The sequence below is a fragment of the Theropithecus gelada genome, chromosome 4, assembly GCF_003255815.1.
Source record: "Theropithecus gelada isolate Dixy chromosome 4, Tgel_1.0, whole genome shotgun sequence".
Taxonomy (NCBI): domain Eukaryota; kingdom Metazoa; phylum Chordata; class Mammalia; order Primates; family Cercopithecidae; genus Theropithecus; species Theropithecus gelada.
This window is the reverse complement of record NC_037671.1, coordinates 33213736-33285824: the sequence shown is the minus strand read 5'-3', so window position 1 is coordinate 33285824 and position 72089 is coordinate 33213736. Positions and strand designations below refer to the sequence as shown.

Sequence of the window (72089 nt, the reverse complement as noted above, 5' to 3'; positions counted from 1 at the left end):
GCTGGGGATAACTTTGCCCCTGCTGGCATCATGTCCTGAAGAGCTGAGGATGACACATCCTGGCTGGCAGCCTCCCTGGTCAGCCTTGGGTCACTGTCTAAGCGCTGCCCGTGGCAGGACGTTCTGGGAATGAGCGGCAGTGCCTCATGGAGCTGTCCCTGTGAGAGTGGCCCGCAGGTGTTTGTACCTGTGGCATTTTCACAACTGTTTCCAAGACTCAAGACATTCTTGAGTCTTGTGGGAGGAGACCAGGTCTGGGTCCTCACCTGTGTCCCCCATCTGCTCATCTGGATGGCTATGGGGCTGACATTGTTGGAAATGAGAAACGCTGCCCCTTCACAAGGCACTAGCTAGTTTCTCTCTTCTGGAAGGCGGCAGCACAATGCCCAGGCTGAGATGGACACAGGAGTCAGCATCCTAAAGTAAAACATATGATTCTCAGAGAAATACCTGAGCTTTTCAATATGAATGAACAGGACCTTCACCCCCTGGCAACTGTGTATTTCTCCTTGAGGTGTGACCAAAAAAAAGAAGAGAGAGAGAGAGAAAGAAAGAAAGAGAGAGAGAGAAGGAAAGAAAGAAGAAAGAAAGAAAGAGAGAGAAGGAAAGAAAGAAGAAAGAAAGAAAGAAAAAAAGGAAGAAAGAAAGAAAGAAAAGAAAGAAAGAAAGAAAGAGAGAGAGATACAGAGAGAGAGAAAGAAAGAAAGAAAGAAAGAAAGAAAGAAAAAGAAAGAAAGGAAGGAAGGAAGGAAGGAAGGAAGGAAGGAAAAAAAGCAGGAGAAGTTGTGGTGACTGGGGTGTGGAGAGCTGGGACCCTGGCCCTGTGCAGGTGAGTTGCCAGGTGCTTCTGGGGAAGCCGCCACCATCCTCGGCTCTGGCAGGTTGGGGCACCACAGAGCCCGCCTTCTTGACAATGCCGTCTGTCCCAGTGACTCACCAGAAGTCACAGCGCCCAGATTAGTTTTGTGTTGATAGAAAATTTTAAAGTGTTATGTAACATAATTTTACGCTTTTTGAAGAGGCAAATAAGTCTCTCTGGCTCAGCTGCTACTCATGGCAGTCTCTCTAATGTGCTTGAAAATGGTCAGATCTGTGGGGTCCACCCTCAGTGAAGACCTGCGCTTCCCTGCTGGGTCTATTTTCTTGTGTCTTTGCCTGTTGGTTGCCCCTGTGACTGGTGACCTCACGCTCTCTGGTGGAAGCCATGCTCTCTTGCTCATTGAGGGTTGGAAAACTGGAAAATTACGCTTGATGAGGATAGGCAGTAGCATTGGTTCTGTGTGGCACTGTCATCACCCGCACTTGAATGGGAAGCCGTGTTTCAGAAAGTACAAAACGTGGCCCCATCCCTTGGCTGCCAAGTGGCTGCCAAGCAGCCTAGTGGCAATGTGAGCCCGAGTGGATGACACTGTGATGCAGGACAGGATGGATTCAAGGGCCCCTTCCCAGCTCAGGGATTGACTGCAGGGCTGGTGGTAACCAGGGCTGAGAGGAACCTGGAAACATGCTGGGGTGGGGTCGGGTGAGAGCCTGGAGAGAGCCTCCACCTGTCCTCACAGGGCCTGGAGGAGACATACTGAGGGGGGGCACCTGCCCCTCCACTCTACCTCACCATTGTCCCCCAGCCACACTGGCATCCCTGGTGTCCACCGGGCACTTTTCACGTGTCTCCTCTTCAACCTTCAGAACCTCTCCGTAAGGTCCATGTTGGATTTACATTTCCAGAGTTGAGGGAAGACTCTGAGCCTGGGAGACTCCATAGGGCGGGGTCCACACACTATGACTGATGCCACAGTTGAGCCACAGCAGCTTGGACTTCGGACCCCAGAGTGTTCTGAGCTCTGAGTTGCTCTGGGCTGGCGGTGCCCTGTGCCAGCTGCACTGAGGCAGCCGTGTGCCTGCTCTTTTCAGTTGTGATAAAATACACATCAACACAAAATTTGCCATTGTAACCATTTAAGTGTACAATGCAGTAACATTTAGTAGGTGCACAATGTTATGCAGCCATCATCACAATCAAGTTCCAGAGCATTTTCACCACCCTAGAAGGAAACTCTGTACCTGCTAAGCAGTTACCTTCCACTCTCCCCTGCCACCAGCCCCTGGCACCATTAACCCAGGTTCTGTCTCTCCAGATTTGCTTCTTCTGAATATTTTATTAAAATGAAATCATATAATATATGGCCTTTTGTGACTGGCTTCTTTCATTTGACATGTTTTCAAGGTTCATCCAAGTTGTAGCATGTATCAGTACATTATTCCTTTTATGGTAATATAATATTCCATTGCAGAATAGATTCCATGTTGTTTATCCATTCATCAGTTGATGGGCATTTTCTTTTAAATTAAATAGAGAAAACAAAAGAGGAGTTACAAATTATCACCCCCCCAAAAAATCCTTGCTTTTCTATTTACCTATGAAGTTACTTTTAGTTGCATACTTCTTTGCTTCATATGACTTCAAGTTGCTATCTAATGTCCTTGTATTTCAGTGTGAAGCACTCCTTTTAGCATTAATTGTAGAATAGGTTTACCAGAGACAAGTGCCATCAGCTTTTATTTACCTGTGCGTGTCTGAATTTCTCCGTTATTTCTGACAGAGTTTTGCTAAATATGCAACTGTCAGTTGAGACAGGTTGTTTTTTTCTTTCTGAACTTTAAGTTTGTCATGCCAATGTCTTTTGAACTCCATAGTTTCTGAAGAAGATTTGGTGGTTAATCTCATGGAGGATCCTTGTACTTGATGAGTCCCTTCTCTTGTTGTTTTCAAGATACTCTGTTTGTCTTTGACTTTTGACAGTTTCATTATAATGTCTCTCAGTGTGGACATCTTTGAATTGCTGCTACTTTAAATGTTTCAGTGTGTTGGATACCCAGATTCATGTTTTTAATAAAATTTCCGAAGTTTGGGGTCATTATTTCTTTAAATACTCTTTCTTCCCTCTTCTTCCTTCTCTCTTTTGGGGACTCCCAAAATGCATATACTTGATGCTGTCTCTCAGATCTCTTCTGTTCATTTTTCTTCATACTTTTTCCCTTCTGCTCCTCAAATGGGCAATTTCAATTGGCCTATGTTTGAGTTTACTGATTCTTCATTCTGCAAACTAAAATCTGCTCTTGAAGCCCTCCAGTGAATTTTCCATTTTACTTCCTGTACCTTTCAGCTCCAGATTTCCATTTGTTTCCTTTTCACAATTATTTATTGATTTCTGCTATTTAGTGAAACGTAGTTCTCTTGATTTTCTTTAGTTATTTGTCCATGGTTTCCTTTAGCTCTTTGACTATGTTTAAGACAGTTGATTCAAAGTCTTTGTCTAGTACGTCAGTCCACTCTTCTTCAGGAACAATTTCTTTCCCTTGTTTTTCCTGTGAATGAGTCACACTTTCATACATGCATAACTCATGTTTTTTGAAGTTGAAAACTAGACATATTCAATATTATGATGTGGTAACTGTGAAAATTAAATTTTCTAAACTACTTTTGTATAGATTGTATTCTTTATTGTATGTGGTCACTGAAGTCTCATAGTTGTAGATACGTGGCCTTATTTCTGAGTTCTCTATTCTATTCCATTGGTCTATGCATCTGTTTTTGTACCAGTACCATGCTGTTTTGGTTACTATAGCCTTGTAGTATAGTTTGAAATCAAGTAGCATGATGCCTCCACCTTTGTTCTTTTTGCTTAAAATTGTCTTGACTATAAAGCTCTCTATGGTTCTATATGAATTTTTAAATCATTTCTTCTAATTCTGTGAAAAATACCAATGGTAGTTTAATGAGAATAGCATTGAATCTATAAATTATTTTGGGCAATATGACCATTTTCACGAAATTGATTCTTTCTATCCATGAGCATGGAGTGTTTTTCCATTTGTTTGTGTCCTCTCTGATTTACTTGAGCAGCAATTTGTAGTTCTCCTTGAAGAGATTCTTCAATTCCTTTGTGATCTGTATTCCTAGGCATCTTATTCTGTTTGTAGCAATTGTGAATAGAAGTTTATTCACGATTTGACTCTCTGCTTGTCTATTGTTGTATAGGAATGCTTGTGACTTCTGCCATTGATTTTGTATCCTGAGAGTTTACTGAAGTTGCTTATCAGCTTAAGAAGCTTTTCAGCTGAAACACTGGGGTTTTCTAGATATAGGATCATGTCATTTGCAAACAAAGAAAATTTGACTTCCTCTCTTCCTGTTTGAATATCCTTTCTTTCTCTTACCTGATTGCCCTGACCAGAACTTCCAATACTGTGTTGAGTAGGACTGGTGAGAGAGGGCATCCTTGTTTTGTGCTGGTGTTAAAAGGGAATGTTTTCAGCTTTTGCTCATTCAGTATGATACTGGCTGTGAGTCTGTCATAGATGACTTTTATTATCTTGAGGTATGTTCCTTCAATACCTAGTTTACTGAGAGTTTAAAAATATGGAATGCTTCATGAATTTGCATGTCATCCTTGAGCAGGGGCCATGCTAATCTTCTCTGTATCTTTCCAATTTTAATATATGTGCTGCCAAAGCGAGTACTGACCACAAGTTCTTAGAAGTGGAGATAAGTGAAGAACTGTGGGTGAGATGGAGTGTTGAATTTCATCTGCGGTAATTTCTGCATCTAACAAAATGTGATTATCTCTTTTATTCTTTAATTAAGTGGTAAAATGCATTACAGATTTAAAGTTTAAATATTCTTGTATCCAGGGGATGAATAACCTGGGCAGGATATTTAATTTATTTATAGTTCACTGGTGGACACAGTCTAGTACTGTTTTTCTCAGTATTTTTACCTCTAATTGCTTCGAAGTGATTATCCTATCATGTTTTCTCTTATGTATTCCCTAGCTGGCTTTAGAATCAATGTTATTTATACATAAACAATAATGAGTTTACTGGCTTTCACTATGTTTCCTCATTCTCTTGAATATTATGTATAAATTCAGTAGCCTTCTTCGAAGTTTTGTTAGAACTTATCTGTAAAACAATCTGGATATGCCTGAAGGGAAATAAAGTTTTACAACCATTTTAACTTCTTTACTTGTAATAAGTTCTCCCCATTGACATAATCTTGTTCATAGTCTCAAAATTATTTAAACCTGTACTATATTTTTAGTGGCATTTTTATCTATCATAATGTTATTTTATTCTTAATTACCATTGCCTGTTTTATTTCTTCGTCCAAAAAAAGCAGCTGCTTTTGGTTAGCTGGGCCCTCAACAGTGGCAGCTGCCAGGTCAGCTCTGTTGAGTGGCGACTCAATTGCTGTGCCCATGCAGTGTCCATCGCAGCCACCACGGCCACTTTGTGCAGGGACTCCATGAGCAAGCCCTGTACGGTTGAGTGGCATCGTCCATCAAGCCATCTCACTCACCTGATTACAGGCAGCACCAGCCCCCTAAAGACCCTCTGGTAGGCATCCACAGACAACCACTATCGTCTCACACTCGGCCTATAGCAAGAGGTCTATGCGTACCTTTCTCCTCTACCTCCCAATTTTCCAACTCTATTTTCCCCAACTTCGTGACTGGCCAGCCAAGGCATGAGCCACTGCCCATGACTCATTCAATCATGCACTACTGGGCATCATTTCACACCCCCCACCTCCCATGGGCTTGTTTGGGTTTGATTCCTAGTTCCTGGCTTGAGAGCCATTTCCAAAGCTATTCTGGTGTCAGCTCCCAAGCCTACTGCTGTTGTTGTAGATTTTCCTGTTTACGTGTATTTATTTCCTGGAATTAAAAACAATTGCACTAAATTTTTCAATTCAGCATTTCCAAGGCTATGCAGTAGGAGTGATTCTTCTTAGTGTACATAGAATTGCTTCAAAACACCAGCAATGTATATTTGAGGGAAGGACAGCATGCATGGAGAAAAGAAGACAATCCACAAGTGGGCAGTGGATTTTCACAAAGTGAACACTCGGGTAAACAACATCCACCTCAAAGAACACCAATCACAGCCTGCCGGAAATGCCCATGCAGTGTCCATCGCAGCCCCCACGGCCACTTTGTGCAGGGACTCCATGAGCAAGCCCTGTGCGCTTCTTTTGCTTTACAGGAAACTTGACTCAGGATGGTGTCCAGTGAAGAAATCCCAGGTGCATGGAAAGGAGAGGAGGACCTCAGGGCTGCGAGTGATCTGCAAAAGGAAGCGCATGGACCACCAGGTGGCGCTGCTGCGCTGCTCCTGCTCCCAGGAGGTGAATGCTCAGGAAGGGCTTTGAGGTGGAGAGAGGGATGTCATTGCTCATCCTCCAGGTTCAGAGTAAAAACCTTCAGGCCAATCTTGGCTGCGCGTTCTGGTGTAGTGAGCGGGCTCGGAGGTGCTGACCGCTGCTGTCATGGTTCGTTTGCTAAACTGCATCGTCGCTGTGTCCCAGACACGGGCATTGGCAAGAACCGGGACCTGCCCTGGCCGCCACTCAGGAATGAATTTAGGTATTTCCAGAGAATGACACAGACTCTTCAGTAGAAGGTAAACAGAATCTGGTGTTATGTGTAGGAAGATTTGGTTCTCCATTTCTGAGAAGAATCGATCTTTAAAGGATAGAATTAATTTAGTTCTCAGCAGAGCACTCAAGGAACTTCCACAAGGAGCTCATTTTCTTGCCAGAAATCTGGATGATATCTTAAAACTTACTGAACAACCAGAATTAGCAAATAAAGTAGAGATGATTTGGATAGTTGATGGCAATTCTGTTTATAAGGAAGCCATGAATCACCCAAGCCATCTTAAACTATTTGTGACAAGGATCATGCGGGACTTTGAAAGTGACACGTTTTTTCCAGAAATTGATTTGGAAAAATATAAACTTCTGCCAGAATACCCAGGTGTTCTCTCTGATGTCCAGGAGGAGAAAGACATTAAGTTCAAATTTGAAGTATATGAGAAGAAAGATTAATATGAAGGTGTTTTCTGGTTTATTTTAAGTTGTTCGCCTCCCTCTGGAAAAAAAAATAATATATTTTTACATGAGAAGAACAAGACTTTTGTTGACTTTGGATCTATGAATAATTATTTCTAAGCAACGTGTTTTTATTCCGCACTAGTCTTGAATATATCAGATACCACTTATGAAATATTCTTGCTATAACTAAGTGCCTCTGCAAGACCCCAACTGAAATCCCGCACCTGCTACAGTGAGCTGCCATTCCACACCCATCGCGTATGGCACTCTGGCCAGTCCTTGACATTGTCAGGCTTTTCAAACGTCAGTAGTATTTATTAAGATGAAGATGCACATACCTTCCAATTGAGCAGTTTCACTAGTGGGAAATACCGAAATCTTCCTACCTGTATATCTAGAGGTTTGTAGACATATATTGCAGCCTTGTTTGTAAGAGTGAAAAATTGAAAGCAACCAGGAAGTCCAGTGTTGGGAAAATTAATATATTTCGGTCTTTTGGGGAACCCAAAGCAGGTTCCAAGACTGAAATTTCAGTGAAAGCAGTTTATTTGCTAGCTCTTACCAGAAATCATCAATTGAGGTATGGAGAAATGGAACTGAGAAGGTAAGGAAACCAGTTTAAAGTCAGTGAGCAGGTTGTCATCCGTAACAAGCTCCATACTGCTGAGATACAGGAAAACAGAGGGGAGAAAGCTGGAGTATTGATCCTCCACTCCTTGGTTGTCAGCTCCCTGTCCTGTGTGTGGGTGTAACGTACTCCAGCTGCCCTATAGCAAGTCCCAGGTGTTTGCAGTAAGAAGCTGCTGGCATGCATGGGAACCGTGAATGGCAAACACTTAAAGCAATTCCATGTTTAAGTGTATAACCTCTTCATATCTTTTTTTTTTTTTTTTTTTGACAGAGTTTCGTTCTTGTTACCCAGATGGAGTACAGTGGTGCGACCTCAGCTCACTGCAACCTCCAACTTTCCGGCTTCAAGCGATTCCTCTGCCTCAGGCTCTCAAGTAGCTGGGACTACAGGCGTGCACCACGACACCTGGCTAATTTTGTGTTTTTGGTGGAGATGAGGTTTCACCATGGTGGTCATGCTGGTCTCAAACTCCTGACCTCAAGTGATACGCCCGCCTCAGCCTCCCAAAGTGCTGGGATTACAGGCGTGAGCCACCGCACCTGGCAGATCTTTATTCTTTTTATGTAGTAAAAAGTATAAAGTCACACATGGTTTATTTGAAATATTTTATGATTTAAAGAAAATACAGAAGGAGGAAAACCAATTCTAAGTTCAAGTGAGGGATCGTGGTAGTTTGAACCAGAAGGTTGCATGTAGTAAGAAACTGTGATGTAAGATATATTTTAAGGTTGGAAGTAACAGGTTATTCTGATGGAGTTTGACTTTGGTTTGGGGCCCACTGAGTTTGAGATGCCTTTGAGAAATGAAGGAAGAAGAGAGAGAATAAAAGAAAAACTGGCCAGGCACAGTGGCTCACCCCTGTAACACATTGGTTCAGCATCTTGGGAGGCCTAGACAGGCAGATCCCTTGAGACCAGCTTGGGCAACATGGTGAAGCCCCATCTCTCCAAAAAACACAAAAATCGGCTGGGCCCTGTGGCGCCCACCTGTAGTCCCATCTGCTCAGGGGCTGAGGTGGATGAACTGAGCCCGCGCGGTCATGGCTGCAGGGAGTTATGATTGCGCCACTGCACTCCAGCCTGGGTGACAGAAGAGACCCTGTCTCAAAAAGAAAGCTGGAAACAATGGAAGCATGCCTTCAGAATTCTAGAAAGAAAGTGATTTTCAACAGATAAATCTATATTCAGCCAAATAATCAAGGGTGAAAGTAAAATAATATATTTTTAGGCCAGCAAAGACTCAGGGGTTACCTCCATGTACCCTTTCTTGGGAAGCTATTGGAGAAAATACTCCAGCAAAATGAAGAAGTAGACAAACCGGAGAATTACATGGATCCAGCAAATAGGATCCAACACAGGAAATATTCCAGCTATGGAGCTGGCTTAAAACAAACAAACAAACAAAAGTAGAAATATTAATAGGTTAGCCGGGTGGAATGGCTCATGCCTGCAGTCCCAGCTACTCAGGAGGCTAAAAGCAAGAGGCTGGCTTGAGTCCAACATTTCCAGACCAGCCTGGCCACCATAGTGAGATTCCCTTCTCTTAAAAATAATAATAAGTTATTGCCAGATTTGGGGCATTTGGAAAGAAATTCATTGAAGATAAAGCAAAAGTGAAAAAGACAAGAGGGAAGGCTGGTTAGGCAATCATTAATTCTAGGGCAGAAGGAAGTACAGGAGAGGAAGTAAGAGCATAATACTCTGTTCTTCTCAACAATGAGCAATATGTACATAGTCATAATGATGTGGTGACTGCTTAGCCCCTAACTCTGGTGACTACTGTGGGACAATATGGGAGGAAAAGTGAAGATAGTGATGGTGTAAGAGCTAAATCCTCATCTGTCATTCAAGAAATCACTTAAAATGTGTAAAATAATCAAGAAATGACTAAGTAGTTATGTGAGGAGAAAAACAGAAGACGTTGCTAAAAGAGTTGAAAGTCATTGCTCTGGAGGATTAGGAGGGACGGGGCAGGGGACGGTTAGGATGCATTATAAACTGAAGAGGCTTTTTAAAATTACATGTATTAATATATGCACCCATTTGAAAAACTGAGAAAATAATAATTTGGAAAAACCCATGAAGGCAACTACCAGAAGGAAAAACTGAGAGAATAAAAGTGCTTGTCTCTGGAAAGAACAAATGGCAGGACTGTTGCTTTCATTGTAAGACTTTTAGAGCCATTTGATTTTACTTAATCATTTTCATCTATTTCTTTAATAAAACAACTCTATCATAATAAAAAGTTACATTCATTCACAGAAAACAAACAAATAAAGAAAAACTTTCCTGCCCAGCCCATCTCATTCTCCCTGAATCCTCAGCGCTAATGAGGACTGTCTCCTTCTCACCTCCCTGGACTGGACTTTTTACTACTGGAAAGTGGATGTGATTTCTAGTTTCTGCATGTCCTGGTTTATTGTGCTGCCAGTAAAATAAAATCAAAACACATACTGAATAAATAATAAATAAAACAATCCATAGTGAGCAAAGGTTTACAATGTATTTTTTGGAGTCGAGATCTCATTCTGTGGCCTGGACTGGAGACCAGTGGTGCGATCATAGCTCACTGCAGCCTTGAACCCATAAGCTCAAGGGATCTTCCCATCTCAGCCTTCCCAATACCTGTGAATACAAGCGCCCACCACCAGGCCCAGCTAAGTTTACTTATTTTTATATCTTTTAGAGATGAGCGTGTCACAATGTTGTCCAAGCTGGTCTCCAACTTCTGATCTCAAGCAATCCTCTTGCCTTAGCATCCTGAACTGCTGGGATTACAGGGGTGAGCTGTCATGCCTGGCTTGTAATTGACACCATCAAGGTTTCCTTCTCCAAGTGTGGACACAGCAGCAGACGCCCCTTGTCTCTTGGGTCAGGACACTGGGTAGAGTGGAATAGCAGGGCAACAAAGTCACTGCAGAAAGTGCCCATGCGGAAGAGGTCCAGCAGGAAGGGCCAACTGACCCAGGGCCACCATATTTAGGGATAACTCCTCTTTCTGGGCAGGACTGTTCTGTGATTACTTTTGTATTCACAATAGTTCTGAAATCCTAGGATGATGAGACTCAAGATTGGCTGGGATTTGTTTTCAAAAAACCATCTCCAAGATTTGTTGATCTTTTGAATGGTTTGTAGTGTTACAATTTCCTTCAGAACTTAACTCATTCTTAACATTTCACAGTCTACTTTCAGTTAATAATGTACTAGTACCCATAAATATAGAAGTATTGCAATCATTTATCCTCTGCAAAATGTCCATCTTTTATGGTATAGATATTATATGGAATATATCTATATAGGTTGTAAGTCCCACGATAAAAACTTTTTCTTATCTTTAAACAGTTCTATGTATATAAAGTAAGAATAAATGAGGGGAGCAAGATAGCCTTTTCCTCAGTATTTACCATTTTTGATCACCTTCATCTTTTCTGATAATCTTATTTTCCACCTGGTATCATTTGTCTCTAGTCTGAAGAATTTTCTTTACCAGTTGTTATTGTACAGATCTGCTGGTGAGAAATTCTCTTAATTTTCTTTTACCTGAAATATCTCCTTATTTGCCTATCCTTGAAGGACATCTATGCTGGATATAGAATTCTTAGTTAACCTTTTTGTCCTTCAGCACTTTAAAGACGTTATTCTACTTTCTTTTGTTTCTGTGGTTTCTAATAAGAAGACATGGGTCAGGACAAGAGGAACAGAGAAACCAGAACTGGGAAAATAACATGGTAGATCTAAAACTTGTCATATCAATAATGACAAAAACCTCTATGAATCAACACTCTAATGAAGGGCAGAGATTGTGTGACTTGGTTTAAAAAAACACGGAACCCAACCATATGCTCTTTCCAGACATGCACTTTGTTTGTTTGTTTGTCTGTTTTAATTTAACTTTTATTTTTAGTTACGGGGCACATGTGCAGGTTTGTTACATAGGTAAACTTGTGCCATGGGGTTTTGTTGTACAGATTATTTCTATACCCATTAGTATCCACCCAAGTATTAAGCCTTAGTACCCATTAGCTATTTTTCCTGATCCTCTCCCTCCTCCCACCCTCCACCCTCAAGTGGACCCCAGTGTGTGTTGCTCCCCTTTACGTGACCATGTATTCTCATCATTTAGCTCCCACTTATAAGTGAGAACATGTGATATATAGTTTTCTGTTCCTGCGTTAGTTTGCTAAGAATAATGGCCTCCAACTCCATCCACGTTCCTGCAAAGGACATAATCTCAATCTTTTCATGGCTGTGTAGTATTCAACGGTGTATATGTGCCACATTTTCTTTATCCAGTCTACCATTGATGGTCATTTCGGTTGACTCCAAGTCTTTGCTATTGTGAATAGTGCTTCAATAAACATATGTGTACATGTAAGACATGCACTTTCTTTTTTTATTTCTCTTATTTTACTTTAAGTTCCAGGATACATGTGCAGAACGTGCAGGTTTGTTACATATGTGTAGTCTGCCGTGGTGGTTTGCTGCACCCATTCACCCGTCCTCTAAGTTTCCTCCCCTCACCTCGACTCCCCAACAGGCCCTGGTGTGTGTTGTTCCTCTCACTGTGTCCATGTGTTCTCATTGTTCAGCTCCCACTTAGGAGTGACAACATGCAGTGTTAGGTTTTCTGTTCCCATGTTAGTTTGCTGAGGATGATGACTTCCAGCTTCATCCATGGTTCTGCAAAGGACATGAACTCATTCCTTTTTATGACTGTGTAGTATTCCATGGTGTATATCTACCACATTTTCTTTACCCAGACTATCAGTGATGGGTATGTGGGTTGGTTCCATGTCTTTGCTATTGAATATAGTGCTTCAATAAACATATGTGTGCATGTGTCATTATAGTAGAATGATTCATATTCCTTTGGATGTATACCCAGTAATGAGGTTGCTGGGTCAAATAGTATTTCTGGTTCTAGATCTTTGAGGAATGGTCACACCATCCTCCACAATGGTTGAACTATTTTACATTCCCACCAACAGTGGAAAAGCATTCCTATTTCTCCACAGTCTCGCCAGCATCTATTGTTTCTTCACTTTTTAATAAATGCCATTCTGACTGGCAGGAGATAGTACATCATTGTGGTTTTGATTTGCTTTTCTCTAATGATCATTGATATTGAGCTTTTTTTCATATGTTTCTTCTTCTGAGAAGTGTCTGCTCATATCTTTTGACAATTTTTGATGGGGCTGTTTTTTTTTTTCTTGTAAATTTGTTTAAGTTCCTTGTAAACAAACATGTGAGCTCTCATCGTTCTTGTTTAAACACCTAACAGACATCCTAACCAGTGCCACATGGCAAGAAAATGAAATGAGACCAATAGAAGGACAGGGCATGGTGGCTCATGCCTGCAATCCCTGCATTTTGGGAGGCTGAGGTGGGAGGATCACTTGAGTTCAGGAGTTGGAGACCAGCCTGATAGTGAGATCTCATGTCTACCAAATAAAAATAATTTTAAAAGAAAAAAGATCAATAGATAGGAAAGGAAGAAACAAAAGTCTTTTTTTTGTCACCAGCTTCATTGCATATGTAGAAAACACTAAGAGATTCTGAAAAAGTCTCTGGAATTAATCATTGAATTTGCAAAATGGTTCATAAAATATATGTGATAAGTCACTTAGACAAACATGAAAAGATACTAAACAATACTAGTTATCTAAGAAGTGCAAGTTAAAACCACAATGAGAAGCCATCACACATCACCTAGAACAGGTAAAGTTAAAAAGACATATGATAAGTCTAAATACTGTCAAGAATATGGAAAAAAAAAGGAATGTCTGATATTGCTGGTAGGAATGCAAAAAATGTGGCAGTCAACTTGTAAAGCAGTATGGCAATTTCTTATACAGCTACCCGTCCACTACCACATGACCTAGCAATTCCACAAATATGTATTTATCCTAAAGAAATAAAAATGTAAGGTCACACTTGTAAGCAGTTATTTCTAGTGGCTTCATTAATAACAAACCCTAGCTGGAAGAATCTACATGTCAATCAACTAGAGAACAGAGAAACCAATGAATAAACTGGGATTCCAGCAATACTCAGCAGCTGCTCAGCAACAAAAATGAGTGAATGGCATCATCTCAAAGATCGTTATGCTAAGCGAGAGACCAAACGAAGGACTACATAACATACGATTCCATTAAATTCTAGAAATTTCACTATTGCAGTGACAGAAAACAGAGCGGTGGTTAAGTGAAGGGAAGGGGTGAGGGTGCGAGGCAAGGATTAAACTAAGGGGAGAGGAGGATGTGAGGGATGAGGGCAGAGAGAAGGGCTGGGGAAGCAGGAGGTGAGGACAAGGAGCAGGGGAAAGAACTTCAAAGCAGTGGAGGAGCCTAGCAGGGGGCTCTCTGCTTTCGGTGTTTCTCTACTGGGCAGTGTGGTAGTTACACGACTATAAATAATTACCAATATTCACCAAGAAGCACAGCTAAAACTGGTGAATTTTATTACAAGTAAAAGCCCTAATTAGCAAAAAAAAAAAAAAAAAAAAAAGGGTGGGGGAGGGGAGGCAAAAATAAAGACATTTTTAGATCATCAAAGCCATAAGATTCATTTCCTATGGCTCCTGTACCACATTTAATTTTAAAGGAAGTTCTTCAGGGTGAAGGGAAATTATACTAGATGGTGACCCAGATACACAGAAAGGAACAATTAACAACAGGAATGATGCACATACACATGCCACATTCACACTCATTTTCTTAATTTCCTGAAGACATGTGGCTGCTTGTCTAAAACAAAAAGTATTACACTGTATCATTGAGTTTATAATATAGATTGGTGTAATATATAAAACAATAATAGCATAATGTTAGGTTAAATGAAGCTACACTGTTACAAGTGTCCTCTATTTTGCCCGGTGTCATTTAATATAATCTGAACTTCACTGTGAAAAGCCAAGGAATTGGGTTTCCATTCTTACAACAGTAAAAAATTAGTGTAAAGAAATATAGCCAAAAGCCACTAAGAGAATTAAAATCATAAACTACAAAATGTTTATTTGACACATAAGGAAGTAGTAGAGGAGGAACAGAAACAAAAAGAGATGAGACGAATTGAAAACATATAGCAAATTGTAGACCAGAATCCAGCCATAGTAAGTGAAGAAATGACAGGACTTTGCTCACATTAGCAGGACCGCTGAGCACTGTGGGGAGAACAGACATGGGCAGGAGGTGAGAGGCAGTGTTAGTGCCACAATTCAGGAGTGACAGGGTATCGGGGACTAAGGGGAAGGGGAGGTGTGAGGATGAGAGGGGCAGAGAGAAGGGCTGGGGAAGCAGGAGGTGAGGAAAAGGAGAGAGGAAAGAATTCTAAAGCAGTGGAAGAGCCTAGCAGGGGGTTCTTTGCATCCGGTATTCAATACATTTTGTTGGACTTCCTAAAAACTAATTGGCTCCTTATGATTAAAAAAAAAAAGAGTTACAAAAATACCAAGTGTCCAGATAAAATATGCACACTGCTTAGATGCTCATAGTTCAGGAAAACAGGCAGTGCTTGAGCGTCGGTGAAGAGCATTGGGTCTGCATGGAGCACTCGCAACTTTGAGGTGATGACTACAGGCTCCCGGTTGCAATAGACAGTAACAAACCCTGCTTCTTTGTATTCAGGAGATGTTCTGGACTCACACAGGGAAACTCGGGCTAGGGAATGAAGGTAATGTTAAAGGCAACAACCCAGAGCCACAGATCCATAGTCTGGGAAAGTAAAACTTAAGAGTTTTGTAATGCTGTTTTGACACAGGTCTTTTACACATTGGAATTCTAATCATTCAGGGATTACCAACATTGTGCTACCTACTGTATTAATAAAAAGGAAACTTAGTTTCTATGAGAATCTCTACGTGGTGGCTTCAGACAAAACTTCACCAGGTTTAGAGAGAAAACCCCTGGCTCTACACCTCCATTTCCAGGGCGAGCTCACTCTCTGGCACGAAGTTCCCCGTGGTCAGTTTCCCTGCACAAAGGTCCAAGGGGAGAGGTAGGAGTGGGAGGCAGGGCGTCCAGTTCAGGGACGGGGATTCCAGGACTAGTAGTGAAGGGGAAGGGACTGGGCGCAGCCTGGGGGTCTCTCCCTGGTTTCCACTACAGATCCTCGTCCAGGACTCAGGCAGACAGTGTGACAAAGAGGCTTGGTGTAGGAGAAGAGGGATCAGGACAAAGTCCCAGGTCCTGGGCGTGGCCCTCAGGGTCTCGGGCCTTATCTGCATTGGGGAGGCGCAGAGCTGGGGATTCCCCACTCCCCTAGTTTCACTTCTTCTCCCAACCTGTGTCTGGTCCTTTCTCCAGGATACTCGTGACGCGTCCCCAGTTCCCACTCTCATTGGGTGTCGGATGTCTAGAGAAGCCAATCAGCGTCGCCGCGGTCTCTGTTCTACAGTCCCCACCCGCCCATCCGGGCTCAGAGGCTCCTCAGACGCCGAGATGCGGGTCATGGCGCCCCGAACCCTCCTCCTGCTGCTCTCGGGGGCCCTGGCCCTGACCGAAAGCCGGGCCGGTGAGTGCGGGGTCGGGAGGGAAATGGCCTCTGCGGGGAGGAGCGAGGGGACCACAGGCGGGGGCGCAGGACCCGGGGAGCCGCGCGGGGAGGAGGGTCGGGCGGGTCTCAGCCTCTCCTCGCCCCCAGGCTCGCACTCCATGAGGTATTTCAGCACCGCCGTGTCCCGGCCCGACCGCCGGGAGCCCTGGTATCTCGAAGTCGGCTACGTGGACGACACGCAGTTCGTGCGGTTCGACAGCGACGTCGAGAGTCCGAGGATGGAGCCGCGGGCGCCGTGGATGGAGCAGGTGGGGCCGGAGTATTGGGAAGAGGAGACACGGAGAGCCAAGAACGCCGCACAGACTTTCCGAGGGAGCTTGGGGAACCTGCTCCGCTACTACAACCAGAGCGAGGGGGGTGAGTGGCCCCGGCCCGGGGCGCAGGTCACGAACCCTCCCCATCCCCCACGGACGACCCGGGTGGCCCCGAGTCTCCGGGTCCGAGATCCGCCCCGAGGCCGCGGGACCCGCCCAGACCCTCGACCGGAGAGAGCCCCAGGCACCTTTACCCGGCTTCATTTTCAGTTGAGGCCAAAATCCCTGCGGGGTGGTCGGGGCGGGGCGGGGCTCCGGGGACGGGCTGACCGCGGGGGCGGGGCCAGGGTCTCACACCATCCAGTGGATGTATGGCTGCGACCTGGGGCCCGACGGGCGCCTCCTCCGCGGGTATGAACAGTTCGCCTACGACGGCAAGGATTACATCGCCCTGAACGAGGACCTGCGCTCCTGGACCGCCGCGGACATGGCGGCTCAGAACACCCAGCGCAAGTGGGAGGCGGCCCGTGCGGCAGAGCGGCAGAGAGCCTACCTGGAGGGGACGTGCGTGGAGTGGCTCCGCAGATACCTGGAGAACGGGAAGGAGACGCTGCAGCGCACGGGTACCAGGGGCAGTGGGGACCCTTCCCCATCACCTCTAGATCGCCCGGGATGGCCTCCCATGAGGAGGAGAGGAAAATGGGATCAGCGCTAGAATGTCGCCCTCCCTTGAATGGAGAATGGCATGAGTTTTCCTGATTTCCTCTGAGGGCCCCTCTGCTCTCTAGGACAGTTAAGGGATGACGTCTCTGAGGACATGGAGGGGAAGACAGTCCCTAGAATACTGATCAGGGGTCCCCTTTGACTCCTGCAGCAGCCTTGGGCACCGTGTATTTTTCTCTCAGGCCTTGTTCTCTGCCTCACACTCAATGTGTTTGAAGGTCTGATTCCAGCTTTTCTGAGTCCCTCGGCCTCCACTCAGGTCAGGACCAGAAGTCGCTGTTCCTCCCTCAGAGTCTAGAACTCTCTAAGGAATAGGAGATTATCCCAGGTGGCCTGTGTCCAGGCTGGTGTCTTGGTTCTGTGCTCCCTCCCCCACCCCGGGTGTCCTGTTCATTCTCAGGGTGGTCACATGCATGCTGCTGGAGTGTCCCATGAGAGATGCAAAGTGCCTGAATTTTCTGACTCTTCCCATCAGATCCCCCAAAGACACACGTGACCCACCATCCCATCTCTGACCATGAGGCCACCCTGAGGTGCTGGGCCCTGGGCTTCTACCCTGCGGAGATCACACTGACCTGGCAGCGGGATGGGGAGGAACAAACTCAGGACACCGAGCTTGTGGAGACCAGGCCAGTAGGAGATGGAACCTTCCAGAAGTGGGGAGCTGTGGTGGTGCCTTCTGGAGAAGAGCAGAGATACACGTGCCATGTGCAGCATGAGGGGCTGCGGGAGCCCCTCACCCTGAGATGGGGTAAGAAGGGGGATGGGGGGTCATGTCTGTTCTCAGGGAAAGCAGGAGCTCCTCTGGAGCCCTTCAGCAGGGTCAGGGCCCCTCATCTTCCCCTCCTTTCCCAGAGCCATCTTCCCAGTCCACCATCCCCATCGTGGGCATTGTTGCTGGCCTGGCTGTCTTGGTAGTTGTGGTCACCGGAGCTGTGGTCGCTGCTGTGATGTGGAGGAGGAAGAGCTCAGGTAGGGAAGGGGTGAGCGGTGGGGTCTCGGTTTTCTTGTCCCACTGGGGGTTTCAAACCCCAGGTAGAAGTGTTCCCTGCCTCATTACTGGGAAGCAGCATCCACACAGGGGCTAACCCAGCCTGGGGCCCTGTGTGCCAGCACCTACTCTTTTGTGTAGCAATGTGACAAAGAAGGACAGATGTATCACCTTGATGATTATGGTCTTGGGGTCCTGATTCTAGCATTCATGAGTCAGGGGAAGGTCCCTGCTAAGGACAGACCTTAGGAGGGGAGTTGGTCCAGAACACACAGCTGCTTTCCTCCTGTTTCCTGATCTGGGTCTGTAGTCATCATTCTGGAAATTTCTCTTGGGTCCAAGAAGAGGAGGTTCTTCTAAGATCTAGGCCCTGCATCCTCCCAGTCCCCTCACAGGATATTTTCTTCCCACAGGTGGAAAAGGAGGGAGCTACTCTCAGGCTGCGTGTAAGTGGCGGGGGTGGGAGTGTGGAGGAGCTCACACACCCCATAATTCCTTCTGTCCCATGTCTCCTGAGGGCTCTGACCAGCTCCTGTTTTTGTTCTACCCCAGCCAACGACAGTGCCCAGGGCTCTGATGTGTCTCTCACGGCTTGAAAAGGTGAGATTCTTGGGGTCTAGAGTGGGGGGCGGAGGGACAGAGGGGAAAGGCTTGGGTAATGGAAATTCTTTGATTGGGACGTTTCGAGTGTGTGGTGGCTGTTCAGAGTGTCATCACTTACCATGACTGACTTGAATTTGTTCATGATTTGTTTTCTGTAGCCTGAGACAACTGTCTTGTGTGGGACTGAGATGCAGGATTTCTTCACGCCTCCCTTTTGTGACTTCAAGAGACTTTGGCATCTCATTCTGCAAAGGCATCTGAATGTGTCTGCATCCCTGTTAGCATAATGTGAGGAGGTGGAGGGACAGCTCACCCCCGTGTCCACCGTGACCCCTGTTCCCACGCTGACCAGTGTTTCCTCCCCAGTCATCTTTCCTGTTCCAGAGAGGTGGGGCTGGATGTCTCCATCTCAGTCTCAACTTTATGTGCACTGAGCCGCAACTTCTTACTTCCCTACTGAAAATAAGAATCTGAATATAAATTTGTTTTCTCAAATATTTGCTATGCGAGGTTGATGGATTAATTAAATAAGTCAAATCCTAGAATCTGAGAGAGCAAATAAAGACCTGAGAACCTTCCAGAATATGCATGTTCCCTGTGTTGAGTGTGTTGCAGGTGGGGGTGGAGAAGGCTGTGAGGAGCCCAGTGTGGACTGGGCCTGTGCCTAGTTGCTGTTCAGTTCTTCGTGGGCTTTATGTGGTCAGTCCTCAGCTGGATCCCCTTCACTGCTCCGTCGTCCTTGTCCCTTCAGTGGAAACTTGTCCAGTGGGAGCTGTGACCACAGAGGCTCAGACATCGCCCAGGGTGGCCCCTACACACGGGGTCTCTGTGTATTCTGAGACAAATGTTCAGAGCCATTCACCTCCTGCCCTGCTTCTAGAGCTTCTGTTCTGCTCTGCTTTCCTGCCCTCTCTCCCTGCCCTGGTTCTAGCGATCTTGGTGCTGAATCCAATCCCGACTCATGAATCTATAAAGCAGAGTCTAATTTAGACTTACATTTGTCTCTGGAATTGGACCCATCATCAAGGACTGCTCTTTCCTGAAGAGAGAACCTGGTTGTTAGCTGCAGTGTGCTGCGGTGGGGGGTGCGGGGGACGTTGCGGTAAAAACAGGGATGGGAGTGGGAGGACACACAAGCAGCACAGCTGAGAAAAACATAGGCGGCCTCTATCTCAGTGTGAGGGGACCTTGTGCTATAGCTGCCACAAAACAGCATTTGGCCTGAGGCTATGTTAATAAAGATGCTGCCTTTAGAATAGGGAGGTGCTCTACAGTGATCATTCATTCAACTGACCTTTGTCATTGGCCAGACATGGGACAGAATTGTTCTGCATCTGGGGAATACCATTGAAGTAAAATCAGAAAAATCTCTGGCCTTTTGTAGCGTATGTTCCAGTGGGAAGAGGCAGACAATAGATACACTGTAACCAGAGTAAGGCAGGAAAGTGCTAGAAGGTGGTAAGTGCTGTGAGGCAGGTGATCCAGGATGTGGGCAGTGGGGACAGGGAAGGAGGCTATTGTGCTGGGTAGTCAGTGTGTGCCTTGTTGCAAAGGTGACTTGAGGAAGGATTTGAGGGACATGAGGATGTCTGGGGAAGTTCTTTCCAGGCAGAGGAACCTCCAGTCCAAATGCACTATGGCAGGAAGGTGTCTGTGTTCCCAGAAGAGCAAGGAGGCCAGGAGGGCTGGACAGAGAGAAACTGAGGTGAGGTCAGAGCTGCGGCCAGAGCAGGTGGGCTTGAGGAAAATGGGGTTGGATCTGACCTTTGCTCTGAGTGGGATGAAGAGCCAGAGGACAGTTTTAAGCAGAAGAGGGCCATGATATAACTTCTCTTCTAAAATGATCTCTGACTGCTGTGCTGAGAACAGAATTGAGAGGTGACGGACGAGGGAGGCAGAAGGGAAAACAGTAGAAAGCGAGTGCAGTATTCCAGGCTGGAGATGTCGGTGACCTTGACTAGGGCATGAGAAGGGGAAAGAGTGGGACGTGAGCATTTGAAGATGCATTTGAAGATGGACTCACAGTATTTGCCAATGGATTGTATCTGTGGTGTGAGAAAGAAGAATCAAGGACACATATAGTTGTAAAAAGAGTAAGTAGAAAGGTGGATCTGCTGTCAGTGGAGATGGGGAGACTCTGGCAGGAGCATGCTGAGGAGGGGGCATCACAGGCACTCAGTGGAGATGTCTACTAGGAATGCAGGTGGGGACGCTGGGGTGGAATTTGGACAGGCAACTCCGGAGTTTAGAGGAAAGGAGAAATAGACTGGGCAGAGAAACAGATTTAGGAGGTCACACCATATAAACGATACTTAAAACCTCAAGCATGGAAGAGGGCACCCAAGGCAGTGATTGACTGTGGAAAAGAATGAGGGCAAGGACTGAACCCTGGACCTCCAGTTTTAATGGATGTGATCAGACCACACCCAGAGCAGACTGCACAGTTCTGACCCCATGTCTAGGGAACACTTAGACAAGGAACTCCTGTGTGAATAGGGATCACCTGGACATGGTGCTGAGATCCAGGAAGTCCAGAGTCGAGCAAGGGATTCTTGATTTATGACAAGGCTGGAGCTCATGTTGCTGGTCTCCAGATCAAGAACACCAGGCTCCCACATGCCTGAGCATCAGCCTCACCTCTAGGGCTTGTTATATAAACGATTCCTTGGTCTTGTGCATAATACTCTGAGACAGGGGTTCTGGGAAGTGACCTGAGTATTTTCTAAGACCCCACCAGCAATCCTGTTGCTCAATCAGATCAGGAACCACTATCAGTGATCAGAGAGTGCCCAGGGTGGGTGAATGGGGTGGGTTTTCAAACCCTGTTAAAAAGAAGATTTTTCTCACAGAAAGAAAAGGGAGGATGTGTATCATCAGTTATGAGATGTGACATTCCCTGTTGTTCTCTCCACAGTGGAGTAGAGGCCAGGTAGAGAATTCAGGATGTGGCCCTCCCACAAGGAACACCTGTGAATGCCGCTCTCTGACACCCGCCCACAGACTCATTTCCCACTCACTTCTTGGAGCAAACTACAGAAAACAAATTTCTGTAATGTACACATAAAGTCATATATTTGGTATTGGGGGCTAGTTTTATTGTGGGGAAGGCCACAGAAGCAGGCTGGAACCTACACATCCAGGAACAGAATCCACAGCCCACCCTGGATCAGGTCCCTCCTAGGAACAACTGCCCCTGCTGCTGAGCACAGATGCCACTGCTCACACCTCTGACACCCTGGTGCTGGACACTGGACCCTGAGGCCAGGAGAGACGTCACTGCTGTACCTGGAAACTGGACATTACTACTGTCACTCAGCCATCTTTACTAAAATGTGTTCTGCACAGTCCCAGCCTCTCTGTCACCTCATTCTGGCTCAGAGTCTGGCAGTGATATAGGAGTGAAAGAGGGTACAGAAGGCTTTTAATGAAAAGCAGGCTCCAAATTATTTTCTTTTCTAACAACGTGCAGCCTGTAATATCAAGCTTCAGACACAGACAAGTAAGCTGGAAGCTTGCACGGGTGAATGCTGGCACCTGTGCCAATAGGAATCGGACACCTGGGACTGGGCATGTTCACAATGGTGACTCTATCTTCCCTTCTCTTTGCCAGGCTCTTCCTTACAGTAAGGAGCAGACAACATGTCCCTGGCCAAGTGGAAAGTCCATTTGCATAATAGGATTAGAGTGGGGCGAGCAACCTTCCAATTGCACTATGGAAATATCACACCTGGTCCAACCAACCTGTGGGCCCTACATAAATCAGACACCATCTCCTCAAGCCTGTCTGTAAAATCCGATGCACTCCCATTCCAGGCCGGAATTCCCTTTTGGGTGCCCCTCTCTCTCACAAGAAGAGAGCTGTTCCCCTTTGTCTTTCTTTTGCCTATTAAATCCTTTGCTCCTAAACTCACTCCTCGTGTGTCAGTGTCTTAATCTTCTTGGCATGAGATGACAAACCCTTAGTATTTACCTGAGACAACGACACCTCTTCAGCAGGTGGTCATCGGACTGGTGGAGCTTAAGACGCATGTCCATGATCAACTGCAGGGTGACTGGAGTGTTGTCCTCTTCCAAGGAGGGAGGTGGCGTCGGTCTCCTCTCAACATCTTGCATGTTGTAAACCAAAAATAAACATCAAAGCCACCCCCTCCTAACCATCTCAATTGACACCCTCAGCCAGGGGGCTCAAAAGTTAACCTGAAAGACTGGCTCAAGCCACCATGATTATGCCGTCTTCCGTTTTGGAATTCAGGAAAAGCTGACCAGCATTTACCACCAACACAGACCTTAAATCTGATCAGAAACATTTACAATCTATTGTCTCTGAAGCCTGGCACCTGGAGGCGTCATCTGCATGAGAAAATTTTGGACTCCACAACCTCTTATCATAACCCAGACATTTCCTTTCTATTGATAGTAACTCAACCAATTGCCAATCAGAAAAATTAAAAATCTACTTATAACCCAGAAGCACTACCCCGCAACCCTTGCTTGCTACAAATTGTTCCAACTTTCTGGACTGAAACAATGTATAGCTTAAATGTATTTGATTGATGTCTCATATCCTCCTAAAATGTATAAAACCAACCTGTGCCACAACCACTTTGAGCACATGTTCTCAGGGTCTCCTGAGGGCTGTGTCATAGGCTGTGGTCACTCACTTTTGGCTCAGAATAAATTTCTTCAAATATGTTACCGAGTTTGAGTCTTTTCATTGACAGTGTGGAATTCTGGTGTAGTAAGAGGGTTCAAGTGCTGGAGTGTGAGGGGTGGGAAAAAGTGACACATTTTAATGATTGGAGCAGTGATCCAGGACGAGAACTTTATCTGGTACCTGGTAGGCACGCAGAGTGGCTGAATTAACCAAGACTAATAAATAACATATCCCTTGAGGATAGATTATTACATCAAGTTTTTGTCTATCCCAGTTTATAGTCTAGATTATTGGAGTGGCATTGTGTGATGATGAAATGATTATTCAAACATCTCCCCTCAGCATTGTCTCTTACCAGGATTAAAACACCCAGGTTTGTAAGATCTCAGAGGATCTGGGTCCACACCGATGTTTTATATTAATATTTATATTTTCTTGTGTGTGGAAATATTTCTGGGGGGAGAATCTCTAACATTTATTAGTTTTTATGTGACACCCTCAAAGGCCTAAGAAATCCTAACTTCTAGGTTAGAGGTAGGACCACTCCACGTCTAGACAATGAACAGCTGGTAGTAACCTGTGTTTAGTAGATTAGGGACATTAAATAAATGCTTACATTTTGTTTATCTTTTCCTCTGGGACCAAAAAGATAGAGGTGTATTTGCTTACTCTTACTCTAAGTTTCTCTCTGTGGGATGGTGATGGGGTTTTCCTCCAACCAAATAACTTTCTGATTCTCCAACAGCAGCTGAGAGTCCTAGAGTTCGACTCAATTCGACCCTAACTACCTGGAGTTCACCTCAGGCTCCACAGGTTTAAGGGCTCAGTCCCACAAGTCTGTCCTCACTTCAGATGCAAGTCACAAGTATCGGGTCCCAGGTTACCTGCACTTCTGTCTATCATGGCTGTAAAGTCAGGGGTCTCTCACCTCCCAAGGTTTGAGAATTCTTTAACTCAAAGAACTCAGGAAGTTGCTATAGTCATGTAAACCAAAAAACGTCTGAGACAGGTCTCAGTCAGTTTAGAAGTTCATTTTGCCAAGCTGAAGATGCACCTAGGAAACAGAGACACAAATCATTGTAGCATCTGAGGCCCATGCTTTTTCCTAACAGGGTTTTGAGGACTGAAATATTTATAGGGGAAAGAGCAGCCAGGAGAGGAAAAAAATAGTCAACTATGCATTCATCTCATGCTCAGTAGATCTGCATTTTACATAAGATAAAGTAAATGTTGGGTAGAAAAGTCACCTGGTGGGTGAAGGGATGATGTCTAATCTTGTCTTTGTCTTGTACCTGTGAAGATAAGCTGTTAATTTATATTATTGGGGGAAATTCAACAAAACTCCGTTTTAGAGTAAACATATTGGGGCCTACAAGGAATTATCTCGTGAGCAGTTTGTGAGTGAGGCCACCTGGGGAGATATGGGGTCTTCTATCTTTGCAGTTGTTTGTTCAGGAACAAAAGAAAGGCAGTTTTTCCATTACTTAGTCTCCAAACTTAACTTTTCCCTTTGATACAGTGAATTTGGAGTCCTGAAATTTTATTTTCCTTTCATACTCAGTATTACAATTTTTTTATTGTTATAGCTTAAATCCCCACCTTTTTGGCACCCGGGACCGGTTTCATGGAAGACAGTTTTTCCATGGACCAGTGGAGGTGGCGGAAGGCAGAGGGAAATGGTTTTGGATGAAACTGTTGCACCTCAGATGACCAGGCATTAGCGTTTCATAAGGAGCATGCAACTTACATCTCTCGCATGCAGAGCTCACAATAGGGTTCGTGTTTCTATGAGAATCTAATTCTGCCACTGATCTGACAGGAGACGGAACTCCTGTGGTCATGCTCATGCTCTCTCGCCCAACCGATCACCTCCTGCTGTGCGATCTGGTTCCTACCAGGCCAGAAACTTGTACCAGTCCGCAGCCCGTGGGTTAGGGACCCCTGGTTTAAATTATGCCACTATAGCAGAACACCTGAGACTGGATCACTTATAACAAACAGAAATTTGTTTCATTCATGGTGTGGAGTATGGGAATTCCCAGATCAAGAGACTGTATCTGGTAGAAAACCAAAGGGCAAGAGAGGGTGAGAGGTAGGGGGAAAAGGAGGTCAAACTCACAGCCTCAGGTCGTTTTATGATGAACCTTAATCCACTAATGAAGGCAGAGCTCTGATGGTCCAATCACCTCTCAAAGGTCTCATTTCTTAAAAATGTTGCATTCGGGATGAAATATCCAACAGATGCTTTTTTGGGGAAACATTCAAACCATAGCAGTTATAAAGGATACAAAAGAGCACCCAGATGAAGAGGTGCACAGGGTGGGACCTGGAAGGGCTCTGAGCACAGGAGCCTCTGTCCCCATGGAGATGGAGTTCACCATCCTCCCCACAGGTGGATACATGGATGTGCTCACCAATTGGGAAACTCTCCGAAACCCAATCTCTAGAGGTTTCTATGTAAATTTCATTGTGTAGGCAAGATTAATTAAATCACCAGCTATTGTGTGACTGAACTCAACCTCGAGCCACTCTCTCCTTCCCAGACTTTAGGGATGGGGCTAAAAGTTCCAATCCTCTAATCGCAGCTTTGTGTTTCTGGCAACCAGCCCCCATTCTGAAGCTATCTAGGAGCCCCTCACCCCACAGTCATCTCATTGCCATATTGAAGTCATGTTTATCACTGAGGAGATTGCAAATGTTTTAGAACATGGTTGTCACGAAACAGGGACAAAGACCAAATATTTTTATTGGACCACAGATCACACCCTGGTTTTGACCACATTATCCCTTTTTATAATATTTATCATTTTATTTCAGAGATAATCTCTTGCTCTGTTGCTCAGGGTAGAATGCAGAGGCACAATCATAGCTCACTGTAACCTCAAATTCCTGGACTCAAGTGATCCTTCTCCTTCAGCCTCCTGAGTAGATAGCATTACAGGTGCACACCACCATGCCCAACTAATTTTTAAATATTTTGTAGAAATGGGTCTCACTATTTTGCCAAGGCTGATCTCAAACTCCTGGTCTTAAACAATGTTCCTACCATTGCCTCCCAAACTGATGGAATTACAAGCGTGAGCCACTGTGCCTGGCCAATCACAGATCTCCTATACCAGAAGAATCATAACAGTGAAAAGATCCTGGTACATTACCAGAATCCTCTTTGGTCATTAGCAATTTTCTCAGTGCAGTCCAAAAATAGGAATAGTCTCAGCAACATATGGCTGCACCCTTTCAGGCATCTGGTGAAATCGAGCTAAGAGACAATATCATCTCTTGCTTACACTTCTTTCGAGTAGTTCATGTAACATTGGATTTTCCTCATTACATAACCCATGTGTTCATTCATTTACCCTCAGCTACTATTTCTCCTTCTCTTCATTTATACTAAACATTTATAATTTTGGAAGGAACACTAGGCTCTGCTGCTGTGCTGGTTTAGACTGCAGGGACCAATACTGTTCTAGCAAGTGTCTCCCGTCATCCATTCCAGTTCATAGAGGGGAGGGTTATGCAGGTAGAGAACTGGGTGGCTATCTGACCCCAGGCAATACAGCTGCATTCAGTGTTAGCCCCAACTTTGCCAGATGGAGTGAAGGCACAACCTTCTTCTACAGGCCCCTAGGAATTATTACATAAAGGACATAAAATGTTTTTACATTCTCTTGCTTAGGAATAATTCCTGTTTCTGGACTCTATTTGCATCCTTAGTCCTGGGACCACTGCATCAGGGATGAGAAAAGCAAGTTGAGGTGAATTACAGTCATTATTCCAGTGTCCTCCCACCACGGGAAGGAATATATGTAGATCACACCAGCACCTTCCCCTGATCCACCAGGAAAAGAGAGGATACTCTCATGTCAAGTGTGAGCACACTCATGAAGGTGTATAAGCCCACCCTTCGTGCTTGTTTCCCCACTCTTGCTTTATATACCCAATGTTTCAATTGGCTACTGTAATTCTCTATGGAACTCTTCCTTTGAGGAGGGTGTCTCTCTGACCATTGCTGGACATTTTGAGCAGGTGCATTTTCCGGTGTAATGAAATGTGACTCAGTGGTCCACATGGTTGCAGTACCTCCCATTCAAGTTCTTTGTAGCACTCTGAGCATTTGCATCTGAGATATAGCAGGGACCTCTCTTAGAAGACTGCCATGGCCTCCCAACCTGGAAATAAAGAAAAACCTTCAGTTCCTTCAAGAGAAATTCCAGGCAACTAGCCAGCCCGAAAAAGGAAGTGAGTGACCTTATAAACAAGAAGGTAATGATAGCTTAAAACAATAGCCAAGGAAGTTAGAGTCACAAGATGTTTGATTCTCTATAGAAACTAAAAATAACATCTTAACATATGTCCCTGAGTTGTTTTTCAGAAATATAGATTCCCACCTAATAGATCCACTGACAGGGAGACCTTATAAAGGGGAAACTGAGGACTGAACTCTGACCACCGTTCTTTGTTCTAAATTTCTTCCTGAGAGGACTGGAGACAGTCAAGCCCACAAGCCAGGACTGGACATTCCTCTCTACTGCCCCCAGCTGTGTAAGGAAGCTGCCTAAGGAAGTTTTGCTTCTTTATCTATCACAAATCAGAGAATCTTTAAATCTATCTAAGACCTGTAAGCTCCCTCATCAGGATTTTCCACCTTTTAAGGCCGAAGCAGTGTATCACTTCTATGCATTGATTTATGATGATGCCTGTAACTCTGCTTTCCTGAAATTTGTCCCTGCCTTTAAAACTCCTTGCTTGTGAGCCATCAGAAAGGTTGCATCTTAAACTTGAGCTGCCCGATTCTCCTTGTTTGGCGCCCTGCACATAAATGCCCTCCTTTCTCCCACTACAATCTCATTGTGGATGTTTGCTTTTACTGCAACATCCCAGGTGAGTGGACCCCAGTTTAGTTTGGTAACACACCTACCACCAGCTGAACAAAGCCCTCTCCAGGGTGAGGATCTATTCCTGTCAAGACCCATTTGCTGCTTCCTGGGGCTAATGGTATCAGTCTAACTTGCCAGCTATGTATTTTCAAGGCCTTCCCATGAAAGAATCTGCTACATAGCTATATGCTATCTCTCTTTTTTTGTTAAAGAAAGCACTTCTTATGCGTATTTTGTGCCTGTGATGTGTGGAATGCAAGAGGAATATGTCTTGATTCCACCTATCTCTGCATTGCTAAGGCCCCAATGTCTACTTATTTCACGGACTCAGGTGATCACCACAAGAAAACGAGGATTTTTTGTTGTTGTTTTTGAGATGTAATCTTAATATGTTTCCCCGATTGGTCTCAAACGTTGCTCAGGCTAAAATCTAACTCCTGGACTCAAGATACCCTTCTGCCTCAGCCGCTCTCATAGCTGGAATTTCAGGTGCACCTGGCAAACACTTGGAGGTAAATTCTTGTTGATTTCAATCACCTTCCAAACCTGGAAGGGAGTTATTCTGAGGGGCCCTAAACAGCACTGAGGAGACGATACTAAATGATTCATGAGAAACTGACCTCATGATCCAACCACCTCCCTCCCTCTAGACCCCACCTATAATGTTGGGGATCACATCGCGACATGAGATCTGCAAAAGAACAACATCCAATCTTTATCAGTAATTAACAGATCTTACATTAATGAACCCCTGAAATTACCATAGTGACTTCCATAGGACTTGCCTCATATGGGCATTCTTTTCATAGGTAACTTTCCCATTGCTCTCCTGATTAATTATACAGCCAGGCCATTAGTCTCTCCCTGTAAGTCAGTAAAAACTAAAAACGTAGGAGCTTTATCGTTGTTCAATTCTTCCACCACTGCTAAAAAAACACTATGCAATTAAGTCCACAAGAGCTCTTCTGTTTTTACCTTCTGTGATAAAAGAGGTGGACTTCCAAACAGGATGTTGTCCATTCATCTTGCAAACGCTGGACACAAACCAACCAGCTGTTTGTGGGTCAGTTGACTGATATTGCAGTTCAAATCCCAGCGCTGTCTGCTACAGAGTTCCATCTTGCTCGAGGAAGGTCAGTGTTTTATTTAATTTACACCTTCCATGAATTGAATGAAGCCCACCCACATGATAGACATCAATCTACTTTATTCAAAGTCTAGCTATTTGTATGTTAATCTCATCCAACAAACATCCTCACAAATCATCCAGAATAATACTTGACCACCTCTCTAGGCACCATGCTTTAGCCAAGATGATCAATTTTTTTTTTTTTCTAAAAAAGGACCAAAATGCATTTATTTAATATACATCACAAGGGCTCAACCGAGGCTTAATTTAAAAGACAAAAACAAAACAAAAATAATACCACAGCTCAAGATACAGAGTCCTATACAGAAATCACAAAAAGGACAGACCATCTAAGGAAAAATGAAGAAGACAACACAAGGACAGGCTGGGCAGCCTGGGTCAGGGCTCCTGGCTGGTGACCTGCTTTGAGCAGGTTTCTTGCAGGTACTTCTTAAAAGCTGTGGGGTTTTTCCAGAGCTCGGCAGCATGTGTGTTCAAGGGACTATCAATGTTGGGTTCTCCTAGAAGGCTCTGGATGGAGAGCAGAATGGTCCTGACGTCATATAGGGCAGACCACTTGTCCTTCAGGATGTCCAGGCATATGTTACCCTGGGTGTCCACGTTGGGGTGGTAGCAGGGTGTAAGGAATTTCACCGTGGGCGCATTGTAAGGGTAGCCACTGGGGAACTCTAGTGAGAGCTTATACCTCAGGTCTTCATATACTGTTCCAGCTGCTCCATGGATGGTCCCTACCCATTTGAAAAGGTTGTCTGATTCAGGGAAGGCAGAAATCCCTTTATCGCCAGACATCATGAGGGTCATCAGCTCCTGCTGTAGCCTTTTGCCCAGGTGACCCCGGGCGGCGCCCCCGCTCGGCTCGGCTCCTTTACCGGCGGCGGTGACGCTAGTGGCTGCCGGGTCGCGGTTTTGGGAAGCCATCCGGGCGGCGTTGGCAGAGAGACAGGAACTCGGAGAACACGACTCTTTTTTTTTTATTATACTTCAAGTTCTAGGGCACATGTGCACAACGTGCAGGTTTGTTACTTATGTACACATATGCCATGTTGGTTAGCTGCATCCGTTAACTAGTCATTTACATTAGGTATATCTCCTAATGCTATCCCTCCCCACTGCCCCCACCTCATAACAGGCCCCGGTGTGTCATGTTCCCCACCCTGTGTCCAAGTGTTCTCATTGTTCAATTCCCACCTATGAGTGAGAACATGCAGTGTCTGGTTTTCTGTCTTTGCGATAGTTTGCTCAGAATGATGGTTTCCAGCTTCATCCATGTCTCTACAAAGGACATTTGGGGTGCTTCCAAGTCATTGCTATTGTGAATACTGCCACAGTAAACATACATGTGCATGTATCTTTATAGCAGCATGATTTATAATCCTTTGGGTATATACCCAGTAATGGGAACATTGTTCAAATAGTATTTCTAGTTCTAGATCCTCGAGGAATCGCCACACTGTCTTCCACAATGGTTGAACTAGTTTACAGTCCCACCAACAGTGTAAAAGTGTTCCTATTTCTCCACATCCTCTCCAGCACATGTTGTTTCCTGACTTTTTAATGATCGCCATTCTAGCTGGTGTGAGATGATATCTCATTGTGGTTTTGATTTGCATTTCTCTGATGGCCAGTGATGATGAGCATTTTTCAGGTGTCTGTTGGCCACATAAATGTTTTCTTTTGAGAAATGTCTGTTCATATCCTTTAACCATGTTTTGTTTGATTTTTTCTTGTAAATTTGTTTAAGTTCTTTGTAGATTCTGGATATTAGTCCTTTGTCAGATGAGTAGATTGTAAAAATTTTCTCTCATTCTATAGGTTGCCTGTTCACTCTGATGGTGGTTTCTTTTGTGGTGCAGAAGGTCTTTAGTTTAATTAGATCCCATTCGTCAATTTTGGCTTTTGTTTTCATTGCTTTTGGTGTTTTAGTCATGAAGTCCTTGACCATGCCTATGGCCTGAATGGCATTGCCTAGGTTTTCTTCGAGGGTTTTTATGGTTTTAGGGATGACCAATAAAATGAATTATGACATTCTTCAATATAAGAATACTCTGAGGAAATTAGCCTGTGACCTAATAAAACAAGTAGCAAACGACTGTTTCTAATAATTTACAACCAGTAGCCAAAAAGTCCTCCCTATACATTGTTTCTCAAGTTCACTCTATAATTCTCGGTAAAAAAAAAAATCCATGTATTTGTTGAAAACCACAGAAGAAGAGAAAGAGACAGATGAGCAACATCTTAAGGTAGTAAAAGGAAAATGCTGTGAAACTAGATTCTATTCCCAGAAAACAATACCTTTTTCAAATATATATGTATAATTTTAATTGACAAATTATAATACATCTGGGAGAGATTGCTTGATGTATTGATATATGTATACCATGTGTAATGATTAAATTAAGCTAACACACCTTCAATATAGCCATCAAAAAATAAAGGGATTTTATGCCAGGCACTGTGGCTCATGCCTGTCTTCCCAACACTTTGAGAGGCTGAGGTGGGCAGATCACGAAGTCAGGAGTTCAAGACCAGCCTGACCAACATGGTGAAACCTCGTCTCTACTAAAAATACAAAAATTAGCTAGGCATGGTGGCACGCACCTGTAATCCCAGCTACTCAGGAGGCTGAGGCAGGAGAATCACTTGAACACGGGAGGCGGAGATTGCAGTGAGCCAAGATCACAACATTGCACTCCAGCCTGGGCAACAGAGTGAAACTCTGTCTCAAAAACAAGCAAACAAACAAACAAACAAACAAAGGGATTTTAGACATATAAGGAGTGAAAAAATAACCAACAGACCTAAACTATAATAAATGTTTCGGTCCTCTAGGCAAAAACAAAATTAAGGGACTAGTTGGCACAGCATTTAATGATGAAGAGACAGCTTCTTCGACCCCTCCCACTGAGACACAGAACACAGTCCAGGGGCCTGGGAATTCCTCAACCCAATCCACCACCTTGGGCACCTGCACACTCCTCCTGGGTACCTGAGGTTGGGTGCTATCACCTTAGCTGTCACCTACGTGCAAACACTACCTATGAGCATCCCACCCAGCCTATCACAGCTGCCACTAACAATGCACACTTTTTGGGACCCAGAGAATCAGCCCACCACTGCCACTGCAAAGCTAGCTGCCCAGGAGCCAAAGACCCCACCCACCCAACCAGTCAACCACTGCCACTACTGGCATCCAACCAAGCCACCTGGAGGCCCAGGAATCAGCCCACCAGTAACCATCAACACAAATGCCAGTATACACCACCTTGGGGCACAAAGATAGGAACACTCAGCACACCACTGCCACCACTGGAGCCTGAATATTGTCTCATGTGGCATCCCATTCCCCAGCACATCTTTACCACAGCCTCACTAATAACCACACCCTAATGCACAGAAGAAATCACAGATACCATTAACACTGTCTACAGCCAAAGAAATTACACAGAGACCATAGTACTCTACTATGTACTACACCCAGAATCAAATCCAAAGTACCCCACACAACCAACACCATAGACTCATCTTCAGGAAAAAGTTCTCCACTATGAAACAAAATTCAAAAATAGGAAGAACTGGCTGTTATATCAGATGAAAAAATATTAACATTAGGACACAGAAACATGAAAAAGCAAAAAAGAAGAAAAAGCCCCAAAGGAACACAATATATCTTAATCAAAAAGAAATTTTCAAGATTCCAGATAAAGGATTCAAAACATTTATTTTACAGAAGTTCTGTGAGATACAAAAGAATTCTGAAAAAAAAAAAATACAAAGAAAACATAAAAATAATTCAGGATATGAATAAGAAGTTTACAAAAGATATAGATTAAAAAAAAACAGAAATACTGGAATTAAAGAATTAATGACATGAAATTCCAAATACATTTGAAAGCTTCAACAATATACTAGGTCAGGCAGAAGGAAGAACCCAAAACTTGAAGATGTACATTGTGAAATAATTCAATAAGACAAAAACACACTCAAAAAAAGAATGAGCAAAGCCTTTGTGACATTTGGTTCAATATAAACAACCAAATATTCAAATTATTGGTATCCTCAAGAGAAAAGAGGCAAAGAATAGATTAGAAAACCTATTTAATGAAAGAAAAGATTAATAATTCCGAACTTTAGCCAGTGATTAAGACATTCAGATACAAAATGTTCAACAATTCTGAGAAAAATACAATGCAAAAAGCTTTTCTCCATGGCATGTAATCAGACTTTCTATAGTTTAAGGTAAAACGCAAATCCTAAAAATAGCAAGATAAAAGCATTTAGTTACCTATAAAGGAAACCCCATTAGACTAACAGCAGATTTTTTTTCTTTTTTCTTTTTTGAGACAGAGTCTTGCTAAGTTGCCAGGCTGGAGTGCAGTGGCGCAATCTCGGTTCACTGCTACCTCTGCCTCCTGGGCTCGGGTGATTCTCCTGCCTCAGCCTCCCAAGTAGCTGAGATGACAGGCACACGCCACCACACCCAGCTAATTTTTTTTGTGTGTGTATATTTAGTAGATATGGGATTTCACCATGTTGACAAGGATGGTCTTGAACTCTTGACCTCATGATCCGCCCACCTCAGGCTCCCAAAGTGCTGGGATTACAGGTGTGAGCCACCATGCTCAGTTCTAACAGCAAATTTCTTAGCAGAAATCTTACAGGCCAGAAGAGAATAGGATAGTATAATCAAAGTCCTGAAAGAAAAGAACTGCCAAGCCAAGAGTAATAAACCAACCATAATTATTCTTCATAATTGAAAAAGAAATTATCTTTCCAAGACAAGCAAATGCTGAAAGGCTTCATTACCACTAGACAGGGCCTACAGGAAATGCTCAAGAAAGTCCTAAACCTAGAATTGAAAGGACAACGTTTTCAACATTTCCACATTATCACCATGGAAACATACACAAGTATAAAACTCACTGGTTAAACAATCACACAGAAGAGGAAGAGAAAGGTCTCAAATGGTCCTACTACAGAAATCCACCAAACTATAATGACAAGCAATATGAGAAAAAGACAGTAACAAAGGACATATAAAACAACCAGAAAACAACAATGTGACAGGAACAAAGCTATTGGGAACAGGCCCCCCAAAATATGGCCATAAACTGGCCCCAAAACTGGCCATAAACAAAATCTCTGGAGCACTGTGACATGTTCATGATGGCCATGATGTCCACGCTGGAAGGTTGTGGGTTTACCGGAATGAGGGCAAGGAACACCTGGCCCACCCAGGGTGGTAAACTGCTTACAGTCGTTCTTAAACCACAAACAATAGCATGAGCGATCGGTGCCTTAAGGATATGCTCCTGCTGCAGATAACTAGCCAAACACATCCCTTTATTTTGGCCCATCCCTTTGCTTCCCATAAGGAATACTTTTAGTTAATTTATAATCTATAGAAACAATGCTTATCACTGGCTTGAGTTAATACATATGTGGGTAAATCTCTGTTCGAGGCTGTCTGCTCTGAAGGCCGTGAGACCCCTGATTTCCCACTTCCCACCTCTATATTTCTCTGTGTGTGTCTTTAATTCCTCTAGCCCCACTGGGTTAGGGTCTCCCTGACTGAGCTGGTCTCGGCAGAAAGCCTCACATATTAATAAAAATCTGGAATGTAAACAGATTAAATTCTCCACTTGTAAGATTCAGAATGGCTGAATGGGTAGAAAACATGATCTAACTATATTCTGCTTACAAAAAAACTCACCGGTAACACCACCTCACCAGAATCCGTAGAGACAGAAGATAAAAGAATGGCAAGAGGTTATCTATGCAAATGGAAACCAAAAGTGAGCAGGAGTAGCTATACTTATAGCAGATACAATAAACTGTAAGTCAAGAACAATTTTTTTAAAAGATAAGGAAGGCCATCACATAATCATAAAGAGATCCATCCAAGAAGAGAATAGAACAATTCTAAATATATATGCACTAAACACTGGAGCACCTAGATTCATAAAACAAATATTACTACATCTAACAAGAGACATAGACTCCAATACAATAAGAGAGGGGAGTTTCAACATCCGAACCTCAGCATGAGACAGATCATCTACATAGAAAATCAAGAAAGAAACACTGGATTTAAACTGAATTTTACACCAAATAAAGCTAACAGATATTTACACAGCATTCTATCTAACACTACAGAATATACACTCTTTTCAGGAACACATGGAACATTTTCCCGGAGAGAGCCTATGTTAAGCCACAAAACAAGTTTCAACAAATTTTCAAAAACTGAAATCATATTAAGTATCTTCTCTGGCCACAGTGGAATAAAACTAGAAATATACACCAAGAGAAATGTTGGCAACTAAACCGATACATGGAAACTAAACAACATACTCTTGAATTACAACTGAGTAAACAGAGAAATTAAGACGTAAATCAAAAAGTTTCTTGAAACAAATGAAAATGGAAACACAACATACCAAAACCTGTGGGATACAGTTAGACAGGGCTAAAAGGGAGGTTTATAGCAATGAATATCTACCTAAGAAAAGTAGAAACATTACAAATTAACAATACAACAATGAACCTCAAGTAACTAGAAAAGCAAGAAAAAAACTCATCCAAAATTAGCAGAAAAGAAATAATAAAGACCATAGTAGAACTAAATAAAAACTTTTAAATACCATGTAAATGATTAACAAAGTGAAAAGTTTGTTCTTCAAAAACATAAACAAAATTGATAAACCACTAGCTAAACAAACCTGGAAAAAAAGAGAAAAAATTTGTTAAGAATAAAAGTTCCTCTTCAAAGTTTTCCTTTTTGGTTTAGAATGATAAGTGTTAAGAAGATAGTTCCTCTTAAAAGTTTCCTTTAAGTTTCCCTGACTCTTCATACTAACAAATCTTCTATTTTACTAATGACTCCTTATTGTGCCCCCAAGTAGTTGTTACATACAGTAAAGAAATAAATACATTTTATGTTCTAATACTTGAATCAAGACTTAACTCCTTTATTCCTTTGTCTGCCTGGATCTGCCTGGACATGCCCAGACATGCTCAGCTTGCAGTCTATGCTCTTTCCTTATTTGGAAATATTATTGTCTTCCTGGTTTCCCATATGCGACCCTCTCCTTTCCTTTGTTCCCCATTGTGCCTTTACCTTATTTGGGAAAGTTTAATTTTATAGCCAACTGGGATCAGTTTAGATTGTGTGGTCCAGTTCCAGCCAATGGAGACAGGACACAATAGTAGAAACAACTTGCATTAGGAATAAAAACCCCTGCTTTCCTTTGTTCTGGGTGCTCTCATGGCAATCAGGCTTATGGGTAGCACCTTTCTACAGATGTAAAAATTGCCTTGCTGAGAAATCCTTTGTTCAAGTGTTCGTTTTCTATGTGACTCCGAGCTTTATTTCTAACAATTTTCCAGGGACTCATCCAGGATCCCCATTCTCCTTTGGGAAGGGGTCTTTGGTCACCCCATCTAGGAGAGGCACACCCCACTGCCCCACTGCGGTAGCCCCAGGGATGGGAGATTGAGACTACCCATCATGACAAATAAATCCAGGCTCTCAGCAATGTGGAAGGAGAAGGCCTGCAAGTACCGCGATGACCAGGTAACTCTGTGCGATGACCAGGTAACTCTGTGCACAGACCAGATAACTCTGTGCACAGACCAAGGTTAAAAAAAAGTCACAAGGGCAACAGAATTTTCTTTGTGGCGGGGATATTCTGGAGGTTAAAGGGCATGAAAGGTAACAAGCACTACTTCTGTGCAGAGTGAGTCCTATCTGCAGTTCCATGGTCAACTCATATGACCTATGATGGCCCTCTGGTAGGGATCCTGATGTTGGGGTTTATACAGTCCCGTTGATGCTAAGGGGAGCCTAATTTCCTCTGGGAAAGCAGCCACAGTGGACAAAGCAAAAGGAGAAGAATGCAAGGAACCTCCAGGGTAGGGGTTAAACCTCTAGGGAAGGATAGGTGAGAAATCCCCAGTTCAAGGAACTGAGCCTAACCAGATTTCAACATGGGAAATACCCTGAGTAAGATAGAAGGTAAAACGGAAAAGATAGACAGTGAAATCACTTCTGATAGTCCTTTAGGACTCATGTTAAAATACTGGAATGATACAAGAGGACTAAACATAAGAAAAAGCAACAGATGACAAAGTATTACTGTTTCATTTGGACCAAGGAACCTATTCTAAAGCCTTCAGTTTTCTGGCCAAAATTTGGGTCAAATGAGGATTGGACTTGCCAGTTTTTAATAGAATATGTAAATGATAAGAGTCCTGTTTCCCAGGAGAAAATACATTATGTTCTGTGTTGGCAGCAAGGGCCCATCCTTCTTTGTAATCTGAAAACTAAAGGAGACAAGCAAGAAACTACTTCTCATTAAATTAATACCCCTTACTCCAAGAACCCCACCAACACGTGGGACACCTTAGACCATCTACCCCCACCAAACCTTCTTCCCCCCACCCAGTAGACCAACATACCCCATCTCTCCCTCCAGTAGATATAACAGTCCCAGACCTTTCCCCTACTCAGATTTTTTTTTCCTCCTTATAACCCTGATTCTTGGGGTCATCCCCAGCTTGAATGCCCTCCCTCAGGAAGACTTCAACGTGAGTTAGAACAATGTAAAAAGGATATTCAAAACTTCCCTTTTCCCCCTTAATCTAGAGATTTGGCTACAAACCTCTTCCCATTGAGGGAAATGCCTCTAGGAGGAGGGAGCATTGGCTTTGTAAATGCTCCCCTGACCAGTTCAGAAGTCTGGAGCTTGAAGAGGGAACTCAAGCCACTCGTAGACAATCCCTATGGAGTGGCAGATCAAATTGATCAATTTTTAGGACCCCAGTTGTACACTAGGGCTAAGTTAATGTCCATCATAGGCATCCTTTTTTCAGGGGAAGAAAGGAGCAGGATGCATAGGGCCGCTATGACCATTTGGGAGCGTGAGTATCCTCCCGGTCAAAACGTCCCTGCAGCCAAACAGAAATTTCCTGCTCAGGATCCCCAGTGGGATAATAACAACATAGCTCATAGGAGGAATATGAGAGATCTGCAAGAAATGATAATAAAGGGAATTAGAGAATCAGTACCCTGCATCCGGAATATTACCAAAGCTTTTAATATACAACAAGAAAAGGATAAGGGGCCTATGGAATGTTTTAATAGGCTTAAGGAACAAATGAGGAGGCTGGGTGTGGTGGTTCACACCTGTAATCTCAGCACTTTGGGAGGCCAAAGTGGGTGGATCACGAGGTCAGGAGATCAAGACCATTCTGGCTAACATGGAGAAACCCCATCTCTACTAAAAAAAAAAACCACAAAAAATTAGCCGGGCATGGTGGTGGGCGCCTGTAGTCCCAGCTACTTGGGAGGCTGAGGCAGGAGAATGGTGTGAACCCGGGAGGCAGAGCTTGCAGTGAGCTGAGATCACACCATTGTACCTCCAGCCTGGGCAGCAGAGTGAGACTCTGTTTCAAAAAAAAAGAAGAAATATGCTGGTTTGGATGGAGGAGACCCACTTGGACAAGGAATGTTAAAGCTTCACTTTGTCACAAATAGCTGGTCAGACATTACCAAGAAATTACAAAAGATAGAAAATTGGAAGGACCATCCCATAGGGGAACTCTTAAGGGAAGCCCAAATGGTGTATGTAAGAATGGATGAAGAAAAGCAAAAGCACAAAGCAAAAATTCTGCTGTCCTTACAGCAGGGAACTCCCCAACAGGCAGCTCAAAGAGATGTCGCTGGTAAATCTTTTAGGTACCCGACTGCCAGACCCTAGAACAGAGGTAAAGCAATCAAACCAGGGAACAAGGGAATAAAAAGAGGAGTAGGGCAAAAGAAATGCTTCAAGTGTGGGAAAGAAGGTCACTTTATAAGAGAATGCCCTGAATGGAAAAAAGAAAAAGAAATCACCCCACTTATGATCTTTGAGGAGGAATGGGGGGCCAGGGGCTCTACTCTTTTTACCTCGAGTTCCACCAAGAGCCCCTGATAAATTTAGAGGTGTGACCCAAAAATGAGAATATCACCTTTTTAATTGACTCAGGAGCTGCTCATTCCTCAGTTTGTTATCTTCCCCCTGCTGTAACTTGGTCACAAGAAGAACTTTTTATTTTGGGAGCAAAAGGGGAGTGATTTAAAGCAAAAGTCTTAGAAGAAACAAAAATTAAATATCAGAACCGCTCAGTAAATATTAAACTTCTGTTAATCACGGAGGCAGGAACAAACCTACTAGGAAGAGATTTAATGCTAAAATTAAACCTAGACCTTTATGTTAATCAAGGAAAACTCCTCCCCTCCTTAAATTTGCTCGCTACTCTAAATGAGGGACACATCCATCCAGATGTATGATCAAAGGAAGGAAACCGAAGAAAATACAAATTTCCCCAATCCAAGTTAAACTGAAAAACCCAGGGGAAGAGGTAAAAAGGAAACAATATCCAATTCCCTTAGAAGCTAAGATCAATTTAAAGCCCATGATAGAAAGCCTTCTCCGTGATAGATTCATTGAACCCTGTATGTCTCATAACACTCCCATACTACCTGTGAAAAAGCCAGATGGGCCATATCAGCTAGTGCAAGATCTTTGATCTATTAACCAAATAGTTCAAACAACTCACCCTGTTGTTCCTAATCCTTACACTATTGTTAGTAAAATTCCATACAACCATGAGTGGTTCACAGTAATAGATCTAAAGGATGCCTTCCGGGCTTGACCACTAGCAGAAGATAGCGAAGACCTGTTTGCCTTTGAATGGGAGGACCCTCACTCCAGTAGAAAATAACAGTATGATTGACAGTTTTCCCCCAGGAATTTACAGAATCTCCAAATTTGTTTAGTCAAATATTAGAACAGATCATAGAAAAATTTTACAGACTGCCATATATATGCCTGCACCAATACATGGATAATATCCTTATTTCAGGGGAGAATAGACAAAAAGTAGAAGGATTTTCAATAGGTTTTTAAAGTAATTTACAACTGGAGGGATTACGAGTGTCAAAAAAGCAAACTTTGGTTTGTAGAACCTGAAGTCAAGTATTTAGGGCACTTAATCAGTAAGGGCATACGGAGAATTGGATTTGAATGGATTGAAGGTATCATATCCTTACCTCTGCCTGAGACAAAGAAGGAACTTAGAAAATTTTTAGGGTTAGTAGGGTATTGTCACTTATGGATAGATTCATGCTTTAGTAACCAAACCTCTATATAAAAAAACTTACGGCCGGGTGCGGTGGCTCAAGCCTGTAATCCCAGCAGTTTGGGAGGCCGAGTCGGGCGGATCACGAGGTCAGGAGATCGAGACCATCGTGGCTAACACAGTGAAAACCCATCTCTGCTAAAAAATACAAAAAGCTAGCCGGGCGAGGGGAGGGCGCCTGTAGTCCCAGCTACTCGGGAGGCTGAGGCAGGAGAATGGCGTAAACCCGGGAGGCGGAGCTTGCAGTGAGCTGAGATCCGGCCACTGCACTCCAGCGCGGGCGACAGAACGAGACTCCGTCTCAAAAAAAAAGGTACACGGGATGAATCCAATCCCCTTATATGGTTTTTACCAGAAAAACAGCAGACAAAAAAATTAAAAGAGTTACTAGTGACAGCCCATGTTCTAGCCTTACCCTCTTTAGAATTGCCCTTTCATCTTTTTGCTAATGTAGGTAATGAAGTAGCCTTAGGGGTACTTACTCAAACACATGGAGGCATTGGCAACCCATAGCCTTCCTCTCAAAAAGTCTTGACCCAGTAGCCCACAGATGGTCCGAGTGTGTCCAACCAGTGGCAGCAACAGCCTTGGTCACAGAGGAGAGCAGAAAATTAACCTCTGGGGAAATCTTATCATTAGTTCTCCTCAGCAAGTGAGAACAATTCCCAATCAGAAGGCGGGAAGGTGGCTTACTGATTCAAGAATTTTAAAGTATGAAGCAACCTTGTTAGAAAGAGATGATCTAACCTTAACCACTGATGACTCAATTAATCCAGCTGCTTTCTTAACAGGAAACCCCAACCCACAGACCCCTGAGCTTTGCCCAGAACACAGATGTTTAGATTTTATTAGTTATCAAACAAAAGTCAGACCTGATCTAAATGAAACATCCTTTCAGACTGGGAAACACATGTTTGTAGATGGTTCCTCCCAAGTAATCAAAGGAAAAAGGCGTAACGAGTATTCAATGATAGATGGAGATACCCTCACAGAAACAGAGTCTGAAAGGTTACCAAATGACTGGTCTGCACAAACATGTGAATTGTTCACATTAAATCAGGCCTTAGGCCGGGCGCAGTGGCTCACACCTGTAATCCCAACACTTTGGGAGGCTGAGGGGGGGCGAATCACGAGGTCAGGAGATCCAGACCATCCTGGCTAACACGGTGAAACCCCATCTCTACTAAAAATAGAAAAAAAAAAAATTAGCCGGGTGTGGTGGCAGGTGCCTGTAGTCCCAGCTACTCCGGAGGCTGAGGAAAGAGAATGGCTGAACCTTGGAGGAGGAGCTTGCAGTGAGCCGAGATGGTGCCACTGCACTCCAGCCAGGGTAACAGAGTGAAACTCCATTTCAAAAAAAAAAAATCAGGCCTTCAAATTTCTACAAATCAAGAAGGAACAATCTATACAGACTCCAAGTATGCATTTGCAATAGTCCATACTTTTGGAAAAATTTGGACTGAGCAGGGCCTCATTAACAGCAAAGGTCAAAATTTACTCCATAGGGACCTAATAATACAAGTACTGGAAAATTTACAATTGTCAAAAGCAATAACTGTTGTACATGTCCCAGGACATCAAAGGAATCCTCCATTTGAAGATCAGGGAAATAATCTCACTGACCAAATAGCTAAGTAAGCTGCCTCTTCTCCAGCAGAACCCATTTTTCGACTAACCCCTTGTCTTCCATCTCCAGCTGCACTCCCTATCTTCTCTCAAGTAGATCAGAAAAAACTAAAAAAAAAAATAGGAGCTGAGGAAACTCAAAAGGAAAGTGGTTTGGATAGCATTTCCAGATGGAACGGAAATGCTATCCAAACCTCTCATGAGGGAAATATTGTCACAGTTTCATCAAGGATCTCACTGGGGTCCTCAAACCATGTGTGATGTAGTCCTTAGGGTTTATGGGTGCATAGGAATATACACCCTCACCAAGCAAATAGTGGAAAGTTGTAGAGTGTGCAGAAAATCTCATAAGCGGACTCTAAAAAGACAACCTCCCAGAGGGAGAAATCCCGGGTTAAGGCCATTTCAATGTGTCCAAGTCGACTATACTGAAATGCCCCCAGTAGGCCACCTTAAGTATTTACTGGTACTAGTAGATCATCTTACCCATCCATCTATCCACCCACTGGATAGAAGCCATCCGTTTTCCAAGTGCAACAGCCAGCAATGTGGTCAAAGCCCTGTAAGAACATATCATACCCGGGTTTGGAATAATAGAGAATATTGATTCAGACAATGGGACCCACTTTACTGCACACATTATTAAAGGACTAATCCAAGTATCAGGGATAAAATGGGAATATCATACTTCCTGGCCTCCACCTTCATCAGGGAGAGTAGAAAGAATGAATCAAACTTTAAAGAATCATCTAACCAAGTTAATTTTAGAAACTCAGCTGCCATGGACAAAATGTCATCCCATTGCTTTACTAAGAATCCAAACTGCCCCTCAGAGGGATCTTGGCCTGTCGCCTTATGAAATGCTTTATGGGTTACCTTATCTAAACACTACTACTGCCCTTCCTATGAACAAAACAAAAGATCAGTTCCTTAGAAATGATGTATTTGGTCTGTCTTCCACTCTTTCTTCCCTCAGGACTCAAGGTCTCCTAGAACAGACTCCACCCCTTGAATTCCTGGCCCACCAGCATCAATCCGGAGATCATGTCCTTATCAAAGGCTGAAAAGAGGGAAAGCTCGGGCCTACCTGGGAAGGATCCTGTCTGGTGCTCACAACGACTGAAACAGCAGTTCAGACCACTGAGAAAGGGTGGACCCATTATACTCGAGTCAAGAAGGCGTCACCTTCTCCGGATACATGGACTGTTATTCTATCGACTCCCACCAGAGTAACGATAAAAAGAAAAACGTAATCTATGTCTCTTTTTCTTCTTTTCTTTCCCTTAACTACACCCATCTCATCATTAATGTAACTAGATCAAGTTTGTCCAAAATTATTACCTTTGATGCTTGTGTAGTCATGCCTTGTGGAAATTTACAGGACCAAAGACAGCTTACTGCCTCAGATAAATATCTTTGTCCCTCTTGGACTTCCTCAGATTGGAAAGATATAGTAAATTCTTGTAAAGATCATGATAACCCCAAAAATAGTAGTTGTATTAACTGGTGGGAATGGGACTCTTGTCCCCTTAAAACAGAGTCCCTATGCTGTACTTGATCTGATGTCCTGTGGAACACCAAAGCTCCAGGCTGGACCGCTCCCACCAATCTGCCAGTCCTTAAAGCCATATATCCATTTGACAAAAGGGAATGAATGGCTCTTCTGATTGTCCATATAACCAATGTAATCCTATTCAGCTTACTATTAGTATTGCAACATCCCAAAACTCTTCCCCTTCATTAAGTCGTATTTATGGCATAAGGGCCAACATCTCAGGAAAGGATCCTAGGGGAATTTTTGAAATCTGCTTTATTGCCCCTTCCACCTCTCTACCACATCTTCCTCAAACCATCACCCCACCTATACCCAGTGACAAAACCAAAGTAGTGATAGTAGAAGTAAAAGACCTGAGGCAAACTCTAGCCATTGAAACAGGGTCTCAGGATGCAAATACCTAGCTGGAATGGATTAAATATTCCATCCACAGTCAAAATAAGAATGATAGTTATGCTTGGGCACATGGCAGACTAGAGGCCCAAATTGTCCCCTTTCCATTCAAATGGTCTTGTGATAGACCAGAAATGGACTGCATGGTAGCTCTGCTCCAAGACCCCACAGCCTGGGGCAATAAATCACGTCAAACACTTTCTCTGCTATTCCCTGAGGTCCAGCACCCTGCAGGTCAGTCCCCAGAGGTCATTCAGCCTCCATCTTCCAGGATCAAATTTGCTTCATGTCTCTCACAACAGGGAGAAAATTCGGCTTTCCTTGGAAACCTGACGGGATGCAGTGAGGTCAAGCACTTCCAAGAACTAACCCATCAGTCCGCCCTTATCCATCCCCAAGCAGATGTATGGTGGCATTGTGGTGGACCTTTGTGGGATACTCTGCCAAATAACAGGAGTGGTACTTGCGCTGTAATTCAATTGGTTATCTCTTTCGCCCTGGCATTTCATGCACCAAAAAAGAATGAACAAAAATGGCATTTTCGTTAAAATTTTAAAAAGGCATCATAGTACAAAAAGTGTTGCTGTGAGTCTTTTGATCCCAACATTTATACATATGCTACTGGAGTATCATATGAATTTAAAGCTTGAAACCAAATAACGGCAGGATTTAAGTCATTATTCAGGTGGGTGACTATCAATAAAAATGTAGATTGGATTGCCGGGCGCAGTGGCTCACGTCTGTAATCCCAGCACTTTAGGAGGCCAAGGCGGGCAGATCACGAGTTCAGGAGTTTGAGACCAGCTTGACCAACATAGTGAAACACTGTCTCTGCTAAAAATACAAAAATTAGCTGGGCATGGTGGCATGCACCTGTAATCCCAGCTACTCAGGAGAGAATTACTTGAACCTGGGAGGCAGAGGTGGCAGTGAGCCAAGATCACACCACTGCACTCCAGCCTGGGTGACAGACTGAGACTCCATCCTGAAAAAAAATGTAGATTGGATAAATTATATTTTCTACAATCAGCAATGATTCATTAATTGTACAAGGGATACTATGAGTCAATAGCTGTGCAACTAGGACCCACCAGTCAGATGACTTGGGAAAATAGAATAGCACTAGACATGATACTAGCAGAAAAAGGTGGGGTTTGTGTTATGATTGGAACTCAATGTTGTACTTTTATCTGTTATAATAGTGCCCGTGATGGAACTATAACAAAAGCACTGCAACGTCTTACTGCTTTAATAAATGAACTAGTTAAAAACTCTGGAATAAATGATCCTTTCACTAGCTTAATGGAAAGGTGGTTTGGTAAGTGGAAAGGACTCATGTCCTCAATTCTCACCTCACTGACTCTCATAATCAGTGTACTTATCCTTGTAGAAAGTTGTATTATACCTTGCATTCATGGATTAGTGCAAAGGCTTATAGAAAAGGCTCTTACCAAAACCCCTTTCAATTCTCCTCCCCCTTACTCAGATAAGTTGTTCCTTCTAACTGATCAAGAAGAGCAACAAAGTCAAGATATGTTAAGGAGATTTGAAGAGGAAGAACAGTAAAATTAAGAGGGGGAAACTGAAAAGAATAAAAGTTCCTCTCCAAAGTTTTCCTTTTTGGTTTAGCATGATCAGTGTTAAGAAGATAGTTCCCCTTAAAAGCTTTCTTTAAGTTTCCCTTGCTCTTCATACTAACAAATCTTCTAATTTATGAATGACTCTTTATTGTGCTCCGAGTAGTTGTTACATACAGTAAAGAAACAAACACGTTCTATGTTCTTGTACTTGAACCAAGGCCTAACTCCTAGTCTGCCTGGATCTGACCAGACACACCCAGACATATCCCAGCTTGCGGCCTATGCTGTTGCCTTATTTGGAAATATTATTGTCTTCCTGGTTTCCCATAAGTGACCCCCTCAATTCCTTTGTTCCCCATTGCACCTTTACCTTATTTAGGAAAGTTAACGTTTTTAGCCACCTGGGATCAGTTTAGATTGTGTGGCCCCGCTCCAGCCAATGGAGACAGGACATAATAGTAGAAACAACTTGTGTTAGGAATAACCTGCTTTCCCTTGTTCTGTGTGCTCTCGTGGCAATCAGGCTTACGGGTAGCACCCTTCTGCAGAAGTAAAAATTGCCTTGCTGAGAAATCCTTTGTTCAAGTGCTCATTTTCTTTGTGACTTCGAGCTTTATTTCTAACAGACTCAAACAAAATCAGGAAATAAAAGAGAAACATTACAACTGATATTGCAAAAATACAAAAGACCATCAGAGACTATTATGAACAATTCTGTACTGACAAACTAGAAAACCTGGAGGAAACCTGGAAACAAACCTGGAAACAAACAACCTACCAAGGTTAAATTAGGAAGAATAGAAAACCTGAAGACCTGACATGCCTGAATCATTCTCACAGCGGGTCCAGTGGTCCCCTGACCACCCTGTGATTATTTCCTCAGTGCTGGTTTGCATAATCGAAATAGACCTACTCAGCAACAGGCAAAATCCACAGATCAGTTCCTTTTTTTAACTTTTATTTTCAGTTCAGGGGTACAAGTGCAGGCTGTTTTACAGGTAAACTTGCGTTGTGGGAGTCTGGTGCACAGATTATTTAATCACCCAGATTTTAAGCCTAGTACCCATTAGTTATTTTCCCTGATCCTCTTCTTCCTTCCCCCCTCCACTTTCTGAAAGGCCCCAGTGTATGCTATTCCTCTCTTTGTCTCTATGCATTCTCATCATTTAGCTCCCACTTATAAGTGAGAACATGCAGTATTTGGTTTTCTGTTTTTGCATTAGTTTGCTAAGGATAATGGCTTCCAGCTCCATCCATGTCTCTGCAAAGGACATGATCGTATTCCTTTGTCTGGCTGCATAGTATTCCATGGTATCTATGCATGACATTTTTTTATCCAGTCTATAATTGATGGGCATTTAAGTGGATTCCATGTCTTTGTTATTGTGAATAGTGCTACAATGAACATATGTGTGCCTATGTTTTATAATAGAATGATGTATATTCCTTTGGGTATAATGGTATTTCTGTCTGTAGGTCTTCGAGAAATCATCACCCTGTCTTCCACAATGGCTGACCTAATTTGCACTCCCACCAACAGTGTATAAGTATTCCTTTTTCACTACAATTTTGCCAGCATCTGTTTTTTGACTTTTTCATAATGGCCATTCTGACTGGTGTGAAATGGCATCTCACTGTGGTTTTGATTTGCCTTTCTCTAATGATCAGTGATGTTGAGCATTTTTTCATGTCTGTTGGCTGCATGTATGCCTTCTTTGAGAAGTGTCTGTTCTTATGCTTTGCCCACTTTTTAATGGGTTTTTTTTTTTTTTGTAAATTTGTTTAACTTCCTTATAGATATTACACTTTTGTCAGATGCATAGTTTGCAAAAAATCTTCCCCCATTCTGTAGGTTGTTTACTCTGTTGATAGTTTATTTTGCTGTGCAGAGCCCTTTAGTTGAATTAGATCCCACTTGACAATTTTTGCTTTTGTTGCACTTGCTTTTGGCATCTTTGTCATGAAATCGTTGCCCATGCCAATGTCCTAAATGGTATTGCTTAGGTTGTGTTAGGGTTTTTACAGTTTTGGATCTTAAATTTAAGTCTTTAATCCATTTTGAGGTGATTTTGGTATATGGTGTAAGAAAGGGGTTCAGTTTTCATCTTCTGCATATGGCTAGCCAGTTATCCCAGCACCATTTATGAATAGGGAGTCCTTTCCCCATTGCTTGTTTTTCTCAGGTTTGTCAACGATCATAGTTGTAGGTGTGTGGTCTTCTTTCTGGGTTCTTTATTCTGTCCATTGGTCTTTATGTCTGTTTTTGTACCAGTACCATGCTGTTTTGGTTACTGTAGACTTGAAATGTAGTTGCAATTAGGTAGCATACACTGGACATGGTGGCTCACACCTGTAATCCCAGCACTTTGGGAGGCAGAGGCAGGTGGATCACAAGGTCAGGAGTTTGAGACCAGTCTGGTCAACAAGGTGAAACTCCATCTCTACTAAAGATACAAAAAATTAGCTGGGTATGGTGGCACGTGCCTGTAATCCCAGCTACTTAGGAGGCTGAGAAAAGGAGAATCACTTGAACTCAGGAGGCAGAGGTTGCAGTGAGCCAAGATCTCACCATTGCACCCAGCCTGGACGACAGGGTGAGACTCCATCTCAAAAAAAAAAAAAACAGAAATAAGGTAGTGTAATGCCTCCAGCTTTGTTCCTTGTGTTTAGGATTGCCTTGGCTATTCAGGCTCTTTTTTGGTTCCAGGTGAATTTTAAAATAGTTTTTTCTAGTTCTGTGAAGAATGTCAGTGGTAGTGGCCAGGCGTGGTGGCTCACACCTGTAATCCCAGCACTTTGGGAGTCTATTCCTTCACTAAACTATTATTGAGAGTTTTAAACATGAATAGATGTTGAATTTTATCAAAAGCCCTTTCTGCATCTACTGAGATAATCATGTGGTTTTTTGTCTTTAGTTCTGTTTATATAATGAGGCACATTTATTAATTTACATATGTTGAACAAATGTTGCATACTGGGGATGAAGTCTACTTGATTGTGGTGGATAAGCTTTTTGATGTGCTGCTGGATTCGGCTTGCCAGCATGTTGTCAAAGATTTTTGCATCGATGTTCATCAAGAATATTGGCTTGAAGTTTTCCTTTCTGTTGTTGTTGTATCTCTGCCACATTTTGGTATCAGGATGTTGCTGGCCTAATAGAATGAGTTAGGGAGAAGTCTCTCCTCCTCATTTTTTTTTTTTTTTTTGAATCGTTTCAGTAGTAATAGTACCAGTTCTTATTTGTATATCTAATAGAATTTGCGTATCAATCATCTGGTCCTGGGTTTTTTCGGTTGGTAGGCTGTTTATTACTGCCTTAATTTCAGAACTCATTTTCAGTCTGTTCAGTGATTCAATTTCTTCCTGGTTCAGTCTTGGAGGGGGCAGGTGTATGTGTCTAGGAAATTGATCCTTGTCTTCTAGATTTTCTAGTTTATTTGCATAGAGGTGTTCATAATATTTTCTGGTGGTTGCTTGAATTTCTGTGTGGTCAATGGTACTGTCCCTCTTATTGTTTCTAATTGTGTTTATTGAAATCTTCTCTCTTTTCTTCTTTACTAGCCTAGCTAGGGGTCTATTGATTTTATTAATTAAAAAAAAAAAAAAAACCTGGGCCAGGAGCAATGGCCTCACCCCTGTAATCCCAGCACTTTGGAAGGCTGAAGCAGGTAGATCACCTGAGGTCAGGAGTTCAAGACCAGCCTGACCAACATGGATAAACCCCATCTCTCCTAAAAATACAAAAAATTAACGAGGCATGGTGACATATGCCTATAATCCCAACTACTTGAAAGACTGAGGCAGGAGAATCGCTTGAACCCGGGAGGAGGTGGTTGCAGTGAGTCGAGGTCATGCTACTGCACTTCAGCCTAGGTAACAAGAGTGAAACTCCACCTCAAAAAACAAACAAACAAACAAAAAAAACTCCTAAATTCGTTGATCTTTTGAGTGGTTTTTCGTGTCTCTGCCTCCTTCAGGAGACAATGCCTTTGTTAATTTTTTTTATTATGTCTTGTCTTCTGCTAGCTTTGGGATATGTTTGCTCTTTGTTCTCAAGTTCTTTTGGTTGTGATTTTAGGTGGTTAACTTGAAATCTTTCTAACTTTTTGATGTGGGCATTTAATGCTATAAATTTCTCTCTTAACACTGCCTTAGCTGGTTCCCAGAGATTCTGATACATTGTATCTTTGTTCTCATTATCTTCAAAGAACTTCCTGATTTGTNAGGTTTTCTATTCTTCCTAATTTAATCTTGGTAGGTTGTTTGTTTCCGGGAATTTATCCATTTCCTCCAGATTTTCCAGTTTGTCAGTACAGAATTCTTCATAATAGTCTCTGATGGTCTTTTGTACTTTTCCAGGTTCAAGCAACTCTTCCTGAGTAGCTGGGAATTACAGGTGCACACCACCATGCCCAGCTAATTTTTGTATTTTTAGTAGAGACAAGGTTTCACTGTGTTGGTCAGGCTGGTCTCAAACTCCTGACCTCGTGATCCGCCCACCTTGTCCTCCGAAAGTGCTGGGATTACAGACGTGAGCCACTGCGCCCGGCTATCCAATCTACATTTTTATTGATAGTCACCTACCTGAATAATGACTTAAATCCTGCCGTTATTTGATTTCAAGCTTTAAATTCATCTGGTACTCCAGTAGCATATGTATAAATGTTAGGATCAAAAGAGTCACAGGAACACTTTTTGTACTATGATGCCTATTTAAAAGTTTAACAAAAGTGCCATTTAAAAACATTTTTTTTGGTGAATGGAATGCCAGGGCGAAAGAGCTAGCCAATTGAATTACAGCACAAGTACCACTCCTTTTATTTGGCAGAGTATCCCACAAAGGTCCACCACAATGCCACCATACATCTGCTTGGGGATGGATAAAGGCTGACTGATGGGTTAGCTCTTGGAAGTGCTTGACCTCACTGCATCCCATCAGGTTTCCAAGGAAAGCCAAATTTTCTCCCTGTTGTGAGAGACACGAAGCAAATTTGGTTCCAGAAGATGGAGGCTGAATGGCCTTTGGGGGCTGACTTGCAGGGTGCTAGAACTCAGGGAATAGCAGAGAAACCATTTGACATGATTTATTGCCCCAGGCTGTGGGGTCTTGGAGCAGAGCTACCATGCAGTTCATTTCTGGTCTACTACAAGACCATTTGAATGGAAAGGGGACAATTTGGGCCTTTGGTCTGCCGTGCGCCCAAGCATAACTATCATTCTTATTTTGCCTGTGGATGGAATATTTAATCCATTCCAGCCAGACATTTGCATCCTGAGACCCTGTTTCAATGGCTAGAGTTTGCCTCAGGTCTTTTACTTCTACTATCACTACTTTGGTTTTGTCACTGGGTATAGGTGGGGTGATGGTTTGAGGAAGATGTGATAGAGAGGTGGAAGGGGCAATAAAGCAGATTTCAAAAATTCCCCTAGGATCCTTTTCTGAGATGTTGGCCCATATGCCATAAATACGACTTAATGAAGGGGAAGAGTTTTGGGATGTTGCAATAGTAATAGTAAGCTGAATAGGATTCCATTGGTTATATGGACAATGAGAAGAGGCATTCCCTTTTGTAAAATGGATGTATGGCTTGGGAGCAGTCCAGCCTGGAGCTTTGGTGTTCCACAAGTATAGCATAGGGACTCTGTTTTAAGGGGACAAGAGTCCCATTCCCACCAGTTAATACAACTACTATTTTTGGGGTTATCATGATCTTTACAGGAATTTGCTATATCTTTCCAATCTGAGGAAGTCCAAGAGGGACAAAGATATTTATCTGAGGCAGTAAGCTGTCTTTGGTCCTGTAAATTTCCACAAGATATGACTAGACACGCATCAAAGGTAATAATTTTGGGCAAACTTGATCTAGTTACATAAATGTTGAGATGGGGGCAGTTAAGGGAAAGAAAAGAAGAAAAAGAGATACACAGATTACGTTTTTCTTTTTATCATCACTCTGGTGGGAGTCGACGGAGTAATGGTCCATGTCTCTGGTCGAAAAATGGGTTCTGCTGGAGAAGAGGCAGCTTACTTAGCTATTTGGTCAGTGAGATTATTTCCCTGGCCTTCGAATGGAGGATTCCTTTGATGTCCTGGGACGTATACAACAGCTATTGCTTTTGGCAATTGTAAATTTTCCAGTACTTGTATTATTAGGTCCCTATGGACTAAATTTTGACCTTTGCTGCTAATGAGGCCCCGCTCAGTCCAAATTTTTCCGAAAGTATGGACTGCGCCAAAGGCATACTTGGAGTCTGTATAGATTGTTCCTTCTTGATTTACAGAAATTTTAAGGCCTGATTTGTTTTTTTGTTTTTTGTTTTTGTTTTTTTATTGAGATGGAGTTTCGCTCTGTTATTCAGGCTGGAGTGCAGTGGCACCATCTCAGCTCACTGCAAGCTCCACCTCCCAGGTTCACACCATTCTCCTGCCTCAGCCTCTGGAGTAGCTGGGACTACAGGCTCCCGACACCACGCCCAGGTAATTTTTTTTGTATTTTTAGGAGAGACAGGGTTTCACCGTGTTAGCCAGGATGGTCTTGATCTCCTGACCTCGTGATCTGCCCACCTCAGCCTTCCAAAGTGCTGGGATTACAGGCGTGAGCCACCGTGCCCGACCTAAGGCCTGATTTAATGTGAACAACTCACATATTTGTGCAGACCAGTCATTTGGTAACCTTTCAGACTCTTTCTGTGAGGGTATCTCCATCTATCATTGAATACTCGTTATGCCTTTTTCCTTTGATTATTTGGGAGGAACCATCTACAAACACGTGTTTCCCAGTCTGAAAGGGTGTTTCATTTAGATCAGGTCTAACTTTTGTTTGATAACTAATTAAACCTAAACATCTGTGTTCTGGGCAAAGATCAGGGGTCTGTGGGTTGGGGTTTCATGTTAAGAAAGCAGCTGGATTAATTGAGTCGTCAGTGGTTAAGGTTAGATCATCTCTTTCTAACAAGGTGGCTTCATATTTAAAAATTCTTGAATCAGTAAGCCACCTTCCCGCCTTCTGATTGGCAATTGTTCTCACTTGGTGAGGAGAACTAATGATAAGTTTCCCCAAAGGTTAATTTTCTGCTCTCCTCTGTGACCAAGGCTGTTGCTGCCACTGATTGGACACACTCAGGCCATCCATGGGCTACTGGGCCAAGAATTTTTTAGAGGAAGGTTATGGGTTGCCAATGGCCTCCATGTGTTTGAGTAAGTACCCCTAAGGCTACTTCATTACCTACATTAGCAAAAAGATGAAAGGGCAATTCTAAAGAGGGTAAGGCTAGAACATGGGCTGTCACTAGTAACTCTTTTAATTTTTTTGTCTGCTGTTTTTCTGGTAAAAACCATATAAGGGGGTCCGATTCATCCTGTGTAAGTTCTTTTATATAGAGGTTTGGTTACTAAAGCATGAGTCTATCCATAAGCGACAATACCCTACTTACCCTAAAAACTTTCTAAGTTCCTTCTTTGTCTCAGGCAGAGGTAAGGATATGATGCCTTCAATACATTCAAATCCAATTCTCCGTTTGCCCTTACTGATTAAGTGCCCTAAATACTTGACTTCAGGTTCTACAAACCAAAGTTTGCTTTTTTGAAACTTGTAATCCCTCCAGTTGTAAATTATTTTAAAAACCTATTGAAAATCCTTCTACTTTTTGTCCATCCTCCCCTGAAATAAGGATATTATCCATGTATTGGAGCAGGCATATATATGGCAGTCTGTAAAACTTTTCTATGATCTGTTCTAGTATTTGACCAAACAAATTTGGAGATTCTGTAAATCCCTGGGGGAAAACTGTCAATCATACTGTTATTTTCTACTGGAGTGAGGGTCCTCCCATTCAAAGGCAAGCAGGTCTCGGCTATCTTCTGCTAGTGGGTAAGCCCAGAAGGCATCCTTTAGATCTATTATTGTGAACCACTCATGGTTGTATGGAATTTTACTAACAATAGTGTAAGGATTAGGAACAACAGGGTGAGTTGTTTGAACTATTTGGTTAACAGCTCGAAGATCTTGCACTAGCGGATATGACCCATCTGGCTTTTTCATAGGCAGTATGGGAGTGTTATAAGGAGACATACAGGGTTCAATGAGTCTCTCACGGAGGTTTTCTATTATGGGCTTTAAATTGATCTTAGCTTCTAAGGGAATTGGATATTGTTTTCTTTTTACCTCTTCCCCTGAGTTTTTCAATTTAACTTGGATTGGGGAAATTCGTAATTTTCTTCAGTTTCCTTTCTTTGACCATACATCCGGATGGATGTGTCCCTCATTTAGAGTAGCGAGTAAATTTAAGGAGGGGAGGAGTTGTCCTTGATTAACAAAAAGGCCTAGGTTGAATTTTAGCATTAAATCTCTTCCTAGTAGGTTTTTTCCTGCCTCTTGGATTAACAGAAGTTTAATATATACTGAGTGATTCTGATATTTAATTTTTGTTTCTTCTAAGACTTTTGCTTTAAACCCCTCCCGTTTTGCTCCCAAAGTAAAAAGTTCTTCTTGTGACCAAGTTACACCAGGGGGAAGATAACAAACTGAGGAATGAGCACCTCCTGAGTCAATTAAAAAGGTGATATTCTCAGGTTTGGGTCCCACCTCTAAATTTATCAGGAGCTCTTGGTGGGACTCGAGGTAAAAAGAGTAGAGCCCCTGGCCCCCCATTCCTCCTCAAAGATCATAAGTGGGGTGATTTCCTTTTCTTGTTTCCATTCAGAGCATTCTCTTATAAAGTGACCTTCCTTCCCACGCTTGAAGCATTTCTTTTGCCCTATTCCTCTTTTTATTCCCTTGTTCCCTGGTTTGATTCCTTTACTTCTGTTATAGGGTCTGGCAGTTGGGTACCTAAAAGATTTACCAGCAACATTTCTTTGAACTGTTTGTTGGGGAGTTCCCTGCTGTAAGGACAGCAGAATCTTTGCTTTGTGCTTTTGCTTTTCTTCATTCCTTCATACATACACCATTTGGGCCTCCCTTAAGAGTTCCCCTATGGGATGGTCCTTCCAATTTTCTATCTTTTGTAATTTCTTGGTAATGTCTGGCCAGCTATTTGTGACAAAGTGAAGCTTTAACATTCCATGTCCAAGTGGGTCTCCTCCATCCAAACCAGCATATTTCCTCATTTGTTCCTTAAGCCTATTAAAACATTCCATAGGCCCCTCCCTCATCCTTTTCTTGCTGTATATTAAAAGCTTTGGTCATTTTCTGGTCAGAATCTGGCTGCGGGGTACCAATTCTCTAATTCCTTTTATTATCATTTCTTGCAGGTTTCTCATATTCCTCCTATGAGCTATGTTGTTATTATCCCACTGGGGATCTTGAGCAGGAAATTTCTGTTTGGCTGCAGGGATGTTTTGACTGGGAGGATGCTCACGCTCCCAAATGGTCATAGCGGCCCTGTGCATCCTGCTCCTTTCTTCCCCTGAAAAAAGGATGCCCATGATGGACATTAACTCAGCCCCAGTATACAACTGGGGTCCTAAAAATCGATCAATTTGATCTGCCACTCCATAGGGATCATCTAAGAGTGGCTCAAGTTCCCTCTTCAAGCTCCAGACTTCTGAACTGGTCAGGAAGCATTTACAAAGCCAATGCTCCCTCCTCCTAGAGGCATTTCCCTCAAAGGGAAGAAGTTTGTAGCCAAACCCCTAGAGGAAGGGGGAAAAGGGAAGTTTTGGATATCCTTTTTACATTGTTCTAACTCACGTTGAAGTCTTCCTGAAGGAGGGCATTCAAACTGGGGATGACCCCAAGAATCAACTGTTATAAGGAGGGAAAAAAATCTGAGTAGGGGAAAGATCTGGGACTGTTACATCTACTGGAGGGGGAGGTGGGGGATGTTGGTCTACTGGGAGGGGAGAAGAATGTTTGGTGGCAGTAGATGGTCTAAGGGGTCCCATGTGTTTGTGGGGTTCTTGGAGTAAGGGGTATTAATTTAATGAGAAGTAGTTTCTGGCTTGTCTCCTTTAGTTTTCAGATGACAAAGGAGGATGGGCCCTTGCTGCCAACACAGAACATAATGTATTTCCTCCTGGGAAACAGGACTCTTATCATTTACATATTCTATTAAAAGCTTGCAAGTCCAATCCTCATTTGACCCGAATTTTGGCCAGAAAACTGAAGGCTTTAGAATAGGTTCCTTGGTCCAAATGAAACAATAATACTTTATCATCTGTTGCTTTTTCTTATGTTTAGTCCTCTGGTATCCTTCCAATATTTTAACATGAGTCCTAAAGGACTATCAGAGGTGATTTCACTGTCTGCCCTTTCCTTTTTACCTTCTATCTTACTCAGGGTATTTCCCATGTTGAATACTGGTTAGGCTCAGTCCCTTGAACTAGAGATTTCTCACCTATCCTTCCCTGGAGGTTTAATCCCTACCCTGGAAGTTCCTTGCACTCCTCTCCTTTTGCTTTGTCCACTCTGGCTGCTTTCCCAGAGGAAATTAGGCTCCCCTTAGCATCAGTGGGACTGCATAAACCCCAACATAAGTATCCCTACAAGAGGGCCACCATAAGCTGTATGAGGTGACCATGGAACTGCAGATTGGACTCACTCACCCTCACAGCAGTAGTGCTTGTTACCTTTCACACCCTTTAACCTCCAGAATATCCCCACCACCAAGGAAATACTGTTGTCCTTGCAACTTTTTTACCTTGGTCTCTGCACAGAGTTACCTGGTCATTGCGGTACTTGCAGGCCTTCTCCTTCCACAATACTGAGAGCCTGGATTTGTTCGTCACCATGGGTAGTCTCAATTTCCCATCCCTGGGGAACTGCTGTGGTGCAGTGAGGTGTGCCTCCCCTAGATGAGGTGACCAAAGACCCCTTCCCAAAGGAGAATGGGAATCCTGGATGAGCCCCCAGAAAATTGTGAGAAATAAAGCTTGGAGTCACAAAGAAAATGAACACTTGAACAAAGGATTTCTCAGCAAGGCAATTTTTACTTCTGCAGAAAGGTGCTACCCATAAGCCTGATTGCCACGAGAGCACCCAGAACTAAGGAAAGCAGGGCTTTTATTCCTAACGCAAGTTGTTTCTACTACTGTGTCCTGTCTCCTTTGGCTGGAACTAGACCACACAATGTAAACTGATCCCAATTGGCTAAAAACTTAAACCTTCCCAAATACAGTAAAGGCGCAATGGGGAACGAAGGAAATAAGTGAGTCGCTAATGGGAAACCAGGAAGACAATAATATTTCCAAATAAGGAAAGAGCATAGACTTCAAGCTGGGACATGTCTGGGCATGTCTAGGCAGATCTAGGCAGACTAGAGAACAAAGGAGTTAAACCTTGGTTCAAGTACAAGAACATAAAATGTGTTTATTTGCTTACTGTATGCAACAACTACTTGAGGGCACAGTAATGAGTCATTAGTAAAATAGAAGATTTGTTAGTATGAAGAGCGAGGGAAACTTAAAGGAAGCTTTTAAGAGGAACTATCTTCTTAACACTTATCATTCTAAACCAAAAAGGAAAACTTTGTAGAGGAACTTTTATTCTTAACAAATTTTCTCTCTTCTTTTCTAGGTTTGTTTAGCTAGTGGTTTTTCAATTTTGCTTATGTTTTTGAAGAACAAACTTTTCACTTTGTTGATCATTTACATAGTTTTTAAAAGTTTTTATTTAATTCTACTATGATCTTTATTATTTCTTTTCTGCTAATTTTGGATGAGTTTTTTTCTTGCTTTTCTAGTTCCTTGAGGTTCATTATTATATTGTTAATTTGTAACGTTTCTACTTTTCTTAGGTAGGTATTTATTGCTATAAACATCCCTTTTAGCCCTGTCTAACTGTATATCACAGGTTTTGGTATGTTGTGTTTCCATTTTCATTTGTTTCAAGAAACTTTTTGATTTACATCTTAATATCTCTGTTTACTCAATGGTAATTCAGGAGCATGTTGTTTAATTTTCATGTATCTGTCTTGTTGCCAACATTTCTCTTGTTGTATATTTCTAGTATTTTTCCATTGTGTCCAGAGAAGATACTTAATATGATTTCAATTTTTGAAAATGTGTTGAGACTTGTTTTGTGGGTTAACATAGGCTGTCTCCCAGAAAATGATCCATGTGTTCCTAAAAGAGTATATATTCTGTAGTGTTAGATAGAATGCTCTGTAAATATCTGTTAGCTTTATTTGGTGTAAAATTCAGTTTAAATCCACTGTTTCTTTCTTGATTTTCTGTGTGGATGATCTGTGTCATGCTGAGGTTGGGAAGTTGAAACTCCCCTCTCTTATTGTATTGGAGTCTATGTCTCTTGTTAGATGTAGTAATATTTGTTTTATGAATCTAGATGCTCCAGTATTTAGTGCATATATATTTAGAATTGTTCTATTCTCTTCTTGGATGGATCTCTTTATGATTATGTGATGGCCTTCCTTATCTTTTAAAAAAATTGTTCTTGACTTACAGTTTATTTTCTCTGCTATAAGTATAGCTACTCCTGCTCACTTTTGGTTTCCATTTGCAGAGATAACCTCTTGCCATTCTTTTACCTTCTACTCTATGATTCTGGTGAGGTGGTGTTACCTGTGAGTTTTTTTGTAAGCAGAATATAGTTAGATCATGTTTTCTACCCATTCAGTCATTCTAAATCTTGTAAGTGGAGAATTTAATCTGTTTACATTCCAGATTTTTATTAATATGTGAGGCTTTCTGCCGAGACCAGCTCAGTCAGGGAGACCCTAACCCAGGGGGCTAGAGGAATTAAAGGCACACACACAGAGATATAGAGGTGTGAAGTGGGAAATCAGGGGTCTCACAGCCTTCAGAGCAGACAGCCTGAAACAGAGATTTTCCCACGTATTTATTAACTCAAGCCAGGGATAAGCATTGTTTCTATAGATTATAGATTAACTAAAAGTATTCCTTATGGGAAACAAAGGAATGGGCCAAAATAAAGGAATGCGTTTGGCTAGTTATCTGCAGCAGGAGCATGTCCTTAAGGCACAGATTGCTCATGCTATTGTTTCTGGTTTAAGAATGACTTTAAGCAGTTTTCTGCCCCGGGTGGGCCAGGTGTTCCTTGGCCTCATTCCAGTAAACCCACAACCTTCCAGCGTGGGCGTCATAGCCAAGATGAACATGACACAGTGCTCCAGAGATTTTGTTTATAGCCAGTTTTGGGGACAGTTTATGGCCAGATTTTGGGAGGCCTGTTCCCAACGGCTTTGTTCCTGTCACATTGTTGTTTTCTGGTTGTTTTGTATGTCCTTTGTCTTTTTCTCTTATTGCTTATCATTATGGTTTAGTGGGTTTCTGTAGTAGGACCTTTTGAGAACTTTCTCTTCCTCTTTTGTGTGATTGCTTTACCAGTGAGTTTTATACTTGTGTATGTTTTCTTGGTAATAATGTGGAAATGTTGAAAATGTTGTCCTTTCAATTCCAGGTTTAGGACTTTCTTGAGCATTTCCTGTATGCCCTGTCTAGTGGTAATGAAGCCTTTCAGCATTTGCTTGTCTTGGAAAGATAATTTCCTTTTCAATTATGAAGAATAATTATGCTTGGTTTATTAATCTTGGCTTGGCAGTTCTTTTCTTTCAGGACTTTGATTATACTATCCTATTCTCTTCTGGCCTGTAAGATTTCCGCTAAGAAATCTGCTGTTAGAGCTGGGCGCGATGGCTCACACCTGTAATCCCAGCATTTTGGGAGGCTGAGGTGGGTGGATCATGAGGTCAAGAGATCGAGACCATCCTGGCCAACATGGTGAAATCCTGTCTCTACTAAAAATACACACACACACAGAATTAGCTGGATGTGGTGGTGTGTGCCTGTCTTATTCATATTGCTTTTGACATTGCTTAACTTATTGAATTATTTCACAATGTATATCTTCAAGATTTGGAATTCTTCCTTCTGCCTGACCTAGTGTATTGTTGAAACTTTCAAATGTATTTGGAATTCCATGTCATGAATTCTTTAATTCCAGAATTTCTATTTGTTTTTTTTTTTTAATCTATATCTTTTGTAAACTTCTTATTCATATCCTGAATTATTTGTATGTTTTCTTTGTATTTTTTTTTCAAAATTCTTTTGTATCTCACTGAACTTCTGTAAAATGAATGTTTTGAATCGTTTATCTGGAATCTTGAAAATTTCTTTTGATTAAGATCTATTGTTTCCTTTGGGGTTTTTTTTTCTTTTTTACTTTATAGTGTTTCTTTGTCCTAATGTTAATATTTTTGCATCTGATATAACAGTCAGTTCTTCCTATTTTTGAATTTTGTTTCATAGTGGAGAACTTTTTCCTGAAGATGAGTCTATGGTGTTGGTTGTGTGGGGTACTTTGTATTTGATTCTGGGTGTAGTATGTAGTAGAGTATTATGGTCTCTGTATAATTTCTTTGGCTGTAGACAGTGTTAATGGTATCTCTGATTTCTTCTGTGCATTAGGGTGTGGTTATTAGTGAGGCTGTGGTGAAGATGTGCTGGGGACTGGGATGCCACATGAGACAGTCTTCAAGCTCCAGTGGTGGCAGTGGTGTGCTGAGTGTTCCTATCTTTGTGCCCCAAGGTGGTATATACTGGCATTTGTGTTGGTGGTTACTGGTGGGCTGATTCCTGGGCCTCCGGGTGGCTTGCTTGGATGCCAGTAGTGGCAGTGGTTGACTGGGTGGGTGGGTGGGTGGGGTCTTTGGCTCCTGGGTAGCTAGCTTGGCAGTGGCGATGGTGGGCTGATTCTCTGGGTCCCAAGCAGTGTGCGTTGTTAGCAGCAGCTGTGATAGGCTGGGTGGGATGCCCATAGGTGGTGTTTGTAGGTAGGTGACACCTAAGGTGATTGCACCCAACCTCAGGTACCTAGGAGGAGTGCGCAGGTGCCCAAAGTGGTGGATTGGGTAAAGGAATTCCCAGGCCCCGGGGCTGTGTTCTGTGTCTCGGTGAGAGGGATCAATGAAGCTGTCTCTTCATCATTAAATGCTGTGCCAACTAGTCCCTTAATTTTGTTTTTGCCTAGAGGACTGAAACATTTATTATAGTTTAGGTCTACTGGTTATTTTTTCACTCCCTATATGTCTAAAATCCCTCTGTTTGTTTGTTTATTTTTGAGACAGAGTCTCATTCTGTTGCCCAGGCTGGAGTGCAATGGTGTGATCTTGGCTCTCTGCAACCTCTATCTCCTGTGTTCAAGTGATTCTCCTGCCTCAGCCTCCTGAGTAGCTGGGATTACAGGTGCGTGCCACCATGCCTAGCTAATTTTTGTATTTTTAGTAGAGACAAGGTTTCACCATGTTGGTCAGGCTGGTCTTGAACTCCTGACTTCGTGATCTGCCCACCTCGGCCTCTCAAAGTGTTGGGATGACAGGCATGAGCCACAGTGCCTGGCCTAAAATCCCTTTATTTTTGATGGCTATATTGAAGGTGTGTTAGCTTAATTTAATCATTACACATGGTATACATATATCAATACATCAAGCAATATCTCCCGGATGTATTATAATTTGTCAATTAAAATTATACATATCTATTTGAAAAAGGTATTGTTTTCTGGGAATAGAATCTAGTTTCACAACATTTTCCTTTTAGAACCTGAAGATGTTGCTCACCTGTCTCATTTGCATTATTTCCAATGAAATACCTGCTGTCATCTTTATTATTATTATTATTATTACTATTTTCACTTTCTGCTTTTTCAATGTTCTCTTCTTCTGTGGTTTTCAACAAATACATGGATTTTTTTTAACCCAGAATTATAGAGTGAACTTGAGAAACAATGTATAGGGAGGGCTTTTTTGCTACTGGTTGTAAATTATTAGAAACAGTTGTTTGCTACTTGTTTTATTAGGTCACAGGCTAATTTCCTCAGAGTATTCTTACATTGAAGAATGTCATAATTCATTTTATTGGTCATCCCTAAAACCATAAAAACCCTAGAAATAAACCTAGGCAATACCATTCAGGCCATAGGCAGGGGCAAGGACTTCATGACTAAAACACCAAAAGCAATGATAACAAGAGCCAAAATTGACAAATGGGATCTAATTAAACTAAAGAGCCTCTGCACCACAAAAGAAACCACCATCAGAGTGAACAGGCAACAAATAGAATGGGAGAAAATTTTTACAATCTACTCATCTGACAAAGGGCTAATATCCAGAATCTACAAAGAACTTAAACAAATTTACAAGAAAAAATCAAACAAAACGTGGGTAAAGGATGTTAACAGACATTTCTCAAAGGAAAACATTTATGTAGCCAACAGACACATGAAAAAATGCTCATCATCACTGGCCATCAGAGAAACGCAAATCAAAACCACAATGAGATACCATCTCACACCAGTTAGAATGGCAGTCATTAAAAAGTCAGGAAAAAACAGGTGCTGGAGAGGATGTGGAGAAATAGGAACACTTTGACACTGTTGGTGGGACTGTAAACTAGTTCAACCATTGTGGAAGACAGTGTGGCGATTCCTCAAGGATCTAGAACTAGAAATACCATTTGACACAGTGATCCCATTACTGGGTATATACCCAAAGGATTATAAATCATGCTGCTATAAAGACACATGCACATGTATGTTTATTGTGGTAGTATTCACAATAGCAATGACTTGGAAGCACCCCAAATGTCCTTTGTAGGGACATGGATGAAGCTGGAAACCATCATTCTGAGTAAACTATCGCAAAGACAGAAAACCAGACACTGCATGTTCTCACTCATAGGTGGGAATTGAACAATGAGAACACTTGGACACAGGGTGGGGAACATGACACACCGAGGACTGTTATGAGGTGGGGGCAGTGGGGAGGGGCAGCATTAGGAGACATACCTAATGTAAATGATGAGTTAACGGGTGCAGCACACCAACATGGCACATGTATACATATGTAACAAACCTGCACGTTGTGCACATGTACCCTAGAACCTGAAGTATAATTATAAAAAAAAATTGGTCATCTTGGCTAAAGCATGGTGCCTAGAGAGGTGGTCAAGTATTATTCTGGATGATTTGTGAGGATGTTTGTTGGATGAGATTAACATATAAATAGCTAGACTTTGAATAAAGTAGATTGATGTTTATCATGTGGGTGGGCTTCATTCAATTCATTGAAGGTGTAAATTAAATAAAACACTGACCTTCCTCGAGCAAGATGGAACTCTGGAACTCTGCAGAAGACAGCGCTGGGATTTGAACTGCAGTATCAGTCAACTGACCCACAAACAGCTGGTTGGTTTGTGTACAGTGTTTGTAAGATGAATGGACAACATCCTGTTTGGAAGTCCACCTCTTTTATCACAGAAGGTAAAAACAGAAGAGCTCTTGTGGACTTAATTGCATGGTGTTTTCTTAGCAGTGGTGGAAGAATTGAACAATGATAAAGCTCCTATGTTTTAGTTTTTACTGACTTACAGGGAGTGACTAATGTCCTAGCTGTATAATTAATCAGGAGAGCAATGGGAAAGTTACCTATGAAAAGAATGCCCATATGAGGCAAGTCCTGCGGAAATCACTATGGTAATTTCAGGGGTTCATTAATGTAAGATCTGTTAATTCCTGATAAAGATTGGATGTTGTTCTTGTGCAGATCTCATGTCGAGATGTGATCTCCAACATTATAGGTGGGACCTGGAGGGAGGGAGGTGGTTGGATCATGAGGTCAGTTTCTCATGAATCATTTAGCACCGTCCCCTCAGTGCTGTTCAGTGCCCCTCAGAATAACTCCCTTCCAGTTTTGGAAGGTGATTGAAATCAACAAGAATTTATCTTCAAGTGTTTGCCAGGTGCCCCTGAAATTCCAGCTATGATAGCGGCTGAGGCAGAAGGATATCTTGAGTCCAGGAGTTAGATTTTAGCCTGAGCAACATTTGAGACCAATCGGAGAAACATATCAAGATTACATCTCAAAAACAACAACAACAAAAAATCCATGTTTGCTTGTGGTGATCACCTGAGTCCATGAAATAAGTAGACATTGGGGCCTTAGCAATGCAGAGATAGGTGGAATCAAGATATATTCCTCTTGCATTCCACACATCACAGGCACAAAATACATGTAAGAAGTGCTTTCTTTAACAAAAAAGAGAGATAGCATATGGCTACGTAGCAGATTCTTTTATGGGAAGGCCTTGAAAGTACATAGCTGTCAAGTTAGGCTGATACCATTAGCCCCAGGAAGCAGCAAATGGGTCTTGGCAGGAATAGATCCTCACCCTGGAGTGGGCTTTGTTCAGCCGGTGGTAGGTGTGTTACCAAACTAAACTGGGGTCCACTCACCTGGGGCAGTAGAAACAAACATCCACACTGAGATTGTAGTGGGTGAAAGAAGGGCATTTATGTGCAGGGAGCCAAACAAGGAGAATCGGGCAGCTCACACTTAAGACCCACCCTTTTTGATGTCTCACAAGCAAGGATTTTTAAAGGCGGGGGCAAATTTCGGGAAAGCAGAGTTACAGGTAACATCATAAATCAATGCATAGAAGTGATACACTGCTTCGGCCTTAAAAGGTGGAAAAATCCTTATGAGGGAGCTTACAGGTCTTAGGTAGATTTAAAGATTCTCTGATTTGTGATAGATAAGGAAGCAAAGCTTCCTTACACAGCTTCCTTCACAGCTGGGAGGGAGTAGAGAGGAGTGTTCCAGTCTGGCCTGTGGCCTTGACTCTCTCCAGTCCCCTCAGGAAGAAATTTAGAACAAAGAACGGTGGTCAGAGTTCAGTCCTCAGTTTCCCCTTTATAAGGTCTCCCTGTCAGTGGATCTATTAGGTGTTTCTGAAAAACAACTCAGGAACATATGTTAAGATGTTATTTTTAGTTTCTGTAGAGAATCAAAGATGTTGTGACTATAACTTCCTTGGCTATTGTTTTAAGCTATCATTACCTTCTTGCTTATAAGGTCACTCACTTACTTTTTAGGGCTGACCAGGTGCCTGGAATTTCTCTTGAAGGAACTGAAGGCTTTTCTTTATTTCCAGGTTGGGAGGCCCTGGTAGGCCTCTAAGAGAGGTCCCTGCTTTGTCTCAGATGCAAATGCTCGGAGTGCCACAAAGAACTTGAATGGGAGGTACTGCAACCATGTGGACCACTGAGTCATATTTCTTTACACCAGAAAATGCACCTGCTCAAAATGTCCAGCAATGGTCAGAGAGACACCCTCCTCAAAGGAAGAGTTCCATAGAGAATTAAAATAGCCAGCTGAAACATTGGGTGTATAAAGCAAGAGTGGGGAAACAAGTACGAAGGGTGGGCTTATCCACCTTCATGAGTGTGCTCACACTTGACATGAGTGTATTCTCTCTTTTTCTGGTGGATCAGGGGAAGGTGCTGGTGTGATCTACATATATTCCTTCCCATGGTGGGAGGACACTGGAATAATGACTGTAATTCACCTCAACTTGCTTTTCTCATCCCTGATGCAGTGNTCTATCCAGTGGGTGGATAGATGGGTGGGTAAGATGATCTACTATTAGCAGTAAATACTTAAGGTGGCCTATTGGGCACATTTCAATATAGTCGATTTGGACACTTTGAAATGGCCTTAACCCAGGATTTCTCCCTCTGGGAGGTTGTCTTTTTAGGGTCTGCTTATGAGATTTTCTGCACACTGTACAACTTTCCACTATTTGCTTGGTGAGGGTGTATATTCCTATGCACCCATAAACCCTAAGGACTACATCACACATGGTTTGAGGACCCCAGTGAGATCCTTGATGAAACTGTGACAATATTTCCCTCAAGAGGTTTGGATAACATTTCCCTTCCATCTGGTACTAACCACTTTCCTTTTGAGTTTCCTCAGTTCCTAATTTTTAAAAGTTTTTTCTGATCTACTTGAGAGAAGATAGGGAGTGCAGCTGGAGATGGAAGACAAGGGGTTAGTCGAAAAATGGGTTCTGCTGGAGAAGAGGCAGCTTACTTAGCTATTTGGTCAGTGAGATTATTTCCCTGGCCTTCAAATGAAGGATTCCTTTGATGTCCCGGGACTTGTACAACAGCTATTGTTTTTGATAACTGTAAATTTTCCAGTACTTGTATTATTAGGTCCCTATGGAGTAAATTTTGACCTTAGCTTTTAATGAGGCCCCACTCAGTCCAAATTTTTCCAAAAGTATGGACTACTGCAAATGCATAGTTGGAGTCTGTATAGATTGTTCCTTCTTGATTTGCAGAAATTTTAGGGCCTGAATTTTTTTTTTTTTTTTTTTAATTGGGATGGAGTATCACTCTGTTATCCAGGCTGGAGTGCAGTGGCACCATTTCGGTTCACTGCAAGCTCCTCCTCCCAGGTTCACGCCATTCTCCTGCCTCAGCCTCCGGCGTAGCTGGGACTACAGGCACCCGACACAACGCCCGGCTAATTTTTTTTTTTTAATTTTTTGGAGAGATGGGGTTTCACCGTGTTAGCCAGGATGGTCTTGATCTCCTGACCTCGTGATCTGCCCACCTCGGCCTTCCAAAGTGCTGGGATTACAGGCATGAGCCACCGTGCCCAACCTAAGGCCTGATTTAATGTGAACACTCACATGTTTGTGCAGACCAATCATTTGGTAACCTTTCAGACTGTTTCTGTGAGGGTATCTCCATCTATCATTGAATACTCGTTATGCCTTTTTCCTTTGATTATTTGGGAGGAACCATCTACAAACAGGTGTTTCCCAGTCTGAAAGAGTGTTTCATTTAGATCAGGTCTAACTTTTGATTGATAACTAATTAAATCTAAACATCTGTGTTCTGGGCAAAGATCAGGGGTTTGTGGGTTGGGGTTTAATTTTTGTTTCTTCTAAGACTTTTGCTTTAAACCCCTCTCCTTTTGCTCCCAAAATAAAAAGTTCTTCTTGTGACCAAGTTACACTAGAGGGAAGATAACAAACTGAGGAATGAGCACCTCCTGAATCAATTAAAAAGGTGATATTCTCAGGTATGGATCCCACCTCTACATTTATCAGGGGCTTTTGGTGAGACCCGAGGTAAAAAGAGTGGAGCCCCTGGCCCCCCATTCCTCCTCAAAGATCATAAGTGGGGTGATTTCTTTTTCTTTCTTCCATTCAGGTCATTCTCTTATGAAGTGACCTTCCTTCCCACATTTGAAGCATTTCTTCTGCACTATTCCTCTTTTTATTCCCTTGTTCCCTGGTTTGATTTCTTTACCTCTGTTACAGGGTCTGGCAGTCGGGTACCTAAAGATTTACCAGCAACATTTCTTTGAACTGCCTACTGGGGAGTTCCCTGCTGTAAGGACAGCAGAATCTTTGCTTTGTGCTTTTGCTTTTCTTCATCCATCTGTACATACACCATTTGGGCCTCCCTTAAGAGTTCCCCTATGGGATGGTCCTTCCAATTTTCTATCTTTTGTAATTTCTTGGTAATGTCTGGCCAGCTATTTGTGACAAAGTGAAACTTTAACATTCCTTGTCCAAGTGGGTCTCCTCCACCCAAACCAGCATATTTCCTCATTTGTTCCTTAAGCCTATTAAAACATTCCATAGGCCCCTCATCCTTTTCTTGCTGTATATTAAAAGCTTTGGTCATATTCTGGCTGCGGGGTACCGATTTTCTAATTCCTTTTATTATCATTTCTTGCAGGTCTCTCATATTCCTCCTATGAGCTATGTTGTTATTATCCCACTGGGGATCTTGAGCAGAAAATTTCTGTTTGACTGCAGGGACGTTTTGACCGGGAGGATGCTCATGCTCCCAAATGGTCATAGCTGCCCTATGCATCCTGCTCCTTTCTTCCCCTGAGAAAAGGATGCCTATGATGGACATTAACTCAGCCCTAGTATACAACTGGGGTCTTAAAAATTGATCAATTTGATCTGCCACTCCATAGGGATCGTCTAAGAGTGGCTTGATTTCCCTCTTCAAGCTCCGGACTTCTGATCTGGTCGGGAAGCATTTACAAAGCCAATGCTCCCTCCTCCTAGAGGCATTTCCCTCAATGGGAAGAAGTTTGCAGCCAAACCCCTAGAGGAAGAGGGAAAAGGGAAGTTTTGGATATCCTTTTTACATTGTTCTAACTCATGTTGAAGTCTTTCTGAGGGAGGGCATTCAAACTGGGGATGACCCCAAGAATCAAGTGTTATAAGGAGGGAAAAAAATCTGAGTAGGGGAAAGATCTGGGACTGTTACATCTACTGGAGGGGGAGGTGGGGGATGTTGGTCTACTGGGAGGGGAGAAGAATGTTTGGTGGTGGAAGATGGTCTAAGGGGTCCCACGTGTTGGTGGGGTTCTTGGAGTAAGGGGTATTAATTTCATGAGAAGTAGTTTCTGGCTTGTCTTCTTTAGTTTTCAGATGACAAAGGAGGATGGGCCCTTGCCGCCAACACAGAACATATTGTATTTCCTCCTGGGAAACAGGACTCTTATCATTTACATATTCTATTAAAAGCTGGCAAGTCCAATCCTCATTTGACCCGAATTTTGGCCAGAAAGCTGAAAGCTTTAGAATAGGTTCCTTGGTCCAAATGAAACAATAATACTTTATCATCTGTTGCTTTTTCTTATTTTAGTCCTCTTGTATCCTTCCAATATTTTAACATGAGTCCTAAAGGACTATCAGAGGTGATTTCACTGTCTGCCCTTTCCTTTTTACCTTCTATTTTACTCAGGGTATTTCCCATGTTGAATACTGGTTAGGCTCAGTCCCTTGAACTAGAGATTTCTCACCTATCCTTCCCTGGAGGTTTAATCCCTACCCTGGAGGTTGTTTGCACTCTTCTCCTTTTGCTTCATCCACTCTGGCTGCTTTCCCAGAGGAAATTAGGCTCCCCTTAGCATCAGCGGGACTGCATAAAGCCAACATTAGTATCCCTACAAGAGGGCCACCATAAGCTGTATGAGGTGACCACGGAACTGCAGATTGGACTCACTCACTCTGCACAGCAGTAGTGCTTGTTACCTTTCACGCCCTTTAACCTCCAGAATATCCCCACCACCAAGGAAATACTGTTGTCCTTGCGACTTTTTTACCTTGGTCTCTGCACAGAGTTACCTGGTCATTGTGGTATTTGCAGGCCTTCTCCTTCCACAATGCTGAGAGCCTGGATTTGTTCATCACGATGGGTAGTCTCAATCTCCCATCCCTGGGGCCACCGCTGTGGGGCAGTGAGATGTGCCTCCCCTAGATGAGGCGACCAAAGACCCCTTCCCAAAGGAGAATGGGAATCCTGGATGAGCCCCCAGAAAATTGTTAGAAATAAAGCTTGGAGTCACAAAGAAAATGAACACTTGAACAAAGGATTTCTCAGCAAGGCAATTTTTATTTCTGCAGAAAGGTGCTACCCATAAGCCTGATTGCCACGAGAGCACCCAGAACAAAGGAAAGCAGGGCTTTTATTCCTAATGCAAGTTGTTTCTACTATTGTGTCCTGTCTCCATTGGCTGGAACTGGACCACACAATATAAACTGATCCCAATTGGCTAAAAACTTAAACTTTCCCAAATACGGTAAAGGCGCAATGGGGAATGAAGGAAAGAAGGGGGTCGCTTATGGGAAACCAGGAAGATAATAATATTTCCAAATAAGGAAAGAACATAGACTTCAAGCTGGGACATGTCTGGGCATGTCTAGGCAGATCCAGGCAGACTAGAGAACAAAGGAGTTAAACCTTGGTTCAAGTACAAGAACATAAAATGTGTTTATTTCCTTACTGTATGCAACAACTACTTGAGGGCACCAGAAGGAGTCATTAGTAAAATAGAAGATTTGTTAGTATGAAGAGTGACAGAAACTTAAAGGAAGCTTTTAAGAGGAACTATCTTCTTAACACTTATCATTCTAAACCAAAAAGGAAAACTTTGTAGAGGAACTTTTATTCTTAACAAATTTTCTCTCTTTTGTTCTAGGTCTGTTTAGCTAGTGGTTTTCCAATTTTGCTTATGTTTTTGAAGAACAAACTTTTCACTTTGTTGATCATTTACATGGTTTTTAAAAGTTTTTATTTAATTCTACTATGATCTTTATTATTTCTTTTCTGCTAATTTTGGATGAGTTTTTTTCTTGCTTTTCTAGTTCCTTGAGGTTCATTATTATATTGTTAGTTTGTAACATTTCTACTTTTCTTAGGTAGGTATTTATTGCTATAAACATCCCTTTTAGCCCTGTCTNTTTCTTAGGTAGGTATTTATTGCTATAAACATCCCTTTTAGCCCTGTCTAACTGTATCCCACAGGTTTTGGTATATTGTGTTTCCATTTTCATTTGTTTCAAGAAACTTTTTGATTTACATCTTAATATCTCTGTTTACTCAATGGTAATTCAGGAGCATGTTATTTAATTTCCATGTATCTGTCTAGTTGCCAACATTTCTCTTGGTGTATATTTCTAGTATTTTTCCATTGTGGCCAGAGAAGATACTTAATATGATTTCAATTTTTGAAAACATGTTGAGACTTGTTTTGTGGGTTAACATAGGCTCTCTCCCAGAAAACGATCCATGTGTTCCTGAAAAGAGTGTATATTCTGTAGTGTTAGATAGAATGCTCTGTAAATATCTGTTAGCTTTATTTGGTGTAAAATTCAGTTTAAATCCACTGTTTCTTGATTTTCTGTGTAGATGATCTGTCTCATGCCGAGGTTGGGAAGTTGAAACTCCCCTCTCTTATTGTATTGGAGTCTATCTCTCTTGTTAGATGTAGTAATATTTGTTTTATTAATCTAGATGCTCCAGTATTTAGTGCATATATATTTAGAATTGTTCTATTCTCTTCTTGGATGGATCTCTTTATGATTATGTGATGGCCTTCCTTAACTTTTAAAAAAATTGTTCTTGACTTACAGTTTATTTTATCTGCTATAAGTATAGCTACTCCTGCTCACTTTTGGTTTCCATTTGCATAGATAACCTCTTGCCATTCTTTTACCTTCTGTCTCTATGGATTCTGGTGAGGTGGTGTTACCGGTGAGTTATTTTGTAAGCAGAATATAGTTAGATAATGTTTTCTACCCATTCAGTCATTCTAAATCTTGTAAGTGGAGAATTTAATCTGTTTACATTCCAGATTTTTATTAATATGTGAGGCTTTCTGCTGAGACCAGCTCAGTCAGGGAGACCCTAACCCAGTGGCGCTAGAGGAATTAAAGGCAGACACACAGAAATATAGAGGTGGGAAGTGGGAAATCAGGGGTCTCACATCCTTCAGAGCAGGCAGCCTGAAACAGAGATTTTCCCACGTATTTATTAACTCAAGCCAGTGATAAGCATTGCTTCTATAGATTATAGATTAACTAAAAGTATTCCTTATGGGAAACAAAGGAATGGGCCAAAATAAAGGAATGCACTTGGCTAGTTATCTGCAATAGGAGCATGTCCTTAAGGCACAGATCGCTCATGCTATTGTTTGTGGTTTAAGAACAACTTTAAGCAGTTTTCCGCCCCGGGTGGGCCAGGTGTTCCTTCCCCTCATTCTGGTAAACCCACAGCCTTCCAGCGTGGGCATCATGGCCATCATGAACATGTCACAGTGCTCCAGAGATTTTGTTTATGGCCAGTTTTGGGGCCAGTTTATGGCCAGATTTTGGGGGGCCTGTTCCCAACAGCTTTGTTCCTGTCACATTGTTGTTTTCTGGTTGTTTTGCATGTCCTTTGTCTTTTTCTCTTATTGTTTGTCATTATGGTTTGGTGGATTTCTGTAGTAGGACCATTTGAGAACTTTCTCTTCCTTTTTTGTGTGATTGCTTTACCAGTGAGTTTTATACTTGTGTATGTTTTCTTGGTAATAATGTGGAAATGTTGAAAATGTTGTCCTTTCAATTCCAGGTTTAGGACTTTCTTGAGCATTTCTTGTATGCCCTGTCTAGTGGTAATGAAACCTTTCAGCATTTGCTTGTCTTGGAAAGATAATTTCTTTTTCAATTATGAAGAATAATTATGCTTGGTTTATTACTCTTGGCTTGGCAGTTCTTTTCTTTCAGGACTTTGATTATACTATCCTATTCTCTTCTGGCCTGTAAGATTTCTGCTAAGAAATCTGCTGTTAGAGCTGGGCATGACGACTTACACCTGTAATCCCAGCATTTTGGGAGGCTGAGGTGGGTGGATCATGAGGTCAAGAGATCAAGACCATCCTGGCCAACATGGTGAAATCCCATCTCTACTAAAAATACACACACACACACAAAATTAGCTGGATGTGGTGGCGTGTGCCTGTCTTATTGGCATTGCTTTTGACATTGCTTAACTTATTGAATTATTTCACAATGTATATCTTCAAGATTTGAAATTCTTCCTTCTCCCTGACCTAGTGTATTGTTGAAACTTTCAAATGTATTTGGAATTCCATGTCATGAATTCTTTAATTCCAGAATTTCTGTTTGTTTTTTTGTTTTTAATCTATATCTTTTGTAAACTTCTTATTCATATCCTGAATTATTTGTATGTTTTCTTTGTATTTTTTTTTTCAGAATTCTTTGGTATCTCACTGAACTTCTGTAAAGTGAATGTTTTGAATCGTTTATCTGGAATCTTGAAAATTTCTTTTTGATTAAGATCT

General features: G+C 42.4%; 1 protein-coding gene, 1 non-coding gene and 2 pseudogenes across 7 annotated transcripts; 2 read left to right on the top strand and 2 right to left on the bottom strand.

Moving 5' to 3' along the window:
- Nucleotides 1-4414: 4414 nt before the first annotated feature.
- LOC112623866 lies at nucleotides 4415-4521 on the bottom strand. The gene has a single exon (XR_003119225.1). It is a non-coding gene; the product is annotated as a U6 spliceosomal RNA (small nuclear RNA).
- Nucleotides 4522-6328: 1807 nt separating this feature from the next.
- LOC112622424 lies at nucleotides 6329-6889 on the top strand (annotated as a pseudogene).
- A 9071-nt stretch (nucleotides 6890-15960) lies between these two features.
- Nucleotides 15961-19232, top strand: LOC112622419 (annotated as a pseudogene). Its single transcript, XR_003118986.1, has 8 exons — nucleotides 15961-16036; nucleotides 16166-16435; nucleotides 16680-16955; nucleotides 17531-17806; nucleotides 17911-18027; nucleotides 18460-18492; nucleotides 18599-18646; nucleotides 18808-19232. The product of XR_003118986.1 is annotated as a class I histocompatibility antigen, Gogo-B*0103 alpha chain-like (transcript).
- A 10281-nt stretch (nucleotides 19233-29513) lies between these two features.
- On the bottom strand, nucleotides 29514-30284 carry LOC112622431 (ubiquitin-conjugating enzyme E2 C-like). 5 transcript variants are annotated; one of them, XM_025382058.1, is made up of 2 exons: nucleotides 29964-30284; nucleotides 29709-29891 (listed from the first exon to the last, which is right to left on the bottom strand). In XM_025382058.1, exons 1-2 carry the CDS (start codon nucleotides 30246-30248, stop codon nucleotides 29709-29711), a joined length of 468 nt encoding a protein of 155 aa, XP_025237843.1. In that variant the 5' UTR covers nucleotides 30249-30284. The 5 variants fall into 5 exon arrangements, with proteins under 5 accessions (XP_025237842.1, XP_025237843.1, XP_025237845.1 ...); XM_025382060.1 differs by having other exon boundaries at nucleotides 29709-29918; nucleotides 30096-30284; XM_025382059.1 differs by having other exon boundaries at nucleotides 29709-30031; nucleotides 30113-30284.
- Between the last annotated feature and the right edge of the window lie 41805 nt (nucleotides 30285-72089).

Coding starts and splice junctions, on each gene's coding strand:
- LOC112622431 (XM_025382057.1), bottom strand. CDS start 30,248: ATGGCTTCCCAAAACCGCGACCCGGCAGCCACTAGCGTCACCGCCGCC.